Source organism: Nuphar pumila, chromosome 2, assembly GCF_984573655.1.
Source record: "Nuphar pumila chromosome 2, dmNupPumi1.hap1.1, whole genome shotgun sequence".
Classification (NCBI taxonomy): Eukaryota; Viridiplantae; Streptophyta; class Magnoliopsida; order Nymphaeales; family Nymphaeaceae; genus Nuphar; species Nuphar pumila.
The window spans coordinates 124,877,390-124,949,478 of NC_143250.1; the positions used below are offsets into that span (position 1 = coordinate 124,877,390).

Below are 72,089 nucleotides of genomic sequence, written 5' to 3' on the forward strand. Positions count from 1 at the left end.
TTTATGAATCTTCTGAATTGCCTTGTGATGAAGGCAATATCTTCATCTTCATCTTCATCTTCATCTTCTTCAGAATCTTCTGAGTCAGAAGTAGCCTTAAAAGCAAGAGATTTCTTTTTAGGCTCTTCTTCTTGTCTGTCTTGAAGTTGGACCTCATATGCCATTAGGTTACCAACTAAGTCTTCAAGAGTGAGAGTATTGAGATCATTTGCTTCTTTAATAGCAGTGGTTTTTCTCTCCCATTCAGGAGTTAAACACCTTAGAATTTTTCTGACTAAATCCACTTGTGAATATTCTTTTCCAAGGTATTTCAAAGTGTTAGTTATATCGGTCATTCTAGTTACCATGTCCGATATAGATTCATTTTGCTTCATTTTGAACAATTCAAATTTATGAACTAAAGAAGCAATTTTAGATTCCTTTACCTTTGACGTACCTTCGTGTGTCACAAGAAGAGTATGCCAGATTTCATTAGTTGTAGAGCATTGAGAGATGCGATTGAACTCTACCTTGTCAACGCCACAATATAAGGCATTCATTACCTTGGCATTAAGTGAAGCAGTCTTCTTTTCATCATCGGTCCATCGGCTGAAATCAGTTGATGGAGTTTGGTACTTTTCTGAAACAACTCTCCAGATATCGAGATCCATGGATTGCAGGAATATTGTCATTCTTACTTTCCAGTATCCATAGTTTGTTCCGTCGAAGAGAGGAGGACGAACAGAGGAGCTTTCTTCTTTGTGCTGAGATATTGTAGTTGCCATGCTATTAGATGGTCAAATCAAAGTAATAGAAAACCTGTGCTCTGATACCAAATGAAAGTGCACTAGGATCGAGGCAACGAGCACTAGAGGGGGGGTGAATAGTGCTTTTAAAAATTTCTGCGAAATATTGAATGATTTTGCAAATCTCAAAGCAAACACACAAAGAACACAAGATTTTATCCTGGTTCGGTCAAACCCGACCTACATCCAGTCCCCAAGCAAAAACCAGCTTGAGATTTTCCACTATCAACCTTGTAAACTACAAGATCACACAGACCATAACCGGTCCCACTTTCAGTAACAACCCTACTGAAAGCAAACAACTCCTTTACACCAAGAAGTCCTTCTTTTTACACAAAAGAAATAACAACTTACAATACAACCTATGAGCCTTCCTTTTGAATGCAAATGAGATGCAATTGGCTTTTGAGGTTGTTGAAACACTCTACTCACGAATTCACTATCTCTTAAAGTGATTTGAGTGAAAAACTGAAGTGAAAATATCACGTGAGTGAGAAAACAAATACTTGAATGAATAGGAGTGAAAAGCAAGAAGTAAATGATTCAAATCGATTGAATTCTTGTTGTATTTGAGTGTAAAATGCACTCATATTTATAGTTAAAATATTACATATGTTGAGAGTATGAAAGGGTGTCAAAACTGTCCATTTTGAACGATCAAAACGTTTGAAAAATGAAAAGACACGCCTTTTTGAAGTTTCAGGAAAACAACAAAATTAGTCAACTGAAACATCAGTTAGTCGACTAATAGTTAGTTATTAGTAGACTGACCGTTATCGTCGGTCGACTGATCTGTTAATCGAGCCGTTTGAAAATCTGAACTTTTGAAACTTAGTCGACTGGACAAAAGTTAGTCGATTGATAATATCATCAGTAGACTGAAAAACCTTTTAGTCGACTGCTGCTAAAATCTTCTGAAAAACAAACATTCTGTTCGGTCGACTGATAAAAAGCATTAGTCGACTGCTGCTAAATTTTTCAGAAAACACATGTTCTGTTCAGTCGACTGATAAAACCTTGGGTCGACTAATTTGACAAAAATGACTTTTTAGAAAATATGGCGCGAAAGGATTAGTCGACTGATAAGTGTATTGGTCGACTAATAAACATGAAAATTTAAGAAAAGAGTTTTCTAAAAAGATTTTCAAAAGAGTTTCTTTTAGAAAAGTTTTTCTAAAGACTTTTAAGGTGAAATGCAACCTAAATATGGACTCTAAGTAAGGCTCTTACAAGAATCTAAGACTTTTAATGAATTAAACATTTGCACACTAGTCTTCAAGGATTCTTCACCGAATTCTTCAATTTCTTCATAGCCTTAGCTGAAATACAGTTGATTCCACTTGCTCATCATCAAAACCTTGTACTTGAAGTATCATGTATAGCTTCATTGTCGTAACAGAGGCTACAAAAAAAATTGCAGTTATTAGACAAAGCTGAAATTTTCATAATTTGCAAAGAATTTTATCAGCTTTCTGATGCCATAAACTGTTCATAAAAATTCTTTTGGATGAGGGAGATATAAAAAATTTAGTGCAAACCTATACTTTTCTTTTCTGACTATCACTATTTAGTGCTCAGTCCATAAACATAGCTCAAACTTTCACAAAAGCTGTAAAATTTTGTTAGCTTTCCAACGCAATAAACCGTTCATAAAAACTTCTCTGAATGAGAGATATACGAATGATTTACTGGTCGAGTATCAGGCCAAAAAATACGTAATAACGAGAATATGCATTCGGGTGGGCCAAAACAAGCCACTCAAATACATGTTTCTGAAATATTTTTACATAGACATGTTAAGTAACACAATAAAAACAATACTACACTAATTTTAACTAATCTACCATAGACAAAACTTATTTTTGCATCTGTTAGTCTAGAAAATAGACTCGTCTCTCTGAACCCTGTTTTCTTATAAATAGTTTGGTATTTTTGCAATAAGGCACATAAAAACACATATTTTTCCATAACAAGAATCAGAAAAATTATGCTAATCACTACAATACACTCACATAAATATTAGCTAAATTTTCTAACTAAAATTTTGCTAGAAACAAATAAATATTTCATGTATTTTTCAAAAATTATAGATTTTATTTTTGACATAAAATGAATGGCATGCATACATTTTTTTTATTCTAAAATCCAATTTTGGAGAAATCGATCTTGAGAGGGGTTTTCTTTCGAAAACCCTCTCTATTTTATATTTCGATAAACCCTATGCCAAACCCACGTATGGGGGCATAGTACAGGGTCTATACTTATAAAAAATCAGAAGAACTCATGCCTACGAGTTTTGATTTATGTGTAGAGAATAAAATACCCTATCTTTTTGCAAAAATTATGAATCTAATCGCCAAAAGATGGGTTCTTCTACTCAATCCGTCTTCTCCCTTTCGTGTGGTGGCTACAACCCTATGCTCAGCCTTTGTTCAACGTAAGGTCTGAATCCCTTAGTGAAAATGGAGAAAGAAAATTCAAAGAAAAAGAAGAAGAAGAAGGAGAGGGGAAGATAGAGATGGAGAGAGAGAAATAAGAGAACAAAATAAAACCAAGTCAATAAGGGGGGCGTGAGCCCCTCCCCAGCCCTTATATGGGCTGGACAACCCCTCCTTTCCCTATAATTTTCTTTCTCCTTTTTTTTTGTTCTTGTATTTCATTATTTTTTTTTATGTTTTATTTCCTACTTAGCTAGATTTAGGTTTAGCCTAAGTATAGTCATTCATATGATGTACATTAATGTCATTGGGGTTGAGTCCTCCGAGACTGCTATCGTCCTTCATCATCTTGCCTCTTATAACAGTCTCGAGCAAAGTGACCTCTCGTGTCACAGTAGTAGCATATGGTGATTTCACAAGGTCACTTCGGTCCATTGTGTACCCTACTGCACTTTTGACACCTCTGCCTGAATTTTTGTTGAGGCGGTTGTTGCTGACCTCTCTCTGCCTGTTGCTTCTGCCTCTTGGCATGATGAACAGACTTCTTTCTACCTACGAGAAACTACCTACGATGATTATTAGTCCTCGCGGGCTGCTACTGCTTGGATGGTTTCTTCTTTCTATTCTCCCACTCCGTTGACAAGGTTGTGGTAGCCTTGATCGCATCAGCGAAAGTCACAAGCAAGTTGGTCATGACTCGATACCTAAGTCCATCCTTCAATCCTCTGACAAACTTAGTCGCCCTAGCCTCATCATATATGAAAAGCGTGGGGCAATACCTCTCCAGACTCCTAAATTTGGTAGTTTAGTCTACCAAACTCATGTTGCCCTGATCAAGCTCCAGAAATTCCTGCTGCTTTCTGATCTTGGTGTGCTGAGGGAAGTAGGTCTCTAAAAATATTTTTTGAAAGGTCTCCCACAGGATATCTGCCATCCCTGCAAATTGTACAGTGTGAGTAGTGTCCCACCACTTTCTGGCATCACGCTTCAAGCGGTAGGTACCAAAATTTGTTTGTTTGTCATTGCAGACAGGCAAAATTCGGAAAGTTTGCTCAATCTCTTTGAGCCAATTTTCTGCAGCTTCAGGTTTGACTTTATCTGCAAACATAGGTGGTTCCAACTTAAGAAACTTCTCGTAAGTCACCAACCCTAGGTACAGATTCTGTTGTATCACCTGTACAGGAGGAACAAGACGATTTTGGTTTTGCACCAGAGTCTGAAGGGTGTCCATGACGAAACTCCTCTGCGTCTGCCACTCATCACTGGAGTTAGTCTCATTGGAAACATTTTCACTGGAAGTGTTCCCATGACGAATCATTTACAAAATATTAACTACAACTTAGCTACGGTGCAACACAATAAATTTGAACATTATTCATTTTATATTATTCTCACAATATCCACAAATATAAATATTTCTTTATGCAAATACTGGGTCTTAATGAAACATACTTACAGCGAGATGCCGGATTACTGGGTGGTTGTGAACCAATGATTTTCAATCCCAAGTTCTGATACCAACTATAATGGCCCAATATATTTTAACCCAAAAATATCATGATTTTTTATTTTAAAATTAACATCCTGATGATTCTCTTTTACTTTTCTAAAATGTAATAATGCAATAGTCTTACCAACGGGCACATCCCAACTGTACCAAGCACTAGACAACTTGTCTAAGTGCAAGCGCAAGCATGTTTTAGCCTCCTAGTACCAAATCTAGTACAGAACCACCGTCAACAAATCTGATTGAATTATTACATAAAAGAAATTATTAATCTAAGTCTTTTATCATTGGCATTGCCTTAACCGAAATAAGCTCTAAGGAGTCAGCTTGCGCATGTATCGGCGTTTAATAGCTTCATAGAACAAAGTTCGAGAATAAAGCATCCACATGATAAAATCCTTAAGTTATTACTTGTGTGAGCAAACAAAAAAAAATATTGATTTTGAAAATCAATTTAATAAACTAGATTTTTGGTTAAATCTCCCCGACACATTATATTTTAAAACATTACCAATTCATACCAATAAGAGAAATCAATTGAATGTGAAATAGTCTCATTTATGTATTAAACCATTAAGGCAATTATTCAAATAAATAGTCAATTAAATAATCAATAATTATTGAAATTAAAATGAGACAAGTAGCCCTTGGAATCATCAAAATCATCAGTCCTCACAGCCCCCTTCAGCATCCTACATTCGCTCCACATATCACATATTACCTAAAAATATTTTATTTTGAAAGCATGAGACTTTGAAAAGTCTTAGTAAAATTCACACAGTTAATGCAAGATACGATATATAAAGCTTGCATAATATGCATGAATAACTAAAGAACTATATTAACTATAAAAAAGGCAGATACACGATTTCACAAGATATTCATGCATTTATGATTAAAGAAAGAAAAATGCACACAAGTATGATATAATAATTTCAAACATCTATAATGTTATTTCAAATAAAATTGAGACATCTATTGATATGCATGAATCCCCATAATCACATAAAGATAAATAAAAGTACAGTAAAGTAAAATAAGCAAGTATTTTATGTTCCACTTGATTATCAAATGTCTATCAGGTATGTGTAGGATCAACACGATACAACCTAGACTACTCAAGTGTTTATTATGCTATGTATTTTAGTTTTTCTGGGTAGCTGCTAAGTCGTATCCCCCAAGAGTGGAGTCAAACCTTGAGAGGTAGCAGCGTATTCTGAGAGAAATCTACCTGAGGGCATGGCTTTGTCCCATAATGATAATCATAATCACTCACTTCTGCAGAAGTACCAGGGACATGCCCTCCTATGATATAAGAAGCAGTCCTGGTCCCCCTAAATTCTCTGAGCTGGGGGACCATCGAGATATTTCCCCTCGCAGTATAATAAGAAAGAAAGGCCTAGAGAGTTTCATACCGTCTACCCTCTCTAAGGTACATCAAGGACCATTCTGGTTTAGCATACCTCGGTAAAGTATACCCAGAATCTTGCTCAGAGTTATCTTATTAATTAGGTCATAGGTAAATGCATCTACCATTTAGGCTAGTGCATTGCCATCTCACTGTTCTCTCTTTTGTAACCATAAATTCTTAATTTATCAAGCACACAAAGTGCCTATACAACCCTGTGGGATTTCTATCAATCCTGCATGCATTTAACAAATACTACATCTTAAAGCATAACATGAATTCTCATAACAAAGAATCATGTCAATATGCTATTTAGCAATTCATTCATACAGTATCACAATATTTTCAATATTCAAGAATAAGCATGCAATAACATCATAGATATATATCATTCTGAATCCGCACATATGACCAATATGCAATAAAATCAACATGTTCATATTCATCTTTCACATGCTTTGCACTTACAAACATGCTCATAATTAGTTTATCATAAAATAACATAATTAAACTGTCATACTTGAATAAATTCACAAATTTCAATGACAATAAGTGTAGGATCGTATGCCTCAGAAATAGGGCATTCTTACACCATAATCATAACAATTAAACTAACCTTTATCTCTATCATAAACATTTATATTAGATCTAATATGATTCAAAACTGAATTTATAAAAAGTTTAGGAAAAATATCAAAACATAATTAAAGCCATAAACTCGACTTTCCCGATAAGAGCTCTCATAAACCCTCACCGAGTAAATCGCCATGACCCTAATTTATATCTTGACTTCTCAGTTCTCAAATCATATAAAACCTAAATAGAATATTCATGATAACATACAAATTAAAGAACTCACTATAACTAGTCTGTAACCAAAAACACATGTCATTTTTTTCGATCCAGGCTCCCATAAGCTCAAACCAGAAAGACTTACATATTGCTAATTATGTTTGATTGTAATAATACTTAACAAGATAAATACACATAACTTAATTCAGTTCATACTGCAAAAATCTTGTAAACATCATATCTCAACAACATACGCATTTGGAAGAATCTAAATCTAAGAAAGAGCTTAAAACCCTAAATCGATTTATGAGAAATTGGGGTCTTGATTCTTTCAACTATAACTCATTAAATCTTAATTAAGTCAATCATAAATTTAGATATTAAATAAGCTAAACATGTTGAACATGATCATATAAACAAATGTACTCTCTGTTGAAAATGAATAAAATAATTGATTAATAAGATAATCAAGATTTTATCATCTCTATCAATTTCAACCTGCATAGATTACTATTTAGATCATTTTTATATGTTTAGCCCTTTATTTATGATTCAATAAGGTTTATAAACACTAATAATATGCAATATATGTCATAAATATATTAAAACCATAAGATCCAAATATGTTACTACTTGATTACAAGCATAAGTTGTCAGGGAAAATTTGCATCTCTGATGACCTCTTTTTATAAAATCTTTCAGAAATAACAAAACACATATAAAATTGTGATATTTTTATTGTGGCTACTTGTACTTGTCTAGAACATAATCCAACAAACCTATCTCAAGAGTAATAAATACATAAATAATTAAAATTCTTTTATGAAACCCTGTTTTGACAAAGTTTCAATCCAGAATCTGTAAACTCCAAGATTTTCATCAAATTAATATATTTCTTGGAATTTTGATAGAATGTTTTTGTTCAAACCATTTTTACATGGTCTGTTATTATGTGTTAATATTTACCCAAAACTTTTATAAAATATTTAGAGTCATTTTTCTTGGGCGTTTATATCTTTTATCAGAGATGGGTCGAAACAGTCCAGTAACCAAAGCCAAAAACTGGAGCTTTGTTAAAATAAACGTTTCTTCCTCAATATGAATTCAAAACAGGTAAAATAAGATTCAAAACTTGAAGATCAAGATGTGTAGATCATCATAGTGATTTTATTTAGATTTTTTTGACTGATATTCAAAGAGATATCAATTTATTTCTGAAACTGGTTGGCAATAACATATCAGTCATCATAGATTTAGATTTCTCAAAAAACATTTTTGGAAAAACTCTTTTTAAGATTATAAAACCTTTGAAATCTCATTAGTTTAGATTTTATCAGATTCAATATACATTAACTTATGAATAACACATCAATAATCAAGATATGACTGAATCTAATACGAAATAATGAAGAAACCTTATTTAGGCATGTTTCTCAAAATCATTTTTATGAAAACTCATATTTCATCATCTTCAAATCCAATAACGATTTCTTCAACAAAGAAAATATGTATAAAAGATCAAGACATATAGATATACTGATGAAAATAAAAATAACTCAGATATGCCTGCTTAATGCACGTAAAAAGCATCTACTACGTAAATCTTACAAAAAAATTGATAGATCTTGAAAACAATGAGAAAATCAGGTAGTTTAAACTCTACACTACTACAATCACCAAAGTATGTGCAGATTTAATGGTTGCACAACCCTAATCTAGACCTCTTAGACGTTTTAGGAGAAGCGTGAAAGCAACAAGTAAAAAAGAAAAAGAGAGAGAGAGAGAGAGAGAGAGAGAGAGAGAGAGAGAGAGAGAGAGAGAGAGAGAGAGAGAGAGAGAGAGAGAGTTTTCTAAGAAAGTGAGAGGGGTGTGTGAGAGGGGGTATTTATATCCCTTCTCTACAATCCTAACCTTATGAGAAAGGACTCTCCCTCTCCAAAATTGTGTGGAGGGGGAGATGAGTCCTTTCTAGAAAATTTTTTAACTTCTAGACTCTAATTTTCTACTTATTTAATTCTAATTTTATTTAAATAAAATAATTAGGTTTGACTATTCAACAACTAACTCTAGCATGTTCAAACTTATGTGAACTCTTCTAGAGGTGTGGGACGTCTCACCTTCTTAATCCCTTTAATTATTATTTTAAAAATGTGTTTAAAATTAAAAATCTTAATTATCACCCTTTTTATTTTTATTTGATTTATTGTTATGAATTTAAAACTAGAAGATATTCTAATTCATATGGACTCCTGGATCCAAATGGGGGTTCACATAGGATGTCCTCTATGAGGGTCCAATCCATAACCATTGGATTCAATTAATATTTAGATTGGATCGAAACCAAACTGCACCCCAGATCCATCTTGAATCCCAATAGCGATTTTGGATTTAGAACTAAAGTTCAAGATCCAAACCACACCAAACTCATATAATCTCTACAATTTATCCTTTTCAATTATTCTAGAAATATTATTCATAACATGAGACAAATGTTCATAATTAATCAAAATCAAGAATTTACAATTATAGCCATAATCACATCAATAATCCATCATTTATTTATTTTAATAATTTAAAAAATCTTGGGTTTTACAAGATAGGCATGGCATGCATCATTTAGGAAAGAACATTTAATCAAAGATAAGAATTGGTTCATGCATAAAAATTGACTTCTACATTGGTAAGTGCATGCATTTTTAACTGTTCATGCATTTTTAATTATGTCCATACAATATGAGTTGTTTAAGTTTGAATGAATGATTGATAAATATTAAATTTTGCAATTAAGAACCTAACCACATGTCAAAATTTGATGATTCAAATGTATATCCCTAAAAATCAATCACGTAAATCACTTCTTTTTGGTGAGAATTAGAAAAAAAAAACTTGAAAAGTGAACAACTCATATTTCAGTTCAGATATTCTTATCATCCTATATATATATATATATATATATATATATATATATATATATATATATATATATATATATATATATATATTTGCTGCAATCATCTATATGTACAATCTTGTAGGAACTTGATGAAGTTGTTTTGAATCGAGATCTCATCGATGTATTCAACATGCTTAATTTATTGAGACTGTCCCTTGAATTGTAATTTTTTATGCAAAAATATGTTCTTTTGAGTAAAAAAAAATTGATGCATTTTATTGCAATTGGTTTTCCAATCACCAAACAACTTGCCTTGATGTTAGAGTTTGTCAATTCAAATGTCGATCCACTAAATGGAGCACATGTCACCTCCATAAGGTCAAACTTTTTAAGAAAAACAATGAAAAATAACTTTTACTATGTCATTTATACATACAAATGATTGTAGCAAGGGTGTGTAGTTGGATCTATGTGACCTATATCACTGATATGGAAACATATTATGATATTTTCAAAGATGATATAAAGCTGAAGATTGTGATATTTTTAAAAAATTGTACTTTTATCTTGCTTACTATTTAGATATACAGGTCTTTTTGTTTATGCGATATTACCTCAAGAATTTCAGAGAAAAAGCAGTTTTTTTTAAATGTCACTAGATTTTTTGTAAAAACTGTATTCATGACATTGTGTTGGATACCATCAAATATGGGTGTAGGATTTGGAATTTGTTTTGTACTTTTTGAAGCTACATCCATATCCATGCTCTTGAATATGATATCACACATCCATAGATCACCTGCTTTTAATTTGGTTTCAAGCATCACAACCAATACCTTTAAAAAAGTGGGGTTAGATTGGCCTTTAGCTAGCCTATAGTGCATATTTTCATGCCTAGTTATAGTATATCCAAGCCGCTTAAAAGAAGCGCACTTTTGCATATTTGGATTATGGTAGCTTGAAGCATGTCTCTATTGGGCTAATGGATCCAAACCCAAATTGGATATGTTATCTATTATGTGTGAGGTATTCTAGATCATGGACATTGCCTGTCACCAAATTCAATTTTGTAGTGATGAGCATGAGGACTATTTAGTGGTCGTGGTTGCATTACAGACAGTATCTACATTTGATGGATTCTTCTTGATAAAGGAAAGAACTCAAAAGCAATTATTTTTAGTAGAATTACAACCTTTTATGAGGTAAATCTTATTTCCGGCACACACACACACACACACACACACACATATATATAATATGTGTGTGTGAAAATTATTTGCTACTCTTGACTATATCACATTCTCTAATAGAAACACACATCATTATTTTTTAGTGGATCATGCCCTACAAATATGATCTAAAATATTTGTTTAGTCATTTTTTTGGAAAGAACTAAGAACTAAAATATTTGTTTTGTAAAAAAACATGCATTATATTGTTTCGTCGCATTGTATAAGCAGGTTTTTTTAAGAGCTTCAAAATTCAACATTTCTTGATGTCAAAATTTTATGATGGAGAAATGTCTTTACGTCAAAACTAGTTGATAAAAAATGCACTCACCAGTAAACGAAAAATGTAGTCTATTGTGAGGCAGATTGGTTAAGTAAAATATGCATTTAAGAACTTTAGGTAGATATTACTATAACCAACGGGGGCTTCGCTTGTCTGGGAGCAGACGTCACCTTGTGTTGGGTTGTTGCAGGTTCAAAACCCAATGGTAGAGTTGCATAACTGCTAGGGTCGTGTAACTATTGAATAAGAATCACCTTCTTCTCATATTTGTTTTTCTTTTTTTTTGTGAAGCTAACCTTATGGATATGATTTACAAGGTTTATCTAGCGGAAAATGAGTTTTGAATCATGAGAAGGTTATTTAAGGGCTTCAAAAAACAATGACCCACAATAGACTATAATTTCATGGTTCCAAAAATCCTACTTTTAGATCGAAATTACACGACCCAAGTTTTGATCCTTACCAAATAAACTATGTTGAACACATCTGGTCAAATTGAATCAATAAAGTTCAAAAGCACCAAGTATATATATATATATATATATATATATATATATATATATATATATATATATATATATATATATTAGAGAGAGAGTTATCAAATGCCAAATCAGCTAACCCTTGAACTTGAAAAAATGAGTTTTGTGAGTAACTTAGCCCAAACTGCATGGATTATTGACCCAAGAGGCCAACGGCCTGGGTCATGAGCTGCTTGTAGGAGATGGATCCATTAAGAATTGCTAAAAACTGACCTGTGAATAAATGGGCTGGATTGTTTCTGGGCGAAGTTACTTTGAATATCACGTGGGCCAAGTAAAGCCAGGCCATTGGTCACTACTTATACTATTATATACTACTTATACTATTATACTTATAAAGGAACAATGGGGGGCATTAAGGAGCGAAAAGTTAGTTTATAGTACTTATAAAGGAGCAATGGGGGCACTAAGAAGCTAAAAGTTAGTTTTTTTTTACACAAAGAAACCACCGTCATGATCAGAGACCTAGTTGTGATGGCTTTGCCTATCGTACTTACCATCATTGTCTTGGCAGCAAAAGACTTTGTAGGCTTACCCCTTGTCCCTAGGTAGCATCCCACTATGACAAACCCCTTTAGGGTTAGCTAAAAGTTAGTTGTATTATAAAAATTAAAATGACAGAGAGAAGTTCACTAGATATATCAGTACACTCTTCAAGTATCACAAACTCTCACTAAAAGGTAGATTCACACGTTATTTTTGCGTACCTCACAAAATCTATATATTTGCGAACTTTTTGTAATTGAAACCTTCTAAACTTCACAAATATTTCACTAAATTTGTATATATAGTATGAAGTTCGTATAACCAAATCTGTAAACTTTTTGTAACTGTAACTTGTCGAAACTTTGCAAACTAACTTTGCATATATAGTACAAAGTTTGCATAACCAAATTTGTGAACTTTTTGTAATTGAAACTTGTCGAAACTTCACAAATATTTTACCAAAATCGCATATATAGCATGAAGTTTGCATAACTAAATCTACGAACTTCCTGTAACTAAAACCTATCGTAAGTTCACAAATATTCTACTAAATTCATATATATAGCATGAAGTTTGTATAACTAAACAAATGATGAGTTGTGGACAATTTTGAAGAGTATAAGTTTATTACTATTGTAAAATAGTGAATGTAAATTTGACAAAATTATCAAAGATTGTATATAAATTTGATGATTTTTTTTTGTAAATGTACTTTAAATATTCATTTCAAGTTTAATGTTTTACATATTTTGTATATTTAATTTCATTATGCAGAAGATGTGCATATTTTGTTTGTTTAATTTTATTCCAAGTTAAATGTTATGTAAAAAAAACATACACAAAATGTAGGAAATCAACATATTTTAGAGTAACTTGGCATATAATCAAGATCAGACGAAACTCCTCTAAAAGAAAGAAATTCACATATTATTCATCCTCAATATTTATGATATTTCTAAAAATTCAAAGATTTGTCAAAAAATTCATATATAAAGAGCATATTCACAATAACCGTATTTGCAAAGTTAGTACCTTATTTGCGATAGTTGTTTCAGAGTGCCAACTTCACAAAACTTCACAACGTATTATATTCACAGATCACCGCATATTTGTAGATCTCCTTGAGGATCAATTACTTAGAGGAGAACCATATGATTCTATGCGAACTTCATACTACATATGTGAATTTAGTAAAATATTTATGAAGTTTTGACATGTTTTAGTTAAAGTGCACAGATTTGTTTGTGCAAACTTCTTAGTATATATGTAAATTTAGTGAAATATTTGTAAAATTACGTCAGGTTTCAGTTAGAGAAAGTTTGCAAATTCAACAGGTTTCAATTACAGAAAGTTCGTAAATTTAGTTATGTAAACTCTGTAATATGTGAATTTAGTAGAATATTTGTAAAGTTTAGAAGGTTTTAGTTACATGAAGTTTGCAGATATGGTTATGTGGATTTTATGAGGTATAAAAAAAATGAAAAATGATCATATTATATGATAAAAATGATGTGTTTTCCAAAATGTCCCATAATTTTTGAAATCCCCCATGTCCAAATTCGTAATTTTTTTGCTTTAAAAGGGCCTTTTTACTCTTCACACAAGAAAATTTTCTTTAAATATGCGAATTTTCTCCCAAATATGCAATTATGCGAATGTTCTCCCAAATATGTGAATTTTCTATCAAATATAAAAATTTCCTCCCAATATGAGAATTTCATACTAAATATGTGATATTCATCCTAAAAACACAACAAAAATGACATACAAACATGTGCCCACGTAAAATTAAATTTTATTTTTCTGCCCAAGTATTGCATGTACAGTAGGATAAATATACCAAGTCAAGAATATATACATGCATGAATTGAGTTAACATACATATGCAAAATAGTTTTCAATCCAACAAAGTAGATTTACATATCAAACGTGTGTATCTTCTCTATTTCACAACACCTATACGAAATTGCTCTCCTTGAAATGTTGTACCTCGCTCCATTTCACAACACCCATGCAGAATACATAAATTCGTGTATGCATCATGCGAATAACTGAAAACATATTCATGTTCGCAAATACCCTATGATTTTTGCATATATAGTACAAAATTTGCGAGAAACCATGTGAAACTTTCTTTAGGATATGATCCTCCAGGAGGCCCGCAAACATATAGAGAATTTCACATATAGTGTTTATAAGAAAAAACTAGTTGATCTAATAATGCTAAAAAATAATTGATTCAACCATTAAAGTTGTGCTTATAAGAAAAACTCATTGTCGATGATTCTAAAAGAAGTGGTCGATGAAGTACCACTGATGATTATTTGCACGATGTACATTAAAAATTTTGTAGTCTGCATGGGTGTTACAAAATGGAGCGAGATACAATATTTCAAGGAGAGCAATTTCATATGGGGGCTGCAAAATGAGAAGATGCATGTGTTTGATGTGCGAATTTACTTTATTGAGATAAAATTATCCATATTCATATATTAGTTTATGCAAAATTCAGGATTTCTGCGAAAACACCGTGCAAATATAGTTTTTAGTGAAAGGTTATAAGATTCAACGAGCATAGTGATGTATCCAGCAAAACTCAGGAAGAAAATCACATATTTAGGAAGAAATTCATATATTCAGGAGAATAGAAAGGAAAAAAAGTACAAATTTTCCAATCATTCCAAATGAGAGAATTTTTCTCTTAGTTTTTTTTTTCTAAAAAGTATACTTTTTGATAAAAAAAATCCTCAATGGGGTAGAGGAATGTTTCCATGAAAATTTCCATTCACTCTCTCATGCCACCCACCTCGTCTCTATGTGCACACCCATTGACACCGAGCTCGAACACCCAAATTTTGATCGCCTTAAGGCCAGAGCCAGCGTGGGCAGAGGAAAGGGCTCGACCTCTCTACGACACTTTAGGCACATCGGTGTCGACCTCGACCTCCATGATTTTGAGGAAGCCTAACGAGCAGGCCCCGATCAGGGGGCTGATGATCATCTGGGAGTCAACCAGGTTGAGGATCATCTTGGAGTCGGCCGACCCTGATCAACGTTCTTGATAATCTTACTCACATCCTCCTGCTTCTCAATGCGTCTAGTAGAGAGAGACTCTTTTGTGTAGCTTCATTGACCCCTTTTTTGTTTATGTATCTTCTTCTTTTGTTGCTCAATAGAAAAACAACAGCAGGATCAGCGGAGCCTCGCGGTGGCGACGGGGGTGGCTTCAATGAAAATTTCCATTTTATTTCTCATACTACACAAACAAGGGAAAACTTTTCATTTAGAAAATTTATCATTCAAAACTTCTCATGGGCAAAAATTTCTTTTCCTATAAGAGTTTTTCTTGATTCCAAATGTGTCCATATTAAAGCTAGGGATTCAATTCTCTTCTGGGATTGAGTTCCTTATTTTCTGCTATGAAAGCCAAGGAGTTAAGGGTAATCAAATGCCCTCTAAGAGCCCATTTTCTAGCATAAATAGACATTCATACGTGCACATATTCATTCATATCAATGAGAAAATAGCAATAATGCCTTGTGGCTTGGCGGATCAGTGGCATGTGAACCTCATGTTCATTTAAGACATAAATATCCAAATCCAAGTCACCTTTGACCTACGTGACAGTATATTGTTGGCACATTAGTTGATTGATTCTTAAGATAAGAAGAATATCCTTGCATTTTATCTAAAGTTGGACCTTGTTAAGGCTTACGACTGAGTGTCATGAAAATTCTTGGAGAGTTCTTTTGTTCGATTGGGGTTCCACCCAACTTGGATTGCAAGAGTTATACTCTGTGTTTCCACAACATCATTTTAAGTTTTGGTGAACAACTTACCAGAAAAAAAAAAATTCTAAGCGCTCACAAGCTTTGGCAAGGGGATCTATTATCTCCTTATTTGTTTCTAATTGTGATGGAAAGACTCTCTAGGCAGTTGAAATTTGCTGAATCCAATAATTAGTTAGAGGCAGTTAAAGTTTCCTGTTTTGATCAGAGCATCTATCATCTCTTTTTTGCCGATGATGCATTGATTTTTTGCAACCCAAGGTGCGAAAGATTATGAATAATTTTTTGGAGTTCGAATATGTTATTGACATGAAAATAACTAATGAAAAATCTGTTATTGTGCCCTTTAATGAACACCCAAGTGACTGCTGGGGTTTCTCAGCTAACCAATTGGAAGGTGAGCAGTTTACTATTAAAATATTTGGGGCTGCCTCTTAGTAAGATGAATACAACTTTATATCAGCCTCTTATTGGAAAATTTTTAGCAGAAGTTAGAAGCTTGGTAAGCAAAATTATTGTCGTATGCTAGGAGATTGCTTCTCATTTAAAATACGCTCACCTCAATCCCTGTATTTTGTAGTCTTTCAAGGTTCCAAAGAAAGCGGTGGTTCAATGGAGACTATGTTCAGGATTTTTGTGTGGAAAGATTCAGATTATGGGAAAATGACTCATTTGGTGTTGGCTTGAGAGGTCCTATGTAAACCGAAAAGATTATGTATGGGTGGAGTAGTTGGACTTCACATATTTGGCTAAGCTTGCTATTGATGTGTTCTTTGAAGATTCTGTATGGGTTGAATTTATGTGTTGCAAATATCTCCGCAATAGAAGTTTCTGGGGAACAAATATGGATTACAGTTCTAGAAAATGAAAATGAATGTTTTGGGGATGAAAAAAGATTGAATCATTGATGTCTTGTGTAGTGGGGGTTTTGGGCCAATCCTTGGATGGGGCCACTGCTTCCACCTCTCCTCCCTCAGGGTGAAAGATGCATGAACATGAAAAATATTAGCGTCCAGAATGGTCTAGATCTTTGTGTGGAGCATCATGTTCCTTTCCTAGGTCTTGAAAGCATTTGACTCAATCTGACTGAGTTCCAACTCTCTCATGTTTCAGACAGTCTTTTGTAGAATGAATCTAAATATGCTGCGGAAGTTATTTGTAAAGAAATTTGAGAGAGGACGCCTGTGTGAATGATTGGTATGGGTTTATGTGGCCTATGAAAATCCCTCCTGGCTGATGATAGTCTTCTTACTCAAGAAAGATTAAAGGGCTTTGGTGTTACGTTGCTTAATAGATGTCCTCTCTGTTTAAAGAATGAAGAGACTCTGTCACATGTTGTTTTTGTGTCTCCACTGTCCAATTGATTTGGAAATGCATGTGCAAAATCTTTGGGAAGAGGAGAGTAGCTTATACTCATTTTATTTCAGAGTTGAAATGGTGAATGGTGCCTTCACATCATCCTCTGTGGGTCAAACCTTGTTGAGATATTGCATTCCACATAATTTGTTAGAATATTTGGAAATTGAGGAATGCGTTAATTGTTGATAGCTGATAATTTTTTGTTAGACGATTCCAGCTAGCTCTCTGGCGATCAGATTTTCTTGGTATGCTCCTTTTAAAGGCAATGATAATCCTCTCATTTGTTGTTTACTCTAGAGACAGTTTTATTCTTAGAGAGAAGGAAGAGACCCTCAAATTCTGCTTTTGTTGATGGGGAATGTTTGCCTTTGTTAGACATTCAACAAGGAGTGCGTGCGTGCGTCATTTCAAATAATAAACGCTGGTGTAGTTCAGTGAGGGCTGCTGCTACAAAAAGGTCGTCAAACATCAGCCCTTGCGTGAGTTTTGGTGTTTTGCTTAAGGGGCCATTGCTGGCTATGAGCTATGTTATTTTCTTTCTTGGGTCATGTGATTTTTTTGTATAGAAATATAAGCCACCATATTGGCTACCCTCTAAGGGATATGTTTTGTATTTTTTTTTATTCTTTAACATAATTTAGAGGTAACACCCCAGCATTCTTTAAAAAAAAAAAAGTCACCTTTGACCATTCTTGAGCAACCTTGACCATGCATTTAACTAAGTTCGCTGGCTATGGTATAATGGAACAAACAGATGGGATTCAGTTGGTCCAATGATAAAACCCTTATTTCTTGGATATGGATCTTAAAAAGATTCAAACATATACTTGGATTGGATGTGGACAATCAGATTTTCTGCATTTGGATTCAGATTCAGATCAAGTTTTTCCAATGGATCTTTTTTTTAATCTGTACCTCACCACATTCACTTCAAGTTTTTATGTATAAAACTCTTATTTCTAATCTTTTCTTACTGGATTCAGGATTACCATACACGTTTTAGATGTTGATGCAACTTTACTACTTTGAGTACAGTCCAAATCTAGGTTTAGTTTCAGATTTATTTCTGAAAATTTGAACTCAATTATGCCATGATCCAGCCCATTTTCGATAGTATGGTAGAACTTGGAGTCTACAAGATCCAAAACCCACTTAAGCCCCTCTTTGAGTTGGGACGGGATTTCTCAACCAATAGAAATCTCCCATTCTGGATCCAGGTAATACACCATAAGTTTGGCTCCATCCAAATCCACCAGGATCCAAAACTGAACTTGACACATTTGCATCCCGGTAAGCGGATCCAATTTATGGCAGATTTTGGACTCAGATCATGACACTCCAAAAATCACCAAGGTGGATTTGGATCAGACGGACTCGTGTTGAAAAACCCGGACCGGCCGGTGGCGTTTCTACCTCTCTCTCTCTCTCTTCGTGCTCCCATGTATTTTCTTGGATCTTGAGAAGGTAAACCTCTCATTTCTCTTCCCGATCCCAATCTTTTTCTTGATTCCTTTTGTTAGCGATTGTTGTTTGCCACTATACGCACAACCCAATTTTTTTTTTCTTCTTAATTTGTATTTGAACCGTAGTTTGTGTTGGTTGGTTGATTGATTCATAACCTATTGTATATGCAATTTGGAGAAGTGGGTCGTATTTCATCTCTCAATTCGGGAAGTTAGTTGTTTTCCTTTTGTCGTTTCGGGGTTTTGATGATGGTTTCAGATTCAAGTGAATAATACGGTTGTGTTGAGCAAGGATGGTGCTTGTGCTTGCCCTTGGAGATCTCCACATCCCACATAGAGCGTCCGATCTGCCTGCTAAGTTCAAGTCTATGCTTGTTCCAGGGAAGATTCAGCACATCATTTGTACCGGAAACTTGTGCATAAAGGTAGCCATCTTGCTGCTATTCAGATTATTGGTCCGAGTCGGGTTTGTAATTTATAGTAGTTTGATCAGTCGAATTTCTTTTGCTTTTTTATTTCTTTTTTTTTCATCTGCAATGATTTATAAGTTCTTGACGTTATTGCTTTTTCATTCCAAGGGTTGATTAATCAGAGAGTCTTGTTTCTTTTAAACGCTTTGGAGGGAGTTTCAGTAAAAATTGCAGAGTCAGCAATAAGTGGTCATCTGTATCGCCATTTTGGAACAGAATTGCTCCTTATGAATTCCTTCTTTCCCATGGGAACTACTTCTCTGTGTACCACTGCTGTAGATTTATCCTGAACAAAATTATAGCGTTAGTCTCTAATACACAGGATTGTAGCGATTAAACGGTTTATGGAGCAATCTGCTGAATATTCTTTGTTGTGGCTTCTTCATGTGCTGCCTTTTGCTGGTTCTTCTAAACAAATTTAAAACTTTGATAAGTGGGCAAGGGTAGCTAGGACATTGCCCAGACGCGATGCGTCAAACCGGCGCCCGGGGGTGGGGTCAAATAGGCAAGGGTTCCCACACTTTGTTGGACGGGTGAGGGTAAAAAAGATAGTTCAAGACCATGCAATTAGGCTAGCCACTTGGAACATAGGGTCTTTAACTGGTAAGTTGGTAGAGTTAGTAGATGTTATGTGTAGCAGAAAAATTGATATTTTATGTTTACAAGAGACCAAATGGGTAGGTGAGAAAGCAAAAGTGATACAACCTTGGGGATATAAGATTTGGTATACAAGAGTACATAAGAATAGGAATGGAGTTGAGATTGTTATTAGTCGTGAGTTTGTAGATAATGTAGTTGATGTCTGTAGGAAGGGAGATAAGATTATACTTATTAGATTAGTAGTAGGTACGAATATTATTAATTTTATTAGTGTTTATGCACCTCAAGTCGGTTTAGACGATTTCATTAAGCATCAATTTTGGGAAGATTTAGACGGAGTAGTACAAGGGATATCTCATGGAGAAAAGATTTTCATCGGCGGAGACCTTAATGGACATGTAGGCATTAGTAGGGATGAATTTGAGAGTATCCATGGAGGCTATGGTATAGGAGAAAGAAACGAAAGTGGAGAAAGGATTTTAGATTTTGGTTTGTCCTATGATTTGATCTTAGCCAACACGTGGTTTAGGAAGAGGGAGTCTCACCTAGTAACATTTAAAAGTGGGGTTAATAAGAGTCGGATAGATTTTTTCCTACTCAGAAAGAGAGATAGGGGTTGTTGCATCGATTGTAAGGTTATACCGGGAGAAAGTGTAGCTACACAGCATAGAGTCTTAATTTTAGATCTTAAAATTAGAAAATGCTACAAAATGGATAGACATAGGATAGATCCTAGAATTAAGTAGTGGCCATTGAAAGGAGCTAAACAAGGAATGTTTGTAGAACAGGTAGCTAAGGAAGCTAATTGGTGTCTCGAAGAGGATGCAGAATCAATGTGGAATAAGATAGCGGGTTGCATGCGAAAGGTGGCGAAGGAGGTTTTAGGTGAGTCTAAAGGTGGTGCACCGCTAGGTAAGGATACATCATGGTGGAACGAAGATGTCAAATTAGCTATTAAGGTTAAAAGAGAGTGTTATAGAAATCTAAGTAAGAGTCGTGATAATGAGAATTTGGAGAAGTATATGGTAGCAAAGAAGAAAGCTAAAAAAGTAGTTCGAAACACGAGGGATAAGGTATATAAGGAGGTCTATGACAAGTTGGATACCAAGGAGGGCGAAAATGATATTTATAGGCTTGCAAAGATGAGAGATATGAAATCGAGGGATCTGGGTATGGTTAGATGTATCAAAAATGAAATGCAAAGGGTTTTAGTTAAAGATGAGGAGATTAAGGAGAGATGAAAAGATTATTTTGATAAGCTATTTAATGGAAGGCATGCCCAGGATCTTGGAGACTTCTCCATTCATTTTCATGAGATGAATTGTGACTTCATGCGCAAGATTCAAAAGAAAGAAATTGCAGAGGCTTTGAAGAAAATGCAATCCAGAAAAGCAGTTGGCCCGGATGGTATACCTATCGAGGCTTGAAAATGCTTGGGGGAGAAATGTTTAGTATGGTTGGCAAATCTTTTTAACAAGATTTGGCGGACAAATAAGATGCCTAATGAGTGGAGGAAGAGTACTTTGGTATCTCTCTATAAGAATAAGGGTGATATACAAGATTGCACAAACTATCGTGGTATAAAACTCATGAGTCATACTATGAAACTTTGGGAGAGGGTGATTGAGTATAGGTTGAGGAAGGTTGCCATGATATCGGAGAATCAATTTGGTTTTATGCCTGGAAGATCAACTATGGAAGCTATACATCTTCTTAGACAACTTATTGAGAGATATAGAGAGGGGAACAAATATTTGCATATGGTTTTTATTGATTTGGAGAAGGCATACGATAGAGTACCTAGGGATGTTCTCTGGTGGACAATGATAAATAAAGGTATCTCTCTCAAGTACATTAGTATAATTAAAGATATGTACCAATGTCCGCACTTGTGGAGGGGTGACAAACAATTTTCCTATAACGGTTGGGTTACATCAAGGATCTGCATTAAGCCCTTTCCTTTTTGCTATAGTGATAGATGAACTTACGAGATCAATTCAAGAAAATGTGTCGTAGTGTATGTTGTTTGCTGATGATATTGTTTTGATGAAGAGTCTAGAGTTGGGGTTAATGCTAAGTTAGAATTATGGAGACAAACTTTGGAAGCAAGAGGTTTTACGTTGAGTAAGAATAAGACAGAATATATGGAATGTCGGTTTAGTAAGCAACAAAGTAGTGATGAGAGTGTAGTGAAGCTTGGTGAGCAACAAATAGCAGTGGATGGCTGTTTCAAATATTTGGGATCTATCATTCAAAAGAATGGAGAAATTGATGGAGATGTAAATCATAGGATTAAGGTTGGGTGGATGAAATGGAAAAGTGCAACCGGAGTGTTGTGCGATCGTAGAATGCCATTGCGGTTGAAGGAGAAGTTTTATAGGATGACAATTAGACCCGCTTTACTATATGGTATGGAATGTTGGGCTGCCAAGAGACATCATTTTCAAAAAATGAGTGTAACTGAGATGTGTATGCTTCGATGGATGTGTGGAAATACACTAAAATATAAGATTCAGAACGAGGAAATACGTAAGAAGGTAGGTGTTGCATCCATTGAAAATAAGATGAGTGAGAATCGTTTACGATGGTTTGGGCATATTCGGCGAAGACCTAATGATGCTCCGGTTAGAAGGATGGAGAAATGGAAAAATCTATTAGCTAAAAGAGGTCGGGGTAGGCCTAAGAAGACTTGGATGGAGATGATAAGAAAGAATATGAATGCTTTGAACCTCACCGAGGACATGACATTGGATAAAAATGATTGGAGGAGAAGGATTCATGTGGAGGACCCAAAATGATTTTCTTTTTGGTTCATATCACCGACCCCAATTGTTTGGGATGAAGGTGTTGTTGTTGTTGTATGCTTGTATTGAAGGAGCTGGTGTCTCTATGTTAACGAGCCAAGCGTTGCTAGAAAATTCCAAACTTAGAAGAAATTTGTAGATTGGGGATTTTGATCTTCCTTGTGCTCATATTTGGTGTGCTTACCGAGCCTACTTCTTCTCGAGCATGACTTGAATGGATTAAGAAATTTTCCTGGGGATTGGTGTGACCAACTTTAATGTATCGTTTGACCTGTCACTTTGCAATATATAGTCTTGAAAAATTTTCCTTTTTTCCTATCTATTTGTAATATGTAGCTTCAAATAAGTTCCCTCAATTGATTATTGATAGGCACTCAAAATCGTCGGATGGATGTCATGTAATGGGTGGGGAAGTTAAAATGGAGGCTCGTGGAAACACAGAATCATGGTTTCTATCCTGTACTACATAACTGGACATCTGGTCTCAGTAAAAAGCTGACCTGATTGATCATCAACATGATCCATAAGTAGCATAGGTGATGCAAAGGCAAAGACTTCTTTTTGTTGTTTAATGAGATGGCAGATACCCATTTATAATTATTGATAGATACATTGTATTGTTCCCAAAAATGTATCTATAGCTTCCCCAGCTTGTTTATCAAAGGAAAAAAACATATCTGCTGTTTGAAATGGATGGTTTGCAGTGGTGAATACCACATACAGTTGCAAAGTCGTGGTGTTTCTATGTGATGTTCTTCTATTAAACCATGCCAGAGTTTCAAATTTCTTGTCTTTCACATCCTTTTTCTCCTCTTATCTTGTTTGTCCTGTTCTTCTCGATAAATCTTAAGTGAGCATTTTCATAGTTGAAGCTATACATTTCTGATTTCATTTTTTTTTGCATGGTTTGACATATTACTGACCTTGATGTTTTCTAAATTCAACAAATTTATGATTTTATATTCTACAGGAAGTCCATGATTACTTGAAGAGTCTTTGTCCAGACTTGCATGTCACTCATGGTGAATATGATGAGGATGCCCGCTATCCTGAGACCAAAACCCTCACAATTGGACAGTTTAAGCTTGGACTCTGCCATGGTCACCAGGTTTCTTTCTTCTTGTGGAACATTGTTTCTACTAATATTTTGGTTTCTTTTCCTATTTCCATCTTTTATGAACTTGTATATGTTGTAAAAATAATTTCAAAATAATAAATTGGCTTGGTGTTGTTTTAGAGTTTTATGTTGATTACTTGATGTTTTATGTAGCCTTCCATCTTTTGTCTTTTAGTGAGTTAGTTAGTACATACGTTTGACTTTGTAACTTAGCTTGACCAAAAAAATTGGTCTCCTTCCTAAACTATTTACAAAGCTAAAATGTTTACTTCTGTTCCGAAGAATGAGAGGAAGCGAGAAAGGTTTATGTAGTCTCGGGTCAAGCTAGAGGACAATGTCCTTTGAGGGCTAGTCACATGTATTTGTAATTGCATTTTCATTTGCCTTTGTTTATGCTTATTCCTAGGCTCAGGCCTAGATCCACGTCTTGGTCCTAGACTTGCTCTTGGCCTTGGCTTTGACTTTGGCTTTGATCTTAGTCTTGGCCTTGACCATGGACTTTGTTTTAGTTAGGTTTTGGTCTTAGACCTGCTGCGTCCAAGAAGTATGAACCTGAGGTCTATGACTCTAATACTAACTCTGGCTATGTCATGGTCAAGTGCTTGCTCCAATAGCAGAAGAGTTGAGGCTTTAAGGAAATAAGAGCCTCCAAAGATGTTCACCAAATTACCAAAGTGGACTTTACAACAAGGTCCACCAAAATACCAAAGTGAACACACAAAGGGCCACAAATAGGCTCACTCACAAAACCTACTAAAGGGGCAAATACAATATGCTAAAACATAATATTTTATTGATGTCAATCCATGAAAGAATATATATACACAAATATGGGGAGCTCCAAAGAGTCGTTGGAGAGATCCAACGCCTCTATTTAGAGCCGCTGAACCTCTCCCAATGACTCTTTTTATTGACTAGTTCAAAATTGAACAAATTTTTTAAAATAAACTAACCTAACCTAGTTGCTAACCTAGTTATATATATATATATATATACATTTTTAACACTCCTCAAACTTATGGTTAGATAATCAAAAGTTTGCCTAAGAGAAAGTGAAATCTTGGAGCAGCGAGAGTTTGGTGAAGAAATCCGCCAACTGATATTCTGAGATAACATAGGAAAGATCAATAGTGTCATGTAGATACTCTTCTTATATATAGTGATAGTTCATATCAATATGCTTGGTATGTTTATGAAATGTCCGGTTGCTGACAATATAGATGAAACTTTTGTTGTCACAATACATTTGTGATGCTCCTTTAATCTAGAAGCTCATATCAGCCAACAATTTTCTTAGCCAGACCACTTCCATTGTGGTTGTAGGCATGACTCGATATTATGCTTTAGTCGAAGAGATAGAGAGACCTTCTGCTGCTTCTTACACCACCATGAGATTAAATATTCATTTAAAAACACACAAAAACTTATAGTTGAGTGTTGGTTATTGGGATCACCTCCCAAGTTAGCATCAATATAAACAGTTAAATCTAATGATGAAGCAGACAAGAAAAGTCTTCGAAAAATAGAAGTCTTAATATATCTAATAATATGCAAAACTGCTCTCATATGAACAAAAGTGAGAGCATGCTGAAATTGGCTTGCCGTGTGAACATGTACTATATCATGTCGCGTAATTGAAAGATAAGAAAGTGCCCCAATAAACTGTATGTACAAGGTTAGATTTTTCAGTGGTTCTCCATCATCAATTCTCATCTTAGTATTGACAACTTCTGGAGTGTTAGCCTTCTTATCATCTGAGATTCCAGACATGACAACAATATCTAGAGCAAATTTAGATTGAGTCAATAGATAGCCTCTAGAAGAATAAGCTACTTCAATTCTAAGAAAATATTAAAAAAAAAACAAATCAGTCATTTTAAAATATTTTTTGAGAAGTTTTTTAATGTGCTCAACTCCCTGTTTGTTCCACGTAGAGGAAAAGAATAGTCATACCTACATCGAAACCTTAACAAACAAAGTTGTATCAGTCAAACAAGATTGAAATCCAATATCAAGCATACTTGACTAAACCTGTCATACCATGCCTTTGGTGCTTGTTTAAGACCATGAAGGACTCTATCTAAAATGAGCTTTTTCTCTAGAAATAGTTATACCAGGTGGTACTTCCATATAAACTTCTTCAACTAAATTCCTATTAAGAAATGCATTCTTAACATCTATCTGATATATATAGGCCATCTTCTCAGATAGCCAAGGCTACTAAGGATCTAATTGTGGTCATCCTAGCAACTAAGGCAAATGTTTCTTTATAATCTATTCAATACTCTTGGGAATATCCCTTGGCAACTTATATAACTTTGTATCTTTCTGGTTTTTACCTTATACACCCATCTACAACCTACAGGTTTCTTTTCTAGGGAAATGTCTTGAATAGTCCAAGTACTTGCTCGTTCTAAGGTATTTAGCTCTACCCTCATAGTATATGCCCATTCAGAGTGTTCCTTTGCTTGAGCATAGGTATTAATGCAATATAGGTTTGGTATTTAGGTAAAAACAAGTCATAAGACAATTTTCGGGAGCTTTTGATACTCTAGATGACCTTCTAGTTTGTGTTTCCATCTCGTTTTCATCATCAATATATCTATCTAGTGCACGAGGAGGTCTAGGATCACTACGCCTGGAATATCATATATAACTTTGATCATTATGAGGTTAATCTTCTCTAATCTCATTATCACGAGGTTGTTCTTTGCTCACTATATCATCTCTAAGTTTTTGATCTTCATCAAGATCAACATTACAATCGTCATACTTTATGATTAGATCCAGCAAAAAAGAATTCTCAATTATTTCCTTAAATTTTCTATTTCAAAAAACCTTTCTTTTTTTAAGAAAGACACATTCCTTGAAACATATAGCTTTTTATTTCTAAAATCAAAGCATCTATAGCCTTTTTAGTTATTTTTATATCTCAAAAAGACACAAGAAATAGCATGGGAAGAAAGTTTATCATTCTTATAAGTAAAAACAAAATATTTATTCCAAAAAACTCTCAATCTAAAACAATCTGGAATTAGTTTAAAAAATTTTTCAATTGGTGACACATATTTCAAAGAAGAGGATGGCATTCTGTTAATGAGATAAACCACAATCAATGTGGCTTCAACCAAAATTTTTTTAGGTACTTGGTTTGCAATAAGAAAAGTTCTTGTTGTTTCTATAATATGCCTATGTTTTCTTTTAACTAAACCATTTTGTTATGGAGTGTAAGGGCAAGATTTTTTATGTGTAATACCATTTAAATCTAGGTAGCCTTTAAATTCTTTTGATAAATTTTTTTCCCTTGAATCAGTGTGAAAGATAGAAATACCATTTTTGAATTTATTTTTGACCAAATTGTGAAATATTTAAAAATGCAAGAAAACTTCAAATTTGTGTTTAAGAAAATAGATCCAAGTATGTCTAGTAAAATTATCAACAAAAATAACATAATACACAAATTCACCTTTATATATAACAGGTGCTCGGCTCCAAACATTTGAATGTATTAACTCAAGCGGTAAAAAAAATAAAGGTTCTTTCTTGAAATGGTAATATTTTCATTTTGCCAAGAATACAATCTTCATATGTAAAATTTTTAGAATTACAAAACTTTTTCAATTTTAAAAAATACTGAATTTTGGATACATTAGGATGACCAAGCATTTTATGCCATAAATCTAAATCTAATTTCTGAATATTACGACAAAAGGTATTCTTGGGTATTTTCAAAAAATACATGTAGTATAAGCCTCATTCTCTATGGCTTTCCCCAATTAACTTATCTGACTTGCGATCCTACACCCGACAACCATTGGAGAAGAAGAAAATATTACATCCATGGTCAGATAATTGAGCAACAAACAAAAGATTTAAATTTAATTTAGAAATATATCTAATTTTTGAAATATTTTTTTTTTGAATTTTAAGAAATATTTTCAAAATTTTGTGTTCCTTTTATCTCAAGAGATGTTCCATTAGCCGTAAACATATTTGATCTGTTTGAGTTACGACATTTGGATAATATATCACCATTTGGTGTCATATGAAATAATGCACCTGAGTCAAGAAGCCAAAGAGATTTACCGGCATCAAAGAAGCCAAAGAAAGAAACCGAAACTGCAGTTGATGAGGATGCACCTTTGAGTAGAGGTTGAAGAGCCTCCACTAGTTATACCAAGGACACGTTCTCAATAGATGAGTCTTGAACGCTTTTTATATTACTTAACTCTTGTGGAGGACCAATCAAGGCAATCTTCTTCGCATAAGGCCTTTTCAATTTAGGACAATAGGTTTTGACATGTCTTGGTTTATGACAATAATAACAAATAAATTTTTTCTTCTCATACTCATTGTCTTGTTTTCTATAATGCTCATTGTTTGACCTTCCATAGTATAGTGGTTTATAGGTACGAACATAGTTTTTCAGTCTAGATAAGGCTAGAATCGAGTTATCATTACTCTTAGAAATCCTCTTTTAAGCTTGTTTTCCTCTATACTTAATTCCTCTATAGTATCTTTAATTGAGAAAATTTTTCCTTTATGAAGAAGAATGGATTTGGTGGATTTAAATTGGGACCTCAATTTTATTAATGAATTGGTAAAAATGCTCAGCATCTATTTGATTTTGGAAGAGTTCTAAATCTTCAAGACAATGCCATTTTGGTTCAAGAAAGGTCAACTCTTCCAAAGCTTAGGCAATTCATTATAGTATTCTCTAATATTTTTGTCCCCTTGAGTCATATTCTGGATTTTGTCTTGCAAATCGCACATATGTACAATATCTTTAAGAGAGTACATTCTCTTGAGATAATCCAATGCCTTATTTGCATGTTCAAATTTAGCAAGACTAAAAACCTTAATATTAACACTACTAATAAGTCAAGACATAATCTGACATGCTTCATTCTTCATTCCTTCCGTTTCTTCTCATAGGTGGCCATTGCCTTGGTTTTTTCAACCTCCGTAAGAAGTACTTCTTTCTCACCTTCTATTTTGATAAAGATTAGCTTGGGTTTTGGATCGGTCCTGTCTACTAGTTCCCATAGCCTTTTTCTCCATATGAGGTGCTTCATGATTGAAGCCCATGTTACATAATTTGAATTATTGAGTTTGATGGGTTTTATGGTGACATTTTTATTGTTATTTATTTTTACAAGCGCTAAAGAAGATAGAACAAGAAGAAAAGAATAGAAGAGATAGAAAAGGAAGGACAAAAGCAAGATGAAGAGCACAAACACTCCACCAAGTAAGCACCCCCGATTAAGAGCACGAGCATGTTAAAATGTATACTCAAAAACATTATTGTAAGTATAAATATATATACTTATATACCTAGAGATACATATACATATGTTATATGTATACGTATCTCTCTATATAAGTATATATATTTATACATTTTCCCCTTTTTTACCCGAAAAGGGTATTTTAGTCCTTTTACACTTTTGCGCATATTCCATTTGGAATATGTTGTAACTTTTTCTTTATTTTTTAATTTCTTTTATTTTTTTATTTTTCCTTTTTGTAATTTCAAAAAGGTGCCTTGGGGGTCTCCCCAATAGAGTCGTTGGGGAGCCCCCAACGGTCACAATTGTGACCGTTGGGAGCTCCCCAACGACTCCTTTGGGGAGCCCCCAAGCACCTCCCATTTCTTGTATAAATAGGGGTGTTCCCCCTTGTAAATTCCCAAGCTTGAGAGTCTCAAGCATTTGCTTTTATTTATGAAATACATGCATTATTGCATGTTTATTATTTATATGCTTTTTGCATATTTTGTTCAAGTGTTGTGAGAGTGCTTTCGTGTACTTGTTTTTTGAGTATTTTGTGCTTATATGAGTATTGTCTCTTCATAGACAATTTCACATGGTATCAGAGCTCGGTTGGTGATTGAAGATCGTGGGATCCTCTTTTGTTCGAGTGCCTCGAAAACCGTGCCTTCGGATCTTTAGAGATTGAAGTGGTGGATCTTGCTTCTCAAATATTTTAGAAGGATCTTTTGCAAAGTAGAAGTTGAAACATTGTATTGGTACGTCTTTTTTCTCCTTCTCTTTACGCCTTAATGGGTGAGAAAGAGTCTCACTTTGCCCTTGGCTTCAAGTTGAATGGATCCAACTATCATATTTGGGCCAGGAATATGGAGGCCCACATAAAAGGAAAAGGATTGTGGGGTTATGTGCAAGGAACGATTCCGGAACCGGAACCCAAGATAACCGTAATGGACGGAAGCGAAATCAAGATTCTTGAGGGAGAGAAAAGAATCAAAGCTCTTGAGGAATACTCCAAAAAACACGACGAATGGGAAATGAAGAACTTCAAGATTCTTTCTTGGTTCTTCGCATCCGTCGAAACAAAGATTAATGCCAATATTATCAAATTCAAAAGAGCTTCGGAAGCTTGGCATTATCTCGAGAAAATGTATACATCAAGAGATCTATCCCATAAGTATTACCTTCAAAAGAAGGCCCTCTCCCTTACTCAAGGTGAAATGTCGATTAGGGAATATTTTGCCGATCTTTCCTCTATTTGGGATGAGCTCTCTATGCTTGAACCAAAATGGAGTGGAGAGGCAATTGAACTTCGCCACAAGCAACTTGAAGAAGATCGTTTCTTCAATTTTTTGAATGGGTTGAGACCGGAATTTGAGCAAATAAGGTCATCACTTCTATCCTCATTTTCTCCTCCCTCTCTTGAAGATGTTCTCACCAAATTAAGTGGTGAGGAGACTCGTATGAGTTTATGCAAACAAGGACCAAGTGTTCTTATGGTTCCTTGTAATCATGAAGAAAACAATGAGGTTAATGTCGTATCAATACCCGGAAATAATGTAAAGACCTATCGTCCCTCTCATTTTAAATTTCAAAATCAAGGAGGAGATGGTGGACAAAGAGGAAAGAGGGACTATAGCAAGACTATATGTCATTTTTGTAAAGAACCGGGGCATATCAAGCCCGTATGTCCCAAATGGAAGAAGCTTCTCGCTATGGCCACCACCGGTGCACCACAAAAGGAAGAGGCATCATCAAGTGGGTCACTCTCGTTGAACCAAATAATGGAAGCCCTTCAACCTCTTCTCAAGGGAGCTACATCCGGTGCCGCCGTATCTACTTCTTCCATTCGAGGTAAAGTCTCTTGGCTTTTGGACTCAGGTGCATCTTTTCATATGTCCCCAAACATGTTTTCACTTTCTGATTATTCAAAAAATATTTCTCCATCCTTTGTTTCCACTGCGGATGAAACCTCTCTTGAAATTAAAGGAATAGGCAATTTTGAAAATCAAGATTTTTTTATTCCTAAAATTAGATTTATACCTAAACTTAACTTAAATCTTCTCTCTGTTTCTCAACTCTCGGACCATGGTTGTGATATTAAATTTTCATGTGATAAATGTTTAATACAGGATCGCCTGTCCGGGAAATTGATTGGGGAAGGCTTTAGAAAAGGCGATTTATACTACATGGAATCTCTTCAAGTTCCAAAATCTTTTTGTAATGTTGCCCGAAACAACGATATAAATGTGTGGCACAAAAGACTTGGTCATCCTAATATCACCAAGTTATCCTATTTACATTTTGCAAAGGATCTATGTAAAAGTTCTTTTTCTTGTAATGACTGTATTCTCGGAAAAATGCAAAGTTTACCTTTTGAGCAAAGAACTATGTTCTCATCAAAACCCTTTGAAATTGTTCATTCCGATGTTTGGGGACCCGCACCTGTAGTGTCAAAAGGAGGCTTTTCTTATTATGTTATTTTTGTGGATGATTTCTCTAGATATTCATGGATCTTTTTTCTTAAATTCAAACATGAAGTTTTTTCGTGCTTTAGAACCTTCCATTTAATGATCAAGAATCAATTTAATAGTAATATAAAGATTTTTAGAAGTGATTCTGGAGGAGAATATCTCTCCAACCAATTTAAAATATATCTTGAAGATCAAGGAATCATTCACCAAAGATCGTGTCCTAAAACCCCTCAGCAGAATGGTTTGGCCGAAAGAAAACATAGGCATATCATTGAGACCACTAGAACCCTTCTTATTTCCCAAAACATCCCTAAAAATTTTTGGGTCGAAGCAGCTCTTGCTTCTGTTTATCTAATAAATCGCTCGCCTTCTAGAATATTAGGAAAAATATCCCCTTTTGAGATTTTATATAAACTCGAACCGGATTATAATAGGCTACGAGTCTTCGGGTGTAAGTGTTTCATACTTACAGATAAGAATGACAAACTATCTCCCAAGGCTATTCCCTGCGCTTTTCTTGGATATTCTGAAACTCAAAAGGGATTTCGATGCTATGATCTTCGAGAAGATAAGTTATATGTCTCTAGAAATGTAACTTTTTTGGAAAATGAAAGTGGATTTGAAAAAAATGTTTCTCAACAAGAAAATTTTGATTATTCCTTCCTTTTTGACTTATTGTCTAGTAATGATGATACATCTAGTGATGATGACATATCATCAAACCATGATGAGAACATTGAGAATAATGTCGAAGAGCATAACCAACAAGAAGGCAGGATTTCAAATGATCCTATAACATACTCTCGTAGAAACCAAGACACCTTTAGAAGTGCTATTGACCAATATAGTGAACTTGTTCCTGTTCTCGATCACCGAAGGTCTGAGAGGAATAGGAGACCTCCCACTCGTTTTGGCTCCTTTGATTCCTTTTCACCCCGATATAGGGCTTGTCTTAGTGCCATTCATTCTTATTTTGAACCAAGAAACTTTGAAGAAGCAAAGAAATGTATAGAATGGCAAGAAGCTATGCAAAATGAACTTAATGCTCTTAAAAGAGCTGAAACTTGGGATTTTCAAACTCTACCTATAGGAAAGAAAACTATAGGTTGTCTATGGGTTTTTAAGGTTAAAACTAAGAGCGACGGATCCCTTGAAAGGTATAAGACTCGCTTAGTTGCAAAAGGATATGGGCAAGAGTATGGGATCGATTATGAAGAAACTTTTGCTCCTGTAGCCCGAATGGTTACAGTTAGATGTCTTATCACTATTGCATCTATTAAAAATTGGAATATCTTTCAAATGGATGTGAAAAATGCTTTTTTAAATGGTGATCTTAATGAAGAAGTGTATATGGATGCTCCACCTGGCATGGAGATACCTAAAGATAAAGTCCTTCATCTTCGAAAGGCCCTTTATGGTTTGAAACAGGCCCCCAAAGCCTGGTATGACAGATTTACCAGTGTAATGCTGAAAAATGGTTTTTCCTCCTGTTATACTGACACTGCTCTATTTACTAGAAAATCTAAGGCAGGGATTGTGATATTATTACTATATGTTGATGACATGTTAATTACAGGTGATGATGTTCAAGGAGTCAAGGGTATTAAGTCCGTCTTGACCTCAAAATTTGAGATGTCAGACTTGGGTTTTCTGACATATTTTCTTGGAATTGAGGTTGCCTATTCGCAACGTGGTTATTTTTTATCCCAGTCTAAGCTTGCTTGTGAGATTATTGACAGATCAGGAATCTCTGATGACAAAGTATGCGAAACTCCTGAAGTCGTGGGAGCAAAAATGAAGATTGACGACGGTGTTCCTCTAATCGATCCTACTCCTTACAAACAGTTGGTAGGTTCTTTAATGTATCTCAACATTACTCGGCCCGATTTGTCACATGCTATACACATAGCCAGCCAGTTTCAACATGCTCCTACAACCGTTCATATGGGTGCTGTGCTTCGCATCATCAGATATTTGAAGGGAACGGTAAATAAGGGAGTATTCCTATCCTCTTCTTCTGAATTAAAATTGTTTGCTTATACTGACTCAGATTGGGGAGGTGACCCGAGTAACCGTCACTCCACCACTGGTTTTTGTGTTTTCCTAGGAGAATCTTTGATCTCATGGCGATGTAAAAAGCAACAGAAGGTCTCCTTATCATCCACTGAAGCCGAATACAGAGCCATGGCATCTACCACCATGGAAATAGTATGGATTAGATGCCTCTTGGAAGATATGGGAGTAGTTGTCAAAGAACCAACAAAGCTTTGCTGTGACAATAAAAGTGCAATCTACATTGCCAAGAACCACACATTTCACGAGCGAACAAAGCATATAGAGATGGACTGCCATTATGTCAGGGAAGAATACTTGAAGAAGGTCATTGATCTGCCATATGTGACGTCTGAGTATCAACTTGCGGACTTCTTCACAAAAGCACTTTGTTCGCCTAGATTTCATTTCCTTCTTGACAAACTTGCGGTTATCACACCGTAAGTTTGAGGGGGGGTGTTAAAATGTATACTCAAAAACATTATTGTAAGTATAAATATATATACTTATATACCTAGAGATACGTATACATATGTTATATGTATACGTATCTCTATATATAAGTATATATATTTATACATTTTCCCCTTTTTTACCCGAAAAGGGTATTTTAGTCCTTTTACACTTTTGCGCATATTCCATTTGGAATATGTTGTAACTTTTTCTTTATTTTTTAATTTCTTTTATTTTTTTTATTTTTCCTTTTTGTAATTTCAAAAAGGTGCCTTGGGGGTCTCCCCAATAGAGTCGTTGGGGAGCCCCCAACGGTCACAATTGTGACCGTTGGGAGCTCCCCAACGACTCCTTTGGGGAACCCCCAAGCACCTCCCATTTCTTGTATAAATAGGGGTGTTCCCCCTTGTAAATTCCCAAGCTTGAGAGTCTCAAGCATTTGCTTTTATTTATGAAATACATGCATTATTGCATGTTTATTATTTATATGCTTTTTGCATATTTTGTTCAAGTGTTGTGAGAGTGCTTTCGTGCACTTCTTTTTTGAGTATTTTGTGCTTATATGAGTATTGTCTCTTCATAGACAATTTCACAGAGCACTCCACCACCAATCCATCACTTGAGACACAATCACGATTTCATAAGCACTTGAATAGGAATTGAGTAGCATGCTTTTCGATGCATAAAAAATCAGCTTGATCACCAAGCCATGATACCATGTAAGAAAATGAGAGCCTCCAAAGAGTTCACTGACATACAAAAGAGCTACAACAAGGTCCACCAAAATATCAAAGTGAACACACAAAGAGCCATAAATAAGCTCACTCACAAAACCCACTAAAGGGGCAAACACAAGAGGCTAAAAACTAATATTTTATTGATGTCAATCCATGAAAGAAGCATTGCAAATGAGAGGGTATAGCGAGCTCCAAAGAGTTCCAATGACTCTTTTTATTGACTAGCCACTATGTCACATGGGTGCGGGTGCGACACGGGTGCGGCGCAATTTCAAAAATTTTGGACACGGGGACTCGGCTATATATATGTATATATATTTTTTTAAAAATATATATATAACAATAATAAGACTCAACTATATATATCAATTTTTTTTAGTTTTTTATCCTAAAAATGGATAAAAATAGACTCGGTCAAAGTTGACCGAGTCCAAAATGCGGACGGACTCGGCTTCGGTGCGTTGACCGAGTCTGACACTTGGTTAACCGTGTCTGCCCCGTGCCCGAAGCCGCACTTGTGTCCGCACCCATGTCGGGGCATGTCGACGCGGGTGCGTCGACCCCCTAGCCGAGTCCGTGTGACATAGACTAGCCAATAAGGGATGACTAATTCAAAACTAACAAAAAGTTTAAAATAAACTAACCTAACCTAGTTGCTAACCTAGTTATATATATATATATATATATATATATATATATACACACTATGTGTATATACATTTTTAATATAGGCCATGTCATAGGATATAGTTGTCAGTCTTATGGTAGAGTCTGGTTCCAGGGAGTGGGTATATGCCATGGCATATACCTGCCCGCCATGTGTCCATGCATTCAGGGTGGGAAAAAGGGGAGAGTACTTTCTCATTTTTCCCTTCCCCTGTTGATTTTTTTTTTTTGTAAAATATGTTCTCCCTTCTAAATTTCTGTCGTGTTCCGGCAACAAGCTCGGTATTTCGACAACAAGCCTCCTGCTTGAAGCCTTCTTGACAATGGCTGGGGCACCATCGCCGCTCATCTTCCAAATCGCGATGACTGAATCTGAGGTGGAGACGTTGAACTGGCGAACGTAGATGATCTTGAAGTTAGGCGGGATACCGAACCAGTTGGTGCCAGAGGAGAATTGGAGGGCCGCGACACCGCCGACCCTGAGGACTCGGCCGATCAACAATGCCAAGTCAAAGCCGTTAGCAATGAAGGTGAAGTCAATGGCTCAGTTGATGATGGAAGCATATGTCACATGGGTGCGGGTGCGGGGATTCGGCACTTCCAAAAAACCCGGGTGCAGGGGTGCGGTAGGGGCAAAAATGTAAAAAAACTATATATATATATATATATATATATATATATATATATATATATATCGTTGAAGGCGTAGGAAATGTAAAAATATGTAAGCGTTTGTTTGGAGGGATTAGACTCTAAAACAATGGCACAACCAAATGGAGTATCCCAACTACCGGCCCATCAGTTCACTGGTTCTGACTTCTATCATCTTGCTTTGGGCATGTTCAGGGCCTTTAGTAAATGGCCACGATTAGTTGGGACCCTTTTGAGGGATCTTACTGGTGCATTTTGTACGCCAGATTTTGGACCTTTGATTACGTTATACACTCTGTCCCCATAAAAACATAACCAACTAGCACCCGCACCCGCGTCGACGTTGAAGATAGCGCACCCATCTCGTCAGGGGGTTCCCCCGACACGAGTTTTTTCAAATTTCATTTTATATACAACTGCACGATAGCGCACCCATCTCGTCAGGAGAACAGTTCGTTAGGAGAACAGTGAATGCTAATAGCCAGCAAGGCTACCACCATTATATTATCATTTATTATGGAGAGAGAAAATCCTTTACGAAAAAAAAGGATTAGCAAGGCTACCACCATCATTATCATTTATTATGGAGAGAGAGCAAGGCTACCACCATCATTATCATTTATTATGGAGAGAGAAAATCCTTTACGAAAAAGAAGGATTTTGAAAAGGCAGGAGCAGTAGCAGCAACAGCTGTCAGTAGCTGTCAGCAGAATTTTTTTAAAAAAAAATCTGCAGCCCATTTCATAGGGCAATTTTTTTTGTAAAAAAAAATCCAAAAAAAAATGGACCTAAATGATCCTGGGTGCGGTCAACGCACCCAGGATCGGGTTGACCGCACCCGGTGCCGCACCCGCTCTCGCGTCGACGCGGGTGCGGCACCCTGCTAGCTGAATCCCTGTGACATAGATGGAAGCCCTGCCTCCTTTGATGGCTGCCTCGTGAACGATCTGTAGGGGCGGAAGAACGCTGTCGTCGGTGAACACCCGGATCGTAGCGGCCTCCGACAGCCTGCCGATGAAGAGCGCCACCCAGCTTGTGCAGAACGTGTTTTACAAATTTTTGTTTTCAATAGGGGAAGGGAAAAATGTGGAGGCATTCTCCCCATTTTCCCCCACCCTGAATGCTTGGACACGTGGCAGGCAGGTATATGCCATGGCATATACCCACTCCCTGGAACCATACTCCTTATGGCATGGGTGCCTTTTCTGAACCATGAATAGCTTGGTCGCCTCCAACTTGAAGAGATTTGACAGTACAATACAGACACCCGCATACATACATGCAGCAAGAGAGAGAGAGAGAGAGAGAGAGAGAGAGAGAGAGAGAGAGAGAGAGAGAGATGCAACTTGCGGCACTTGCAGGACACTATAGAATGTAGAAAATGCTTAGGGTCTTTGTGTTGAGTGCACTTACCTTTTGTGACACTTGTTGGGTATTAAGTTTCACTGATTATGCCAAATATTTAGGTTAAGCATAATGTTGTTTTATGACTTTATCTATTATGCAGGAGTTTCAATGCAAGGTGCCATTGAATTCATTATCATTGTTGTTCTCAAATTTTATTACTGGTCTGCAGAATGAACTTAATGGAATGATTACATAATTGTAAACTAATATGATTCTTGTATTTGGTAGATATTTATGTGTGAGTCACTGAGGCTTCAACATTAGATTAATTGTGTCAATTGGACTTTGATTGTGAACAATATAGGACCTTGACAGCAATTCTTTCTTTCTTGTTGCAATTTATTTTCATGTAGATTTAATAAGTACAGGATTTTCGTAAGCAAAATTTGCGACACCATCTGCCTACTGAGGTTGGTTAGAGTATATCCTCTTGGGGGCACTGCATTGACTGGTGTGCTCACTAAGTTAACCACACAATTCATCATACAAAAGCTGATTTTACTTTTAAACAGAAAATTTAAAAAGTATTTTAATTTAGGCGAAGTTAACCTAGTATGAATCTCTTTAAACTGGTATTAGCAATAATTATTTGACTAATTTGATAGTTTTTTGGTGTGGTAAATCCACAAATTTGTTTGGGTGGACTCAAGCCAGAGCTACTTCCAAGATTTTCTCCATTTCATACAGCGCTGGCTGAAAGTTGGAGGGCCTTCCAATGCCTAACAGATTCCTTAATACAAATATGTCCTGCCCTTCACGATTTTTTATCGCTTCTCAATATCCACCTCTGGTTAGGACACAAAAGAATTGATTTTACTTCTAAGTTCTGAATGAAAAGCTTTGACCGATTTATTAGACATGGAAGCATAAAAATGGTAGTAAAACTATAGATGAATTGATCCGGTATATCAAGAAGTCACTAATGGAAGGAGTTCAATAAAATTGACCCCAATTTCTTTATGGGCATGAGCATCATGGTTGTTGGTTCAAAAATGTTAGAAATCTATGCCTGTGGACAGGAAATTAATGTCACATGGACATTTCATTTAGTGTGCGTATCCTGTGTCTCCACGACATGACACTTGGACACTCCAAGACACTTCATAGATTATTTGATATGCTTAGCCAAATAAAGCATTAAAATGTAATATAGATCTAGTCAATACTAATAGCTGTAACGTTGTCTATCATTGACTAATAGCTGAACAATTAACTGTAGATGCAAGAAAAGGAACAAGTAGTTTAGAACAACCCAGTATTAAGAAAAAAATATTTTTTCTAATTCTTTTTCTCAAAAGAATTAAAAAAAATAAATTTCTTCTTAATACCGGCTTGTTCTAAAAGAGCCAATCTTTTATAGGAAGCCAGGATAACACATGATATTGTATAACAAATGATAATATGACCTGCTGAACAGGATGTCTAGGTCATTATTGTCTGTTGTAGGTTGCTCTATTTTAACTTTGTAACCAGTTTTAAACTTGATCAATTCGCACTATCTTGTTGCTTATGCTTAAAGAGGATGCAGATGGTCAACTTTTACAGACACAGGAAATTTTGTTTTTTAAGACCAGTTTTTAAGGGTCATTACTCTTTGATTTACACTTGGTCTGTAATGTTTCCAACGGCTCCCCTAATTGATGTTTTTCTTCTATTTAAACTAATTTGCTGGTTACTTGAAACGAAGGTTATCCCTTGGGGTGACTTGGATTCTCTAGCCATGCTTCAGAGGCAATTGGACGTCGACATTCTTGTTACTGGCCACACTCATCAATTCAAGGCCTACAAACATGAGGGTGGCGTGGTCATAAACCCTGGCTCTGCAACAGGTGCATATAGCAGTATCACTTACGATGTTAATCCAAGTTTTATCCTCATGGACATTGATGGTCTTCGTGTTGTGGTCTACGTCTATGAACTGATTGATGGAGAAGTGAAGGTTGACAAGATTGATTTCAAGAAAACAGCAACCACACAGTAAATCATCTCAATGAAACTTCTGACTACTTGCAAACTTAGTGATGTACAAAGTTCATAGGACTTAATTCAGTGCAGTTGGACAGAAAGTTGGAGAATTTAGGAGTAGGCTACTTCATACAAGGGCCATTATTTTTTGTATTGTGTTCTCTGTATGTGTGGATTTTTCTTTTTTCGTGTTTATCCATGTGTGCGTCTGTGGGTGGGTGTTGGGGGAGACCCCATTGGATTGGAACGGTTGTTAGCATCGCTTTGATAAGAATGCGTTGTCCTCATTGTTTTTGCTTGTAATTCAGAGAGAGAGAGGGTCTGCATGGACGACCTAGAATGAGAAAAGAACAGGGATTGGCCAAAGGCTTGTGGTGGTTGCTTTTGTCTACAAGGAAATTGACATGAAACTTTTTTGATGCAAAAGCACGCTTGGTGCTGCTGATGTCCTAGAAGAGGTTAAATATACTGGATTATGCAAGTCTGTCTACAAGGAAATTGACATGAAACTTTTGTGATGCATTCCATCTGGACTGTCATGTGCATTGAGGAGAGTATCCATATGGTTTTGACTCAAAAAGACCATATGGATACTCCACCTATCTAAAAAATTGGTATCATAAGTGAAAAGTAAATTGTGCTGGACGATGCAGTTCCTTGGATTGTCCCATTCGGAGCATAACTCCGCTGTCAGCGCCTTAACCATGGGCACGTTTGGAAGTGAGAAAATGATGGAGTGAGTGAGTGGAAAGGAAAAGATATATGTTTTATGAAATTGTACTATGAAAAATTTCTCCATCTATATGAATGGGAGACTTTTCATGTGACAAAGAATCTCTCTCTCTCTCTCTCCAATTTGATTTTTTCTCCTCACACAAACAAAAGAGCATCTTTCAGATGAAAACTTTTCACATGTAGATGTTTCTTTAGATATGAATTATTTTCATACTTTCAAATGTGGCCAAGCAAAATCTGGACTTTTGAATTCTCTTTCTCTGTGGTGTATTTCTTGCCATGCACCAGGTTTCAATGGCTGAGCAAGTTTCCTTTTCTTTCCTTCAAAATTTATATGCAAAACCTGTAGCCAATCTAGTTTGGCCTTGCCACCTATTTGACTCAATGCAGTGTGGCTCAGTTTCAGAGATGATAATTCAGCCGATTTTATAGAAATGAGGTGGATGAAAATTGAGAGAAATAGATTTGCAAATAACTAAAGGAATCCATCTTATTTGGCAGCACTTAAAATTCTTCGAAGGCTTCATGCTACTCAATTTTTTTTATTCTCCATCTTATTTGAAAACCACTCTTTGTCCATATAGAATGAGTGGCAGAACAGTGATATACATAGCAAATAAGGTAGGATATGATGTGATAATAACTAGATTGGTAACATTAAACCAAAATACCACATCTTTGTGAAGGAAACCAAAATATAAACATTAAACAAAAACGTAAACATTAAAGAAGAAATGGCAGATGTGGACTGCCTCCTTATTTTCATGTATCTGATTGTCTCTTGCCCAAACAGACCCTAAGGGTGGTATCACTTCTTTTAGATTACCACTTTTCCAACAGACCCTAAGGGTCAATTGCTTCACTGAACTCACAATCCGAGTGGTTTCCAATTGGTTGGCGACTCAGGTTGTCGCGCACTTAGCCTAAATATCTTAAACTTTTGATTAAGGTTGATAATAACTATGATTTCTGCTACCTTTCTTGATGGCTTGATCTTGCAATGACTATCATGAGAAAAAAAGAGACTATCATGATGTCACTACCTCCTCGAGGGGAATTATTTCACGACTACCAGTTAGGAATTATTTCAAATGATGTAAATATTTAATTAAGGTTTTGTTTTTTTCTTTTCCAATTAGCATGTCTATGAATAATGTTTGTTAGGATTTAAGGTTTTGATTTGGGTTTTTTTAAATGGCATAAAATTTATGGTTTTAAGGTTTTCTGTTTTTTTTTTTAATTATCATTAGGCATGATTCCATAAATATTACATGATTTTATATTGATTAGATTCTTATTTTTTTTATCAATTAGCATTGATGCATAATTTATGATGTTTGTAGGAATTAATGTTTTTATTTGGTTTTTTTAAAATGGCATGAATGTTTAATTATGATTTTAAGGTTTTTATGTGTTTCTTTTTTAATTAGCATTAAACATGAATTCATGAATAATGAGTGCTCAATTTTAGTTATAATATTAGGTTTTTTTATTATCCATTAGCATAAATGTGACATCTATGATTTATGTTTGGATTAGATTTTTTATTTGCATTGTTTTCAAATGACATGAATTTTTAACTAAGCTTTTGATGGTTTTCTCAACTCTTTTTTCTTTTCAATTAGCAATAATCATGATTTTGTATTTGATTTCTATTAGGATTTTGGGTTTTTTTGTATTTTTTAATTAGCAATAATCATGCTTATATTATGATTTTAGAGTTTTTTTATGTTTTTTTCTTTTAATGATTTGTTTTGGTCTTTCATATTGCTACGCTTTTATGGAGATGGTTTGATCATTCAAATATTTTTGCAATGTAGACATTGGATTGATATCGAACTTCATTTATCATTAAGTTCTATGAGACTAGATCAACGAGGTTGATAATTAACTTTATGGGTATGTTTGAAAATTTCATTGTTTTCACTTTACATATATTCAATATTTGAATTGACTCAAATTCTGTTTTTCAATATGCTTACAAATTCCATTCGCTGGTTGGTGATTTGATTAAAGAAATAGTCAAATAGGTTATGCAAATATAGGCTAGTATTTTTTTGATCAAGGAAAGTTAGTATTAGATAATGACAAATTATTTTTATTTTTTTTTCTTATTTGTTTTGCTAATGCATGGGGATAAATAAATTTATCATAAGAAAACATATTTCTCATTAACATTCTTCGTTTCAATAACTATTTGATGGTTTTTTTTTTAAACATATTGTTAGTGTAGTTTATTAGTAATTATTATTTTTTAGTGTGCATTTGTGCCTACCCTAGTTTAGATTTCTAGCTCTGCCCCTAAGTGGATACAACTTATATCTATGATTTTTCAACTAAATTGTACATATTCTAGACAATAGTAAATATTATCCCATTCTTATTCGGGTATATATATATATATATATATATATATATATATATATATATATATATATATAGAGAGAGAGAGAGAGAGAGAGAGAGAGAGAGAGGCCATCCATCATGGTTTTGATGGGTGGCCAAAAAAACAGCAGAAAAGCAAGTTTTTTCCACTTTTTTTAGAATTAGTGATGTTTTGCGCCGCTAAAGATCTCAGTTCCGCTGGGACCTTTAGCGGCACTCGGAAGAGCTGCCAAAACACTTAAAGGATGAACCCATCATTTTTTTTAAAGTGTTTTAGTGGCGCTTTTGAGTGCTGCAAAGGTCCCAGAGAAACTGAGACCTTTAGCGGCTTTTGGAAAGCACACTAATGGTCAAAAAATGATGTTTTTAGCAAAAAAATTTTACGTTTTTTGCACTGGCCGTCCATCAAGGTTGCGCTGGACGGCCAACAAACTTGCGCTAGTAGCTGCGCACCTAAGAGTTGCATAACTACCACTTTCTCTCTCTCAATCGCAAAGTGCAAAGTCTCAAGTCTACAATTTTAGGTAAGGCACGTAAGGTAAACTTATCAGCTGACAGCAGCTCACATAGAGATCCTAATATGACAGTTTTTCTGTCTTTTTCTTTTTTTAGGACTGGTAATGAACTTCTTTTTGATATTTACACAGAGAAACCACTCCCAGGATCAGAGACCTAGCTGCACTGACTCGTACTTATAGTTGCTGTCCTGACAGTGTCAAACTCTGTGGTCTTACCTTTTACCCCTTGCTTGAGCTTGTGCAAGGTGTGACACCCATGAGAGTTGAACCTAGATCACCCTTCCTTTGGGGGCGGACGGATAATCGACTTGCCTTTACGGGCGTAAATCCCGAGATATTGTGAGCCACTGTTGAGTTATCGTGACCGTCGTCATTCTCCTCCTCAACACAAGCATGCCTTAACTAAGCAATTTTTTTCAAAGCGCTTATCATTGGCTTCCAAAGCCTACTAAATGACCAGTTTCTTTAACAGCTGTCAAAAATGAGGTCCTTCATGCGGTGCCTCGTGTGAGAAGGAGACCTTGTCCAGTAACAAGCTGATTATTAATGACGTTAGCTTTGTCACAACGACAGGTGGACACGAGGACCTGTGATGCGTGCTCAACTTGCAAGTTCAACTTTTTTTGGAAAGCACAATTTTTTTTATTTTTTTAAGCAATACAACAATTTTTAATATTAAAAAAGTAATTTTATTAAAACAAAACTTTAAAACAATAAAAAATATTAAAGTAACATTAAAATATTGTCCGAGTGTACCTCTCCATGTGTTTGAAAACAGGACATGCCAACAAAATGGGTGTTGGGTGTTCTCCCCCGCTGTTTGCTACTGCGTGTTTAAGGTCTGAATGATCATCACGTATATAAGCACGTGTGGCTCGTATTCCTGTGTGTATCGACATCACTTAGCATTGGAGTCCAGTGCAGAGTCAGGTGCGGTTGCAAAGACTTAAGTACTATTCTCGCCATGAAATAACAGTTCGAGAAAATAACAAAAATGTCCTTCATTCAAAAAAAAGAAAATGATGATTCGAGAAAAGGACAAAAATGTCCTCCATCTAGAAAGTCGAGGATGATGTTAACTCTTCAAAGTCCAAACGTTCTGTTTTCGCCCTAAGCAGTAAACTTTTGCACCATCTACTGTAACAGGAGCTCCCTTTGACGACTCACCCTTTATCGTTGTTTGCTGCCGCCGGAGCAACCTTTGCCCTCGTCTCGAGTCCAGGTTCCCGCCTTGATTTTTAGCTTGTGTTACAACACATTGTCGTCTTCTCGTTTCTGCCTTGTGTTACAAAACATTCCTGGGTTCGTGATCGACTGATTCGATCATTGGTGGGCGTCATAGGGGCATTTGTCGACTATCTTTTTTTACAGTCTTCTCTTTTTTTTTCTTGTCGTTAGGCAGTATGGAAGAAAGCAATGATGCACAAACATTCCAACAAGTTCCATTAAGGCATCGTGAGTACATTTTCATGTCATTGTGCTATTGTTGAAGAACGTATGTCATCGTGAGTGCCATTAAAGTGTTGTTTTGTTATTGCAAGTGGATCTTGTCCTTTCGACTGTTGGAAACTTAACAATATTTGTAAGACGTTGGGACCTATTGACAAGAATGCTTGTTTACAGATATGAGGAAGGGCTTCTACCCCATCCGGTATCATCCATTCACTCAGTATATGCAATGTAACACAAATCGCGGTTATAGTAATATGTATATCGATTTGTGAGATATTGTTTTGTTTGTTAATATCGATTTGTAATATATTATACTGAATTATTGTATATCAATTTGTAAGATATTATGTATTTTCTAGTATCAATTTGTGAGATATTGTTTTGTTTGTTAATATCGATTTGTAATATATTATGTTAAATTATCGTATATTGATTTGTAAGATATTATATGTTTTTTGGTATCGAATTGTCAGATATTGTTTTGTTTGTTAATATCAATTTATAATATATCATGTTGAATTGTTGTATATCAATTTGTAAGATATTATGTGTTTTCTAGTGTTGATTTGTGAGATATTTTTTTGTTTGTTAATATCGATTTGTAATATATTATGTTGAATTGTCGTATATCGATTTGTAAGTTGTTTGTAAGATATTATTGCTTTCCATGTAAATTGTATTATGTGTAACTTATCAATATCTAATTTGTGTAATTTATAACATGCAACAATACCCTACAGACGTGCACTACAATGTTGGAACTTGTAATCCACCCGACCTGTTTGAGTAAAACAATGACATGAGTTTTATAAGTCTTGATATGTAACAATTTTGGGAGGATGTTTGCATTTCTTGATGAACTTAATGTAGTGTATGATATTGTTCTGTTTCATGACAAACTCAGTTCAATTCAAAAGTAAGCAACGCAGCACATGAATCACGTGTGGATTCTTCAGCTACAAAATAGTTGTAGCATTTAACTTTCATTAGTGTAAATCGTTGTAATGTTTAGCATTCTATAATTATGAATTTTTATATCAATTTGTAATATATTATGTGATATGTATATCGATTTGTAACATATTATGTGTTTGCTAGTGTCGATTTGTAAGATATTTGTATTATGATATTGAAACATATGCGTGCGGTATTTATATTATTGCGTGATTGTGGTGGCGATTTGCGTATTGAAATCGTTATTCATTAAATCATTGTCACATGAATCGCTATCGTCAACACACATATATGATAAGTCGTTTTTTTTATTTGCACGGTAAATAACAACTTAATGCATAGTATAGTGCGATGCAACTGACGATCATGACAGATAACATGAAGAATGATGTGCATGTAAATTTAATTTTGCATGGTTAGTAAGAAGAAATCCATTTGCCTCAAAAGTGTGTGTAGTTTTCATTCTGCTCCTCATTCTTCATTTGCTTTTCCTTCTCTTCGCCATCCTTCTTCTTCTTCTTTATCTTTAGTTATTCTCCATCCTTCTTCGTTTGCTTTTCATCTTCAATATCTGATGGATTAGGCTCTGCATAATAAATATGCAACAATTTGTTCTTGTCTTTTTCATTCTCAATGTTCATTATATTTTGGTACTTTACATAACCCTCATATATATCGGATTGGCAGATGATTGGCGACGGGTGAGGTGGGAGAAAGAGAAACTTTGGGTGTGGGATGAGGGGTGGGAGGCACAACATCGACAAGAAGGGATGGTGGTGGTTGGAGGTTGAGGAGTTGGGAGGCACAGGAGGTGGCCTTGCTTCTCAGAACCGCCGCAGGCGACTTGTGCGGTGGTGTTGCGGTTGTCCTCTCTATTTTAGACATCATTATCACCGAAGAGAGAGAGAGGGCGGTTGGAGAGTGATAAGAGGAAATGTGTCTAAAAAAGCCAATGCGATATAGCCATTACAGATAGAAAATAAAATATTGTGGCTTTTCTCCCCTGCCAGTTCAAAATTTTAAATCGATGTCCTATTCTCAACGGGCAATTGAAAAATGATGTCATCCGTCGCCTCAATGAAATTTTTTTAAATCGACAACTTATCTTACAAATCGATATGAAAATTCGTATTGATAGCTTAGAAATCGATATTAAGAATCAACATATAAATCAATATTAAGAATCAAAGCAATATCTTAAATCGATATAATATCCAATAAATTTATAGTAGACATCGTGTTAGAAAGCAATATTTGCAAATTAATGATAAAATATCATAAAAATCAAGAGAGAAATTCTTATTAATAGCTTAAAAATCATTATTAAAAATAAGCATACAAATCGATATTAAGAATCGATTTGTAATATATTATGCAATATTATATCGATTTGTAAGATGTTATGTGTTTACTAGTGTCAATTTTGCTGGATATTTGTAATATAATTTTGAAACGTGTGCCTACGAAATTTACATTGTTGTGATGTGCACACTTGAGGTGGCGATTTGCGTATTCAACACACGTGTGCCAGGTGCGTAATTTTGGTTTTTGAATCAATGTGAATTTTGTACACAGTCTTATAAAATTTGTATACACAGTCTACAAAATCTGTTACAAATATTTGTATAAAAAAATGTCATGTTTGGGAAATGGAATGTTGAACCAAAAATTGCTATCTCTCTCTCAGCAGTAGAACATAACCCTCTTCACGTTATCCTTGGGAACATGTAGAAGTTTAAAACAGCTTCCTCTTACTCTTAGGGGCCTCGTGTCCTTCGTTGCTTTCTAGGTAATCTTACAGTCTGGGGTTTTGTATATTTCGTAATTAGAAAATTCATCAATTTTTTGCATAGTTCTGTGTGGAATCCAGGTATATCATCTTGAAAAAAAAATGAAAGTCAGACCAATATAGAAACTCTTACAACATGTTTAAGTGTACAACATACAGCGGTAAATTCTAGTTCTTGTCCATAATATATTGCTCCAATATACTTCATTACAAAGACGCCACAATCGATGTCATTATTTTATAAAGGAGCATCCTCTGCGACGTGAAGCCTCCATGGCCAATGACAACACCCAACATGTCTCTGAAAAAATCTAACTTGTGGTTTATGCAAAAGCAAGTAAATTCTGGGTCACGGTACAAGATACGATAATCTTATAGATAGAAACTTACCAAATACACAATGCCATGGTTTACACCAATGTTATAGTACAAGGAGTTGTATAACCATATTTTTTGTTTTCATACATCCAACACGTATAAAACCCAATGCTTTTCCGATTGCAACAATGTAGGAATCAATATCTGCAAATCGATTATAAAATATCTTACAAAATCGATATGGAAATGCGTATTGATAGCATAAAAATCGATGTTAATAATCAACATATAAATCGCTATTAAGAATCAAAATAATATCTTGAATCAATATTAGGAATCAGCATAGAGATCAATATTAAGATTCAAAACAATATCTTAAATCAATTTGGAAATTCGTATTGATATCTTAAAAATTGATATTTAGAATCAAAACAATATCTTAAATCGATATTAAGAATCAAAACATCTTAAATTGATATGAAAATTCCTATTGATATCTTAAAAATTGATATTTAGAATCAAAACAATATCTTAAGTTGATATTAAGAATCAAAACAATATCTTAAATCGATATTAAGAATCACCATATAAATCGATATTAAGAACCAAAACAATATCTTAAATCGATATTAGGAATCAGCATAGAAACCGATATTAAGAATTAGAATAATATCTTAAATCGATATGGAAATTTCTATTGATGGCTTTAAAATAGATATTAAGAATCAACATAGAAATCGATATTAAGCATCAAAACAATATCTTAAATCGATTTGAAATTTTCTATTGATATCTTAAAAATTGATATTTAGAATTAGCATAGAAATTGATATTAAGAATCAAAACAATATCTTAAATTGATATGCAAATTCCTATTGATAGCTTAAAAATCGATATTAAGAATCAAAACAAGATCTTAAATAGATTTAACATCTTACAAATCGATATGGTCACAAACTCTTTCGCTTGACCAAAAGTCTATCATTTGGTCATTGTTACCCAAGTTAGGGTTAGGGTTTAGGTTTATGGTTTAGGATTTAGGGTTTAAGTTTAGGTTTAGAGTTGGTTTAGGGTTTAGTTTATGTTTAGGGTTTAGGGTTAAAGGGTTTAGGGTTTAAGTTTAGGTTTTAGGGTTGGGGTTTAGTAATATATTAAAGGTTTAGGGTTTAGCGTTAGGGTTTAGTAAGATATTAAGGGTTTAGGGTTTAGGTTTAGGATTTAGGGTTAGGGTTAGGGTTTAGGGTTTAGGATTTAGGTTTAGGGTTTAGGGGTTAGGGTTTATGAGTTTAGGGTTTAGGATTAGGATTTAGTAAGATATTAAGGGTTTAGGGTATATGGTTAGGTATAATAATATATTATGCGATATTTGTACCGATTTGTAAAATATTAAGTGTTTTCCAGTGTCAATTTGTTAGATATTTGTAGTATGTAATTGAAACTTGTGCATGAGGAATTTACATTGTAGCGACATGAGGTGGCCATTTGCATGTTCAAATCGTTGGTCATTTAGTAATTTCTATGAAAATTGCTTCAAAGTGTCGTACCTGTAATTAAATAGCTGTTACGTGAATTGCTATCGTCAACAAGTATAAATCGCTATTGCATCAAACATATAAATCGTTTCTGCTTTAAAAGTATAAATTGTTGCTTTAAACATACAAATTGATGTAAAAATCACACCCTTCATAAGTACATATCGTTGTAACATTTGGGTTTCAACAGTAAACATCGTTGTATGATTTAACAAACTTGAGTACAAATCTTGGTAACTTTATAAATCATAAATCGCTACTACATTAAATGTATAAATCGTTGTTGCTTTAAATATATAAATCATAAATTGCCTTAACGATTTGCCTTTGTTACAAAAATATGTGTCATTCATTTATAAAAGAAATGTCTTTTCACATCCCGCTCGTTGTAAAAAATCGATATGCCTTATAAGACCTAGATTCTGGTTGATGATTTATGTGATTTACGTAATGACGTCTATGTCGGCCACAACGATTTGCCTTTGTACAGAAAATATTGGACTAGTATAACGCAAATCGCGGTTGTAGTAACATACTATCGATTTGCGAGATATTGTTTTGTTTGTTAATATCAATTTGTAAGCTATTATGCTGAATTTTTGTATCGATTTGTAATATATTATGTGATATGTATATCGATTTGTAACATATTATGTGTTTGCTAGTGTCGATTTGTAAGATATTTGTATTATGATATTTAAATGTGTGCTTGCTGCATCGAACGAATCGCTACTACATTAAATGTATAAATCATTGTTAAATTCAAACTTATAAATCGTTGTAGAAATTTACTCTTCATAAGTACATATCGTTGTAATGTTTGGCCTTCATAAGAACAAATCATGCTAACTATTTTTTGACGCACAGAAGGTGGATAGGTACAAATCGATTTGTTTCAGTATGAAAATATGTGTTATTTAGCATGAAAGTACAACCAGTTGTAAGATTTAGCATTCAGATTTACAAATCGATTTATTTACATAACGAATCCTTACACAAAACTCACTGAAAGGACACAAGTTTTGCTAATCCGACAGTGGAGGAGAAACACCTAGAAGGTAGATGCAGCCAATGGTGGCAACGGTGCTCCGACTACGCTCCGACGGTAGCAGACGACAACAAAAAATGTTCTCGCGAAAGCATACGATGTCAAAGGCTGCATCGTCAAAGGAAGCTCCTGTTACAGCAGATGATGCATCGTCAAAGGGTGATCCAGAACGTTTAGGGTGACATATTGCGAGGAACTCCTATTAAAGCAGAGGAGTTTACTTCTTAGGGTGAAAACGATGATGATTTTAACCCTTTCTGGCGAGAGGACATTTTTGTCCTTTACTCGAAACTTTGTTTTATGACGCTAATGGTAGGAAAGGGTACTTAAGTCTTTGCAAATGCATCGGACTCCGATGCTAAGTGATGTTGACACACACGGGGAAACGAGCCCCACATGCTTACATACGTGGTGCTCGTTCAGACCCGAGAACACGCACTGTAGCAAACTGTGCATTTGCGGCGGGGGGGGGGGGGGGGAGGGGACATATAACCTGCTTCGCAACAAAATGGCGTTCCCCTGTGACATATGACATTATAAATGGGTATTCTATGCGGAGAGACTTTTGCCATCCTTTTGCAAATTCCCAACGTGGTATTGATAAAATGGTCCTACTTATGCCACACACATCTTGTGTGTGTGTGTGTGTGTGTGTGTGTGTGAGAGAGAGAGAGAGAGAGAGAGAGAGAGAGAGAGAGAGAGAGCATTCCATAGTGACAAACAAGGTGAAGGGTGAATACATTCAGATAAAATAACCGTATGTCATCTTTTTCACAGCTACTTTACATCGGACATGTTTATCTAATGCAGTTTCATCTATTCTAAGTGCTCAATAATCTGACGCAAGGAAGAGTAGGTACCCACAGTGGCAATCAAGCAGCCCAACACCATAACCACCACAATTATCACCGTTTCACACATGCTTCTCCTATTGCCCTTGCAGATCTTCAAATAGCAAATGCATGGAAACAAAACTGAAACTGTCATGCTGAGGAATGACCCTATTAAAGCCATCATGTATGCAAAAAATGGGACAGCCAAGGCAACAAGTACTGTGCTTGCCACTAGTATGGTTCTGGTGACAAGGCTGGTGATGTTAGCACTCTTGAACACAAAATTGTCCTCAATTGTGGTGGCTATTGGTGTAACAACCAATGCATATTTGGTTAGGGGATTTAGCAATGTGACATATATTGCCACTTTTGAGCTTAATTTGTCCACTGGAAGATTCAGTGTCACTTGAGATTCTACTTCTTTTCCATACATCAAGTATCCCAGTACTGCCATTGATCCATAATTGAATGTGCAGAGGGCAAAGCAAGTCATCAGTACCTGAAATACAGTGTCACAAATGAACATGCATGATTATGGAAAAAGACAATATAGCAGACTCGCACAAATTTGTTGCAACAAGGTTCTCACACAGATAACTAGTAAAATTTAGAGAAAATTCCGTTTAGAGACCAAGTTTTTGCCAGATATTTCCAAGGGATCAACATTTTACAACAAATTAGAATCAGGCTTCCTGAGCTCAAAATATATATATTTTGAAATCATGTTGATAATGGATTTGTGATTGTAACCATGTCAAGTATCTGAACATGACTACTACGTACCCAGTCTGATAAATGTCAATTGGGACCTCACCCTGTCAATTTTTTCTCAAATCTCCGACTGCTCTGTATTAAAATCATTTTAGTTTTTAAACCTTCAAACAAGTTCAATCCCAGCAAAGAACATTGTGAACCAGGACATGCTGCCATGAACATGTGTTCAGTTCACGTGAGAAATTATGTAAAGGTTGAGAAGAGTAATACTCGTCTCTCTCTCTCTCTCTCTCTCTCTCTCTCTCTCTCTCTCTCTCTCTCTCTCTCTCTCTCTCTCTCTCTCTCTCTCTCTCTCTCTCTCTCTCTCTCTGACATGTTAAGCATAGTTTGTTTTACAGGAATCATGACTTGGATCCTGTTTTTTCAAAATAAAATCTTGGTTTTTTAAGTCATGAAATTTTGGTATATTTTAGGCAATTGGTTTCTTAGGCACTTGAAAATCCTTTTTACACATAAAGAATGATATGATCCAAACCTGTCTATTTAAACAAATCATACAGATCATATGTCAGGGTTTTTTTTACCAGCTCCTCATGTGATTGAACAACTTAGAGTGGGTGTCCAGCGGGGTACACTAGAACTTGGTGCTCACACACATTATATATACATAATATATGTATAGTGCTTCTATGGTGGTACAGTACCACCACAACTTCTAGTGGTACACACTATTTGCATAGACGCTCCAAAAGCAAAATCTAACCTTTGGATGACGTATAACATGTCCTATTTATTATGTTCTTGTGTTAAAGTTGGCTCAAATATGACGTTTTATTTCATTTCTAAACCACTCTTAATTTAATGAATTGTGAGCCATTGATTTTTCACTATCACAAAAATGAATCTTATGATGTATTAGACATGTTCTAAGATATTAAATAAACTATGATAAACACATTTGTACCGTTAGATTTGCCATTTGGTGGCTAGATCAATACAAGAGAATGTACCACCATAACCACCATATATTTTGCCATGGATATATAATTGTTCTGAACCACATACCATACCATGGTAGATACTCTTGTTTGCATGGATTTAGCCAACAAAATGTTGGATCTACCCATACAAATTTTAGAATGATTTCTTTACGAACTTAGTAGGTATGCTTAATCATCTTTAATACATTGCAAGATTAAACATCTTAGACTAACAAATCCATGGCTCACAATTCAAGAAAATGAGGATTTTTTAAAAGTGGCTCAAAACATCGTAGTGGAGTCGCATTTAACATAGGAAAATAGTAAATAAATCATGATAAACATGATTGAAAGGTTAGGTTTTGCTTTTAGAGACCGATCTATGTAGATCAACTGATCAAGAGTGGACCAACATAATTATTGTGGTTCAGGACCACAATAGGCCCACACACGATTAATTTATCATAACTTAAGTTTATGGGCATTAGGCTTTAGCCCCTAGTTTCTATTTCTTGGGAAACAAAGGTTTTGAAAATGCCGTTTTTGAATGCAAAGGTCTGTTTTTAAAATATAAGATAAAAATGGGCCCCGCCCTATATGAAGATTTCCCATGAATAATTGAGAGAGAGAGAGATTATCGAAGTCGGTTTCTAGTGTAAGAGAAAGTCACCTTGGAGAATTCAGTTCTGTCCTTCATTGAGGAACAGATAGTGGGAAACAAAGCATGTCCACAATAGCAAAATGCAAAGATACTGACAGCAGTGGGCATCCCATTGAAGCTGAAAAGCTTTCCCTTTTGGTGAAGGAAACCAACTCCATCAACAGTGGCAGCCCAAAGAACAGAAGCCACAACAATAACAGAAGCCACTACTCCGCCAGCAGAAACATAGGCCAGCAACTTGAGGCTTCTGAGCCAAACAGTAGGGAGAAACACAAGGGCTGACAAAACAATGAACCCTTGGCTCCCTCCAAATTTGTGTCCCCCAAATTTTAAACTTAAATTGGGAAAGAGTTTTGCCAAGTTGTCACCTTCCAATATCAGAAACTCAACAGCTACCAAGTATAGTTCTAGGAAGAGGAAAACAGAGACCATGATTCTTCCCTTACTACCAAATGCAAGGTCACCAACATCTTGGTAGGTTCGGATTTGTGGTTCTGCATCCATGCATCGTTTTAGAAGGATTCCAGTATAGCAGCATAAGGCAGCTAGTAGAAACAGCAACATCAAGCTTAACCATCCTCCTTCAGAAAGTGCATATGGAATCGATAGTATACCAACTCCTGTAGAGAGAACAACTATAGTGAGCGTTCGTGCACTACCACTTACATTTAACTCCCTCAGGTTTCAAATATTGAAGATGGTTAGAGTAACAGACTGCTCAGTTCTGCTGCTGTTTCAATTTTAATGTGTGTGTGTGTCCTTTCGCGTGAGTGTGTGTGTGTGTGTCTGTCAGGGCTGTCACCGGGAGTGGGTGTTCTTTGAGTGTTCTTTCTCGTGTGTGTGTCATCGGGTGTGTGCGTGTTCTTTCTTGTGAGTGTGGGTGTGTCTGTGTTTGTGTGGGCTGGGGTGAATGTGTGTGTGTGTGCGCGATCTGGTTTGGGTTCATCCACGTCAGTGTGGGTGTGGTGTGTGTATGTGCCGGCAAGAGTGTGTGTTGTGCATCCAAGCGGGTACGGATATGTGCCCATGTGAATAGTGGAGCTGGGTACGGATATGTGCTCCAGATTCAGTGCTGATCCTTCACTATGGCGTTCTCCACTCCCTGCTCGCTGTAGGTGTTGCATCAATCTCAACCTCTACCACTACTGATCACAGCCTGCAGCTGCTCCCCGAGGAAGTGGAACAGCATATTTCACCTTCCAGTGGGCCATGGTTTTTTCTGCAGGAACCGAGATTCCCACTACAGATTGTCATCATAGCTGGAGTGTAAGCGGCATCTATTCTTTCATATTTGAAAGGAGTTTCTGTTTCTAAACTGTTTGAAGCAGTTTTTCTTCAGCAAAATCTGGATCCACAGTTGTGGTGGGAGGTGATAGATTGTGTTCATCGGCGTTTAGATGGGGCTGCTATCGTTTGGCGCTGCTTCGGTTGGACAGTGCTCGGTCAGGTGTGGTTTTGGGACAGACTGAATTCAAAATGTCTGGCTGACTTTTTCTCTGGGATGTCTGCTGTTTCTGTTTCAGTTTCTGTATCTATTTCCTGTTTTTCGGTTTTCTGTTCCTATACAACAGCAAGTGATACCTCATCATTTGCTGTGTATTCGGATCTGTATTTGTATTAGCTTTTGTTTATAATATCATATCCTTTCTTTCAAAAAAATATATTGAAGATAAACTTTTTAAGAAATTTCTTGGATGACTGCCTGAGTTACTTTTACACTCGGAAATTACTTAATTATAAATATTGAAGCAATCATCTGAGAATTTCTTAAAATATTAGGTGCTTATCTTTGACATTTGAAACTTTAGGCAGCTAGAAGTAAATCTGCCATATGTTATGCACCTATATGTAAATTGCCCTAAATATTATTTCAGAGCATCCAATAAGCTTTTCCTTTTCACTTTTAGTTTGTCTGACAACAGTTCATCCGAATATGTTGAATTTGGAAAGCCAAGCTAGAAAAAATAATACATTGGTATTAAGACCTTGGCAAATTGCAGACGACTGATGAAGTCACCACGTGGTCAACTTTAATCAAGATATGAATTAACTCGGTGACTTGGCTCACTTAAACTTGGCACCATTGCAAGGTTGGGCTGGGAAACTAGATGAGCCGCTGGTGGCTTGACTCATGTTCGGCTCGTAAAGAACTCATTCGAACTCGTGAAATAGGCTCAGCAAGCTCAAGTATGAACAACCAATGTTCGGTTTGGCTAGACTTGTATAGGCTCGTTAACTAATAATAAATATATTTTGCATATATATTATATTATAGAGTGAAGATGGTTAAAGTGTTTGGCTTGCAAGAGTTCAAATCCTATTGCTTACAAGTTTGAAACAATTATTTATTTTGTAAATGAGCGAGTCTGAGCTTGACTTAGCAAGTTTAGGGTTCAAATTCTATTATTTTCAACTTTGAATATATATATATATATATATATATATATATATATATATATATATATATATATATATATATTTGTAAATGAGCTAGCTCGTGCTCGACTCGTTTAGCTTGTGTTTTTCATGAGCTCAAGCTCAATTGGGCTCAACACAAGAAATGATTTAATCTTGAACACCCTTTGTTCGGCTCGTTTGCTAGCCTCCAAATGCATTGGCGTGCCTTGATAATAGAGCTAAAGTCTACTTGACTGTTTCATGCTAGACCCAATCTAGAGTTCTTCAGTCAAACTTGAACCTTTTGGGATTTATTCTCATGCAGATGAATTCCTCTTATCACAGCTATAGGTAGACCTGAAATGAAATATAGAGGTTGAAAGACTTATCTCATATACATTTAGGACAAAGCCTGATGTTGATAATGCTGATGAATGGAACAACATAGATACTCCAAACTCATCTGGTACTCCAGTGGCAAGGTTTTCAAAAACTTGCCCACAAGGGCTCCGTTTATCTGGTAGAGGAGACTTGTGAATGTCACCAAGTTGACAGGACGTCAGAAGTTTGAAACTCATGGGTGGCGTCCCTTGCCATAAGACAGAAGCAGAGTGTACTCCACTGTGGACAGAGGAGGCCTCAATGGTTTTACCAACCAGATGCCAGCCAATGTGCGATCTGTGATTGGGGGGTTCTCTTAGATTATCCAAAGAAAAGGTTTTCAAAAACTTGTTGAAAAGAGCTTCCTTGAGAGAGAGAGAGAGAGAGAGAGAGAGAGAGAGAGAGATGCACCTGATAGTGCATTGAGCCCATGAAAGCATGTTTTGACGAAGGTGGTACCAGTCTGAACATGGTCGGCTGTGTGCTGAGCTTGACGTTCTACGTCCATCTCCTCAAATTTTGTTGCTTACGTTCCCTGCATATAAGCCCTTAATGAATTGGAAACATTTTCAAGGGGATCTTCCACCACAAAACCTAAACTTAGTGGGTATCCCATATAGTTAGTTTGTGGGAGATAGTGCAGGTGAGTAGATGTCCAATAGAAGACCGTGGAGTATAAAGTAAGACGAGCATGCCTTCCACACATAAATTATACAAGACAGCCATCAATTTGACATAACAAAGAAGTCTCTTCAGTTTTCTTCTTTATTCTCCTACTGTAATAAGAAGAAAATAACTAACTAAAAAGTCGTGCAGTATCATTTTCTTACGATATTACATCATTAGAACTAATTATAATTTTTAGGCTCAAACTTCAAATATTCATATTATGAGCATTCTCAAGCTTTCCCTCCATTTTTGAAACCTTTTTTTTGGTAGTAAACAAGACAAACGAACCTAACACGGTGTTTAAGCTCAGCTCATTCATGTGATGAGACGAACCAAGCTCGAGCTCATGGTGAGGCCAAGTTAAACAAGCCAAGTTTGAGCTGGCTCGTTAAAAAAGTACATATTTGTATAGTTGAAAGTAATAAAAATTTAATTCTAAACTTATCGAACTAAGATCAAACTTATTTGTTTACACAATAAATGCATTGTTTCAACGCTGTAAGCAAAAGGATTTGTTTCTTAACTTATTGCTTGCAAGCCAAGCACTTCAACCAACTATTCTATATGATATAAAATATATGTAAAATATATTTATTACTATCTAACAAGCTGAGATGAACATTTGTTGTTGGTGTTTGGCTTGCCTGGGTGAGCTCTTATGAGCTGATCGAAAATGAGCTGAGGCATGAGTGGCTCATCTTGTTTCCGAGCCCTATGTATGTGTAAGAGAAATCCTTGTCAATGTTAAAAAGATTCTGTAGCTGGATATGAACCTAATCTATTGTTTCCAATTAACCAATCCGGATCTATGATTAAAATATTAATTTTTATTTAAGGTAATTTATGTAGACGTGCCTAACATATGGTAAATTTATGTTTAGCTGCCTCACTTTTGATTGTTTAAGATAAACACCTATCTTTTTAAGAAATTGCTTAAATTGTTTTTTTATCACCTATGTCAAGTCTACTCTTTAAAATGTCACTTTCAACCTTTTATTTTCTTTAAAATTGTTGTATGGGTGTCATGAATTTTGGACTTGCTTTGATCTATGACCCGATCCAAAAATATCTCGGAGATCATACAATGAGAATTTTCAATGAGGTTTGTGGTGATTGAGGAGGGCTTGGGCCAATATCTCTTCCAAGGGCGAAGGCCCTGTGGCATGGATATGTCTAGTTTTGTAATTTTCTATTTTTGTATAGGATAGAGTTTAGTGCCCTTTGACATATGTATTGCCTCGTTCTTTTGGAGTTGGAGATGAAAGCTTCAGGTAAATTGGGGATTAGGGTTTTGAGAGCTCTGTATCTGGCTATTTTGTATTTCTTCATATCTTGCTACACCACAACAAAGCAGTGGATTAGCGACAACCTCATTCCATCACTAATCCGTCGCTGACCGGCTTAGCGACGACGAGGCGACGGAAAGCTTATGTCGTGAATTTTTTGATGCTAACTAGCGACGGAATAAATTCGTCGCCAGTTCTGTCGCTAATTGTGACGAAATAACGAACGACGTATTCCGTCGCAAATCCGCTGGTACTAAACGGCGACCTCGGCTTGGCGACGGATTTACATCCATCGCTAAGCCGTCGCTAAAATGTATGTATAGCGACAGATATATCTGTCGCTAATCTGTCGCTAACAAGGAAAAAAAATTATTTGAAAATTAAATATCGAGAACGGTACAATTCACTACAAGAAAATTGTTAATTAGCGACGGAAATTTGCGACGGATTTTTTCCGTCGCGAATTAGCGACAAATAAGCTAGAGAAACAATCTGTCGCTAATTCGCGATGGATTAGCGAGGAAACAACGTTTATCGCTAATCCGTCGCTAAGTAGCGACGGATTAGCGACTGAAATTTTTGGTCGCTAATTCTTATTACAAGAACACCATTTTAGCGATGGATTTAGAGAGGGAACTCTGTTGTCTCTAATCCGTCGCTCATTAGCGACGGCGTAGCGACAAACTATATTCCGTCGCTTTTTGGTATTTTGATTTACGACGGCTTAGCGACGGAATAATTCCGTCGCTAAATGTCGCGTAAATCCCTAATCCCATCCCTCTTTCTCTTTTTCCTGTTTTGCTGTCTTGCTCCCGCCCGTCGCCCTCTCCCTCCCACCGCCCGTCAGCTCTCGCCACCGCCCGGCCGCCGCCGCCGCCGCCCGTCGGCTCTCGCCACCGCCCGGCCGCCGCCTCTCGCCAGCCGCCGCTCCCCATCCACCGCTCGCCAGCCGTCCACCGCTCGCCAGCCACCGCTCGCCAGCCGTCCACCATTGTGAGTCGTTTGGATAAAATCTGTTTGCTCGCCACCGCCCGGCCGCCGCCGCCCGTCGGCTCTCGCCACCGCCCCGGCCGCCGCCTCTCGCCAGCCGCCGCTCCCCATCCACCGCTCGCCAGCCGCCGCTCGCCAGCCGTCCACCGCTCGCCAGCCACCGCTCGCCAGCCGTCCACCGCTGTGAGTCGTTTGGATAAAATTTGTTTGAGTCGTTGGATACAGAATGTTCTGAGTTGTGATAGTGTTGTGAGTGTCTTTTGAAAATCCGTGGGACAGCAGAGAAAACGCTGTTAGCGTTTTCCCCTGTTGGCCGTTCGCTTGTGTTCGCAGTCCAACGTTGGTTGTGTTTGCCTCCGATCTGCTGAGTTTGTTAGCAGCACAACCCATCCTGTCTTTGGCATGTTGCCGCTCATCGCAGCTTAAACCAACCTGGTGGGCTTGTGTGGATGCCCAGCTGAGCTGCATCAGCTAGCAGCACTTCATCTCTGTTTGCCTTGCTGTGAACATTTTCTGGGTCAGTTGCTCAGCGCATAACCCAGCTGAATCTTCACCATTATCCAACTGTGTGCTTCTCATCTTCTGATTGTATATTGAACCGCGTCTTGTTGATTATTTGTGCGAACTGGAATCTGAATATTTGAAGTATATCTTCTTGGTGATTGTGGTGTTTGGTGGAAGTTGGGGAAATTGTCGGAGTGTGTTTGTTGCAGGTCATTTCTATTGATATGTATATATATACATATAATTGTCAGGCCCAATCTGATTTACAAACACCCTTCTATTCTGAACGTATTTTCAAAACACCCTTCTATTCTTTTCTTTCATTCAAAATTCTGTTTGTCCAGTTTTATGTTTCATGCTCTTATCTGATTTTTTTATGTCTATTTCATTCAAATTTTATTTTCCTGAATTTTTTTACAAGTTCATTTTTCGGTTTTCCTGTATTTCAATTTCCAATTGTGTTTTTCTCGTTATTTTCTTGTTTCATTTTTCTGTGTTTGCTTTTCATCATTGCATTTCATGTTTAGATAATTCCTTGTCTGCATTTCTTGTTCTGCTAATTTTTGTTAATCTTTTAGTTTTTCATTCTTGTAAAAGTTCTGTTTAGTCTTTTTGCTTCCTTTGCATAAGTGTTTGTGTTTCCCTAATTAGCTTCAATATTCATTGCAGTACATTACTTGCACACTTTATTTCATCGCATTTCATCATTAGATATATCATCATCAGTTTAGTTGTTTTTTGCATTGCATAAGTGTTTGTGTTTCCCTAATTAGCTTCAATATTCATTTTAACACAGTGTTTTTTGCAGATTTCTCAACGGAACTCACTTATGCCCTGCCACCCGTGGTAAGTAAGTGACAAAAATAATGCAAATCGGGTAAATACCTGTGGTGAGTAAGTGATGCAAGCGCATCACATGTTATTTAATTTATTGAATGTAATACTTTATTGTTCACACACTCACTTAGTTGTTGATATCTAGGACTGCTTTGTTGGAGTTCGGAGATCATGCTGAGCATGATTTTAATGTATGAATATGGAAGTGTTCTTATTTTTGGAGTACGGAGTCCATGCTAGGCATGGTAGTAGTTAGTGGGATATTGAAGTGTGTTTGCTGCAGGTACATGTTTGAGATTTGTTTGATATGAATTATTTCGATGTATTGCAATGTTTGATGTGATTGTATCCATGATTTGAATTAGTGCAATACTTGATGTGAATGATTTGAATTATTTGAATGCATTGCAATGCTTGATGTGAATGACTTGAATGCATTGTAATACTTGATGTGAATTATTTGAATGTATTGTATGACATATGTTATTTGTTAGAATATGGTTCGTGGAGGTTATAGTGGTCGCTCATCCAGTAGTAACCAGGCTCAGCCTTCATCTTCACGGGCTCCTGTGATAGGTATATCATATAACTAATTGGATGCTTGATTAGTTTAAATACGCATTCTGAGAATTTCTAATCTATTTTTTTACAGATGATGTTGCGCCTGTACACGACCCACCTACACCAGTTGATCGCACAAGTCAACAGCCAACACAGGAAACAGGGTCTTCTCAGGCTGGCACAAGAAGACTCATTCGAATAGTGTATATCGATAATCGACCGTAAGTATTTTGTTTTCAATTATTGCATATCTTTTAAATATTTTATATTGATATTTACTATGTAACAATTCATGTGCAGCACGAGGTTTGAGCCACAAGAAGTAGTACGGGAGATTAGGAATTCACTTCTTCAACATCTACCAGGACCAGTTGCTCAATGGAAAGAGTACCCAAAGGTGGTGTTAGACAGATTGTGGTCCTCATTCATGGTATACAGTTGTTCCTCATAGTTAATGTGTTTCATATTTAATTTATTTAAGCAATGTCTACTAACTTTCTGAAAATATTTGTAGGCTTCGAATCGCTTCGTAACTACGGTGAAAGAAAATGATGCAAGGAAGGTGTGGCAGAAGGTGGCTGTCAATCGATTTGCAGACATGCTGCACACTATGAAGACTGCAGCAAAAAAAACATCTGGCGTAGTAGATGATCCATTACTGTGGAAGGGCCATGGTCCTATTACTATCAGAAGAGATTACTGGGATGAAATGTGCGATAAGTGGGCTGGAGATGCATTTAGAAATCGCTCTGCGAAGGCTGCACAAAATCGATCGAAGATGCCCGAAGCCCATCTACACACAGGTGGATCTAAGACATTTGGGAGCCACCTAAAGAAAATGGTAACTCATTAATATATAATATTAATTTTATAAGTATTGTTGCAAACTTGTGTACTAAATCTTTTATCATTTAACTTCGCAGGAAGCAGAAAAAGGAGGCAGTGTACCATATAAGGATGTGTTTGTAGAAACACATAAACGGAAGACCACGGGAGTCTTCGTATCAGAGAAGGCGAGAACGACAATGGTATGTATTAATTCTATTAATAATCATTGCAATATATATGCAAGTTATCATAATGTTATCATTAATTATTAATGAATACTTTAAACATTATTTTGTAGGAGGCATATGAGCAACAGATGGTAGAGCGATATGGCGATGACGCTACTCAGCATCCATCATTTGATCCTACAACATGGGTGACTGCAGCAGGTGAACCCAAAAAAGGTCGCGTGTTCGGGTTTGGGAGTAATATGAACACTTCACCAGTTATCGGTTCTTCCAGTTACGGCTCACCGACTTCTTGCGCCGACATAAGCTCCAAGCAGCCGACTATTCTTTCCGGTGATGACGTATGCGAGATCATTAATGAATCACTGAATAACTACTTCCAATACACCGTCGCCCCCTTTCTCCGAAATGAGATCAAGGCCGCTGTTCAGGATAGGGGATCTTCGATTCCGGGTCCCTCTCAGGTATAATCACATATTCAGTTTTTTGTCTGCCTTAGAACACATATGAGCATAATCGAATCACATATTCAGTTTTTTGACTCCCTAAGAACACATATGAGCATGTTATAATCACATATTCAGTATTTTGACTGCCTTAGAGCACATATGAGCATGCTATAATAACATATAGAGTTTTTTTATTGCATTAGAACACATATGAACATGCTATATATCATTTATGATAGAATCACATATAAATTTTTTTGCTTTGCCTGCCTTAGAGCACATATGAGCATGCTATATTCACATATTCAATTTTTTTACTGCCTTAGCACACATACGATCATGATCGAATCACATATATAGTTTTTTGCCTGCCTTAAAGCACATCTGAGCATGGTAGAATCACATATAGAGTTTTTCTAGATGCCTTAGAACACATATGAACATGCTATAATCACATATTCAATTTTTTGACTGCCTTAGCACACATATGAGCATAATAGAATCACATATATATATATATATATATATATATATATATATATATATATATATATATATATATATATATATATAACTTTTTGTCTGCCTTAGAGCACATATGAGCATGATAGAATCACATATAAAGTTTTTTTTACTGCATTAGAACACATATGAGCATGCTCGAATCACATATTCAGTTTTTTGCCTGCCTAAGAACACATATGAGCATGTTATAATCACATATTCAGTTTTTTGACTGCCTTAGAGCACATATGAGCATGCTATAATAACATATAGAGTTTTTTTATTGCATTAGAGCACATATGAGCATGATAGAATCACATATAAAGTTTTTTTGACTGCATTAGAACACATATGAGCATGCTATAATCACATATTCAGTTTTTTGACTGCCTAAGAACACATATGAGCATATTATAATCACATATTCAGTTTTTTGACTGCCTTAGCACACATATGACCATGCTATAATAACATATAGAGTTTTTTAACTGCCTTAGAACACATATGAACATGCTATATATCATTTATGATAGAATCACATATAAATTTTTTTGCTTTGCCTGCCTTAGAGCACATATGAGCATGCTATATTCACATATTCAATTTTTTTACTGCCTTAGCACACATACGAGCATGATCGAATCACATATATAGTTTTTTGCCTGCCTTAAAGCAGATCTGAGCATGGTAGAATCACATATAGAGTTTTTTTAGATGCCTTAGAACACATATGAACATGCTATAATCACATATTCAATTTTTTGACTGCCTTAGCACACATATGAGCATGATAGAATCACATATATATATATATATAACTTTTTGTCTGCCTTAGAGCATATATGAGCATGATAGAATCACATATAAAGTTTTTTTGACTGCATTAGAACACATATGAGCATGCTCGAATCACATATTCAGTTTTTTGCCTGCCTAAGAACACATATGAGCATGTTATAATCACATATTCAGTTTTTTGACTGCCTTAGAGCACATATGAGCATGCTATAATAACATATAGAGTTTTTTTATTGCATTAAAGCACATATGAGCATGCTATAATCACATATAAAGTTTTTTTGCCTGCCTAAGAACACATATGAGCATGATAGAATCACATATAAAGTTTTTTTGACTGCATTAGAACACATATGAGCATGCTATAACCACATATTCAGTTTTTTGACTGCCTAAAAACACATATGAGCATATTATAATCACATATTCAGTTTTTTGACTGCCTTAGCATACATATGAGCATGCTATAATAACATATAGAGTTTTTTTACTGCCTTAGAACACATATGAACATGTTATATATCATTTATGATAGAATCACATATAAATTTTTTTGCTTTGCCTGCCTTAGAGCACATATGAGCATGCTATATTCACATATTCAATTTTTTTACTGCCTTAGCACACATATGAGCATGATCGAATCACATATATAGTTTTTTGCCTGCCTTAAAGCACATCTGAGCATGGTAGAATCACATATAGAGTTTTTCTAGATGCCTTAGAACACATATGAACGTGCTATAATCACATATTCAATTTTTTGACTGCCTTAGCACACATATGAGCATGATAGAATCACACATATATATATATATATATATATATATATATATATATATATATATATATAACTTTTTGTCTGCCTTAGAGCACATATGAGCATGATAGAATCACATATAGAGTTTTTTTATTGCCTTAGATCACACATGAGCACATGATAGAATCACATATAGTGTATAATTTATTTCATTATATTTTGTTTATCAATACTGACTGTTCTTTTCTTGTGTAGGCTGCTAGCGATAATCAGCATAGTGGAGCTGAAGGGACAGATAAAGACAATGAACAAGAAGACGCAAAAAATCTTGGCGATGATTAGAGGACTGTGTTGAAGAACTTCTATTTTTTTTATTTTTCCTAATTGTAATTGTTGAATTGTAAATAATTAAACTTCTTAATTTTAAGGTGGAACGATTAATTATTGTAGATTCTTGTTATATGAATTTTTTTGTGTGGTTTGTTTTTTATTTACAGGAAATATAAATTGTACAGTTCTCGGTATTTAATTTTCAAATAAATTTTTTTTAATTTTTTTTCGTGTTTGCGACGGATTAGCGACGGAACCATCCGTCGCTATTCATATTAATCTAGCGACGGCATATCGACGAAAGTAAATCCGTCGCCAAGCCGTGGTCGCCGTTTAGTACCGGCGGATTGGCGACGGAATATAGCGCTCGTTATTCCGTCGCAATTAGCGACGGACCTGGCGACGGAATAATTCCGTCGCCAGTTAGCGTCGAAATATTCGCGACGTAAGCATATTGTCGCCTCGTTGTCGCTAATCCGTCGCTAACCATGTTAGCGACGGATTCGCGACGGAATGTGGTCGTCGCTAATCTACTGCTTTGTTGTAGTGATTTATATTTCATGTATAATTTATATTTCCAGTAAATAAAAAACAAAGTACACATAAAAATTTATATAAAAGAAATCTACAACAATTAATCGTTCCACTTTAAAATTAACAAGTTTAATTATTTACAATTCAACAATTACAATTTCGAAACAAAAAAAAATAGAACTTCTTCAACACATTAATCTAATCATCGCCAAGATTTTGTGTGTCTTCTTGTTCATTGCCTTGATCTGTCCCTTCAGCTCCGCTACGCTGATTATCGCTAGCAGCCTACACAAGAAAAGAACAGTCAGTATTGATAAACAAAATATAATGAAATAAATTATACACTATATGTGATTCTATCATGTGCTCATATGTGTTCTAAGGCAGTAAAAAAACTTTATATGTGATTCTATCATGCTCATATGTGCTCTAAGGCAGACAAAAAACTCTATATGTGATTCTATCATGAATGGTATGTGTTCTAAGGCAGTAAAAAACTTTATATGCGATTATATCATGCTCATATGTGTTCTAAGCCAGCTAGAAAAACTCTATTTGTGATTCTACCATGCTCATATGTGCTCTAAGGCAGGCAAAAAGCTATATATGTGATTTGATCCTGCTCATATGCGTGCTAAGGCAGTCAAAAAATTGAATATGTGATTATAGCATGCTCATATGTGTTCTAAGGCAGTTAGAAAAACTCTATATGTGATTCTATCATGCTCATATGTGCTCTAAGGCAGGCAAAGCAAAAAACTTTATATGTGATTCTATCATGAATGATATGTGTTCTAACACATTTTAAAAAACTCTATATATGATTCTACCATGCTCATATGTGCTCTAAGGCAGTTAAAAAGTTGTATATGTGATTCTAGCATGCTCATATGTGTTCTACGACAGTCAAAAAACTGAATATGTGATTATAGCATGCTCATATGTATTCTAAGGCAGTCAAAAAAACTGAATATGTTAAGGCAATCAAAGTTACATGAAATCTAACGACATGCAATATATTGCATGAAACTTTCATACCTGAGAGGAACATGCAATCAAAGTTCCCTTGTTCAGCAAAAAGTTGTTGAACTCAGCTCGGAGAATGTCAGCGACGGTTTCATGGAAGTAGTCACGCAATGTGTCCTTAACGATCTGACGTACATCTTCACAGGAAAGAATAGGTTGTTGCTTGGAGCTTATGTCGGCAGAAGAAGTCTGTGAGCTGTAACTGGAAGAAGCAATAACTGGTGAAGTGTTCATATTACTCCCAAACCCGAACAGTCACTCATGCTGCAGGATCAAATGATGGATGTTGAGTAGCGTCATCGCCATATCTCTCTACCATCTGTTGCTCATATGCCTCCTACAAAATAATGTTTAAAGTATGCATTAATAATTAATGATAACATTATGATAACTTGCATATTGCAATGATTATTAATAGAATAAATACATACCATTGTCGTTCTCGCCTTCTCTGATACGAAGTCTCCCGTGGTGTTCCGTTTATGTGTTTCAATAAACACATCCTTATATGGTACAATGCCTGCTTTTTCTGCTTCCTACGAAGTTAAATGATAAAAGATTTAGTTAACAAGTTTGCAAAAATACTTATAAAATTAATATTATATATTGATGAGTTACCATTTTCTTCATGTGGCTCCCAAATGTCTTAGATCCACCTGTGTGTAGATGGACTTCAGGCATTTTTGCTCGATTTTGTGCAGCCTTCGTAAAGTGATTTCGAAATGCATCTCCCGCCCACTTATCGCATATTCCATCCCAATAATCTCTCATAATAGTAATAGGGTCATGGCCCTTCCACTGTAGTGGATCATCTAGTCCGCCAGATGTTTTTTTTGCTGTAGTCTTCATATTATACAGCATGTCTGCAAATCGATTGGTAGTTACCTTCTGCCACACCTTCTTTGCATCATTTTTCTCTACCGTAGTTGCGAAGCGATTAGAAACCTATAAATATTTTCAGAAAGTTAGTAGACATGAATAAAACAAATTTAAATAGGAAACACATTAACTATGAGAAACAACTCTATATTGTGAATAAGGACCACAATCTATCTATCACCTCTTTTGGATACTCTTTCCATTAAGCGACTGGTCCTGGTAGATGTTGAAGAAGTGAATTCCTAATCTCGCGTACTACTTCTTGTGGCTCAAACCTCGTGCTGCACATGAATTTGTACACAGTAAATATCAATATAAAATATTTATAAGATATGCAATAATTAAAAACAAAATACTTACGATCGATTATCGATATACACTATTCGAATGAGTCTTCTTATGCCAGACTGAGAAGACCCTGCTTTTTGTGTTGGCTCCTGACTTGTGTGATCAACTGGTGTAGGTGGGTCATGTACAGGCGAAACATCATCTGTAAAAAAATATGTTAAAAATTCTCAGAATGCGTATTTCAACTAATCAAGCATCCAATTACTTAAATGACATACCTATCACAGAAGCTCGTGAAGATGAAGGTTGGGCCTAACTACTACAGGATGAATGAGCACTGTAACCTCCACGAACCATATTCTAACAAAGTCATATAATACATTCAAATAATTTGCATCAAGTATTACAATACATTCAAATCATTCGCATCAAGTATTGCAATACATTCAAATGATTCGCAACAAGTATTACAATACATTCAAATCATTCACATCAAGTACAATACAACCCATTCATTCGCATCAAGTATTACAATATATTCAAGTCATTCACATCAAGTATTACAATAATTCAAGTCATTCACATCAAGCATTACAATACATTCAAGTCATTCACATCAAGTATTGCAATGCATTCAAATCATTCACATCAAGCATTGCAATGCATTCAAATCATTCGCATCAAGTATTATAATATATTCAAATAATTTAAATCATTCACATAAAGTATTCCAATACATTCAAATAATTCAAATCATTCACATTAAGTATTGCAATGCATTAAAATCATTCATATTAGGTAATGCAATGCATTCAAATCATTCACATCATTCACATCAAGTATTGCAATAGAACTCATTCATTCGCATCAAGTATTACAATACATTCAAATAATTCAAATCATTCACATCAAGTATTGTAATGCATTCATATCAGGTACTGCAATGCATTCAAATCATTCACATCAAGAATTGCAATAGAACTCATTCATTTGCATCAAGTATATTACAATGCATTCAAATAATTCAAATCATTTACATCAAGTATTACAATACATTCAAATAATTCAAATCATTCACATCAAGTATTGTAATAGAACTCATTCATTCGCATCAAGTATTACAATACATTAAAATAATTCAAATCATTCACATCAAGTATTGCAATGCATTCAAATAGAGGTTTGTATTACAAGATTTTGCTCACTAGCTTGAGAATTCTTTCTCGTCACTTGTTTGACTTTCATATTCTTCTTCTTCATTGTTTACTTATCCACTTGGTATATCATTTGGATCACATTCTTCTATTAATGTTTCATCGGCCAATGGAGATATAACATGCATATAATGCACAACATCGTGACCATAAGGGAAGTCATAGATATCATCTGATTGATAATAATCACTATCTTCAGCTAACTTGTCTTCCTGTAACTGATCATACTCAGGGTATAGTTTGAACTTCACCTTGCAAACTGCCCACCATTCATTTCTATCTGACTTTTTTATACTCAGATATGAAGTATAATAAACTTGTTGAGCTTGTGAGGCTAATATGAATGGTTTATATGTTCCAAACCTGGATTTATGATTCACCTCCACAATGCCAGAAGCTTTGTCGAGTCTTGTTGCAGTTGGATCAAACCAATGACACTTAAATAAAGTTACCCTGTTATTTATGCCTAAGTAAGTCAACTCCATTATTTTCTCTATAACACTGTAGTAATCATGTTCATTTTCACCGTAGCTGCTACCCTTGATACACACGCCACTATTCATCATTGATTTGTTTACACCGTAATCTTTTGTATAGAATCGATAATCATTTACGATGTACCCATTGTAGCATTGCACAACTTTGGTCGAACCATTTTCTAAATCACATATTCCTTGATCTTTAACATCACCATGGCGGACCTACGCACAGACATAAACAATGATTGTGATCACAACCAATTAAGTAACTTAGTGTTGTTTACATATACAAAATTTATGTTAGCTTCTTTACCAACTGTTTCAATCACTCCACAAACTTAGTTTCACGTTCTTTTTGTACTTCTGCATCAGTGAGATATGAAACTTCTCTTTGCAACTCTGGATCAAATTGTCTGCAAACCACAAATACTTATAGCATACCATGCGTCAATCTAAAAGCTTTGAAATCCTCCATGCAGTATGGACATGCCAACCTCCCATGTGTGCTCCAACCAGATAGCATACCATATGCAGGAAAGTCACTGATTGTTCATAGAACAACGACCTTCATGTTGAAATTTTGTTTTTTGTGGGCATCATACATGGTAACACCGTAATCCCACAGTACTTTTAGTTCATCAATCAATGGCCTTAAATATACATCAAGATTTTGGCCAGGTGAGGTCGGACCAGGGATCAACAGAGAAAAGAAAAGATTTGGATGTTTCATACACACGCTTGGTGGAAGGTTGTATGGAGTTACAAATACTGGCCAGCATGAGTATGGAGTTGATCTACCCCCAAATGGATTAAATACATCTGTACATAGACCAAGTCTAACATTTCGCACTTCCATTGCGAAGTTCTGATGAGTACGATCAAAGTGCTTCCAAGCTTCAGCGTCAACAGAATGTGTGATCTTGTTTTCATCGTGTCGAACTTTATTTGCATGTCATCTCATGTGTTTAGCTGTCCTTGAAGACATATACAATCGCTGCAATCTAGGAGTGATAGGAAAGTAGCGGAGTGACTTGTATGAAACTTCCTTTGATCTCGTGCTACCATTGCCTCTTGTCTTTGGCTTGAACCGAGGATGCTCACATGACGGACATGATATGTTGTTTTCTTGCTCCTTGAAATACAACATGCAGTGATTTGGACAAGCATCAATCTTTTTATACCACATACCTAGAGCGTTGACCATAATTTTCGCACGATAGAAATTTTGTGGCAATTTCTCATCTTTGGGCAACATACTCTTCACAATCATGCACAAACGGTCAAAACATGATTGACTCAAATTATACTCGGACTTCAAATTCATTAGTTGAAGAACTGTAGACAATATAGTGTGACTCTTGCAACCATTCCAAAGTGGTTCATCAGCATCTATAAGTAAATCATAAAATCTACTAGCTGCATAGTTTGGTGATTCTTCATCTACGATAGTTCTTATATCACTAGAACTCATAGTAGAACCCAGTTCTGTTCCTGCGGCATCAAATATTAAATCCATATGTGGATTATTGCGCACCACATTCACCCGTGCATCAAAATTGTTTCTAAATTCTTCTCCATGAAATATCCAGTTCTGATAATCACTCACAAAACCCTTCATGTATAGGTGATGTCTAACGCCATGAGGTTCTACAAATCGATTATTCTTACAAATCTTGCAGGGATACCTAATCTGACCTGTGGGATCCACTGTACTGGTACTTGCCATTGCAAATTCAATAAAACTTTCAACACCATTCATATATTCATGCAATAACTCATTGTTCACTATCCTATGGTACATCCATTCACGGTTTGCAGTCATTTTCTTATGATGTTACGAATAATAACCTAACCAATTAAAAGAGAACCATCAAAATGCTATGATGAAGAAAATATCAAATTTATCATGCAATATATAATGTCATACAATAACAAGAATTATGATGCATGCATTGATACCTTAATATTTTCATGTGCAAACTATTAATGACACGATACAATCATTTGAAGCATGCTTTTATTATACAATTTCACATGAAAGTCATAATCAAATTGAAAGTAACTACATGCAAGCATGAATATAATTACATCAAACATTGCAATACATCGTAATCATTCATATCAAACAAATGGCAAACATGTACCTGCAACAAACACACTTCAATATTCCACTAACTACTACCATGCCTAGCATGGACTCCGTACTCCAAAAATAAGAACGCTTTCATATTCATACATTAAAATCATGCTCAGCATGATCTCCGAACTTCAACAAAGCAACCCTAAATATCAACAACTAAGTGAGTGTGTGAAAAATAAAGTGTTACATCTAATAAATTAAATAACATGTGATACGCTTGCATCACTTACTCACCACGGGTATTTACCCGATTTGCATTATTTTTTTCACTTACTTACCACGGGTGGCTGAGCACAAGCGGGTTCCGTTGAAAAATCTGCAAAAAATAATGTTTTAAAATGAAGTAAAAAAAAAAAAACCGAGGCAAAATAAAATATTTTGCATAGGCCTTGAGAAGCCCAATACCCAATGACCTACCAAAACTGCAGGGGGTCGACCCCCTACAGGAAAACAGGGGGTCGACCCCCTGACGAAAACCGCAGGGGGTTGACC

The 72,089-nt window shown here is 35.6% G+C and overlaps 2 protein-coding genes across 3 annotated transcripts; one reads left to right on the top strand and one right to left on the bottom strand.

The window, feature by feature from the left end:
• Nucleotides 1–18,922: 18,922 nt before the first annotated feature.
• LOC149847012 (vacuolar protein sorting-associated protein 29) lies at nt 18,923–39,924 on the top strand. 2 transcript variants are annotated; one of them, XM_089998253.1, is made up of 4 exons: nt 18,923–18,974; nt 19,233–19,398; nt 23,818–23,955; nt 39,359–39,924. In XM_089998253.1, the coding sequence occupies exons 2-4, from the start codon at nt 19,267–19,269 to the stop codon at nt 39,650–39,652; spliced, it is 564 nt and encodes a 187-aa protein (XP_089854379.1). In that variant the 5' UTR covers nt 18,923–18,974; nt 19,233–19,266; the 3' UTR covers nt 39,653–39,924. The 2 variants fall into 2 exon arrangements, with proteins under 2 accessions (XP_089854379.1, XP_089854380.1); XM_089998254.1 differs by having other exon boundaries at nt 18,951–18,974; nt 19,266–19,398.
• Nucleotides 39,925–51,183: 11,259 nt separating this feature from the next.
• On the bottom strand, nt 51,184–56,841 carry LOC149847013 (amino acid transporter AVT1J-like). Its single transcript, XM_089993022.1, has 3 exons — nt 56,745–56,841; nt 53,565–54,175; nt 51,184–51,699 (listed from the first exon to the last, which is right to left on the bottom strand). Exons 1-3 carry the CDS (start codon nt 56,839–56,841, stop codon nt 51,184–51,186), a joined length of 1,224 nt encoding a protein of 407 aa, XP_089849148.1.
• Between the last annotated feature and the right edge of the window lie 15,248 nt (nt 56,842–72,089).

Bases quoted from the DNA above. Each gene is read 5' to 3' on its own strand.
- LOC149847013 (XM_089993022.1), bottom strand. From the start codon at position 56,841: ATGGACGTAGAACGTCAAGCTCAGCACACAGCCGACCATGTTCAGACT. The intron at 54,176-56,744 runs GTGCATCTCTCT...TTCTCTCTACAG, and splicing joins TGGGCTCAATGCACTATCAG to GAGTTGGTATACTATCGATT. The intron at 51,700-53,564 runs GTGACTTTCTCT...ACTGTATTTCAG, and splicing joins ACAGAACTGAATTCTCCAAG to GTACTGATGACTTGCTTTGC.
- LOC149847012 (XM_089998253.1), top strand. From the start codon at position 19,267: ATGGTGCTTGTGCTTGCCCTTGGAGATCTCCACATCCCACATAGAGCG. The intron at 19,399-23,817 runs GTAGCCATCTTG...TATATTCTACAG, and splicing joins CCGGAAACTTGTGCATAAAG to GAAGTCCATGATTACTTGAA. The intron at 23,956-39,358 runs GTTTCTTTCTTC...CTTGAAACGAAG, and splicing joins GACTCTGCCATGGTCACCAG to GTTATCCCTTGGGGTGACTT.